Below are 61,776 nucleotides of genomic sequence, written 5' to 3' on the forward strand. Positions count from 1 at the left end.
AAAAAAAAAAAAAAAAAAAAAAAAAAAAAAAACCAACACACTGTTCTCTTCCATTTCCCAAAAAAAAAAACCCATGAATAATTAGCAAAAGATACGTTTGCATAATAGCGTTAAACCATTTGAAACTAGCATGTTAATTATTGAGATTCGACTCTCATGTCGGCTTTTTTGTTCTTTTAATAATGATTTAGGGTTCGTTCGGTTCGCTAATTCGAGTTGAGATGTGATGTTGTGTGAGAACTTTTTACTGTAACAAAAAAGTTAAATGTGACTGTTTATGAGAACTTTTTACTGTAGCAAAACTCGAATTCTAAACTCGAATCAGCAAAAAGAACAGAATCTTAATTAATAGTGTTGTAAATTTAAAAAAATATATTTTTAATTATACTGAAAGAAGAAATAGTTGTTATAAAAAATAACTGAATGTTTAGTAAACTATAATTATAGCAGTTATACTAGTTTTAAAATCAATGTAATAGCATTTGATAAATTATAAAGTTGAATTACTGTGAATAGTTAAAAATTACGACTATATTATATTATACTATAATATAATATAGATAATTACAATATAATATATACTTATTATTATATTTAATATAATACAAAAATTTATTATTATATAATATATTATATAATAATAGAATATAATAATATTATTAAAATAATAACTAAAATAATTAAAAATAACGATTATATTATATTATACTATAATATAATATATATAATTATAATATAATGTATATTTATTATTATATTTAATATAATACAATAAAATTATTATTAAATAACATATTATATAATTAAGTAGTACTAAGAGGATTGACTGCTGTTCGTGACTTTTGGGTTTGATTCCGGGGCAGATGTGAAATGTACTACTTTTTATTATTAGTTTGTTTGAGATGTAACGTCTGGTTTGAATTTTTAATTTCAATTTTATTATCGTTAAGATCTCTCATTAAAAATTATATTTAATTTTTTTTACTATAATTAAAAATTATAATTATGATATCATATTATTAAAATAATTATAATATTATTATAATATCATATTATATGATAAAATGATAATATTAGAGTTATTAATATAATTATAATAGTATTTGTTACAATATTACTATTATATTATATTACAAGTCTGAATTTTATATTGAGAAAATTGTAGATTTTAAATTTTATTAGGGGTATTATGGGTATTTTAAAAGTTTCATTAATTGTACTATGCTGATTACCACACAATCTAAAAGTCAAAGTTGTATTTAGACTGTTTTTTATTTTAGCTGTAGATTCTTAAAAAATTCTTCAAAAAGCACTTTTAAGAGATTTACTAAACACTAAAATCAGCGTCTGCTGCAAACAGAAGCTGATTTTAGGAGGAAAAAGTAATACCAAACTAAGCCAATATCTATCAAGTCAATTAAAATATTGTGACACATCAATTAAAATGTTATACAAATTAAACTATTTTAATGCCCGTGAGTAAAATTTTACTAGTATAAGTCTGTTCAGACAATAAGTAATCTTTGAAACCAGACAGATGCCCACAATAACCAATTCCATCGTGGAATAAGACATTATACTTGATAGAAAATTTGATGCCAACAAACGTCAAACACTTGGTGTTTGGTATGAGAATTTGTATCATGATTCGTGACTCGCTACAATAATTTATCTCACAAAAAACACACGTAAACCGATAATGATTCTGAATAATGATTCTGAATCCATGAACCAAACGTCCACAAATTTAATATTTGATTACTATTAACTAATATGTTAACTTCTTTATTTAATCATTACAATATTACTATTTGAATATTATTTTAGGAAAAATTTCATTTTGATACTCTCTGTTATATCAAAATTTGAATTTAGTATCATCTGTTTTAAAAAATTTCACGCCGGTACCTCAATCTTTAAAAAAATCTTTTTTTGGTACATCATAGCATTTTTTGGGACACGAAATGACAAAATTACTCTTATTGTAAAAATTCATCTATTGACCGGAATTTTAAAGAAAAATAAAAAAGGGTTTTAAAAGTTATTATACCTGTAGAGCATAATCCTTTTTTAAACATTCATCTCTTCCAAATCCGTTTTTAAAATCCTTTTTTCTTCAAAATTCTAGTTAGCAAATGAATTTTTACAATAAAAACAATTTTGACTTTTCATGTCTCAAAAATAACTTCGAGGTACTAAAAAAGTATTTTCTAAAAGATCAAGATATCAACGTGAGGAGATGATCTAGTACATTAGTCGTTGGTCAAAACATATAAAATAACTAAAGATTTCGAATTGCACTCTCCGCTGCTGCTTCACGACAAGTCATAATGCTAATCACGTTGTAATGTTTTGGTTATTAGTTAAAATACAAAATTAAAGAGTTTAATCAAGTAAAATTGAAGCAACTTATGATTTTTTTTTTTGGGGGTACAGAAAAAGTAAAATCACTTAGGCACTTGACGTATGGCATGTAACACGTATAGTTTATCACTCAAGATTATAGCACAGACACGTTCGATTCCATAAAAGACGCGCATGTTCTTTTGTCTAAAAAATTCAAAAAAAGACAACTCGAGTTTCAACTTTATTCAAGTTCATGTTCTTTTAAGTTTCAATTTTATTCAACTTTATTCAAGTTACAACTCTAACTCAAGTTATAACTCAAATTCAACTTAAAAACTACACTCAAGTTACACTCTAAAAGAACAACCCATTAATTTCTCATACCAGTTTGACCAAAAAAAAAAAGAGTATAATGATGAGTTCATAATTTTGACAAAAGAAAGCCACCAATGATGATACACTGAAAAACAAAATAATAATAATAATAATAAATGAAAAAAAGAGACCAAATCTCGTTAAACTTTAGCATTGGGTAACGTCTTTGAATTAAACTTTCAAAAACTACACTTATTAATTTCAACATTTTTTTTTTTTTTTTTTGTGTACGGTGTGAGCCTATATAGCTCTTATTTTACTAACAAGAATGAGACCACCGAATTCGAACTCTGCTAGACACACCCACATACTCACGCAACATTTTATCAAATTTGTAAAGTATAATTAATAAATCGAGTCCCCTCCATTTAAATATTAAAACCATGTCCCATGAAATCTATCTTATCGAGGCTGTTACATTTCTGGATAAGATCTCTTCCCCTTCTTTTGAAGTATGGACTCAACCCCTAAAATAAGCCAGATCACGTGAATCCCACATGGTTATAAGGCCTCTCTAACAGGTACAGAGGCCCTGCTACATAGACAGTAGTTAAAAAAATATAAAGCAGCCCTTCTATGATTCAGCTACATGATAATGATCTTATTATTATCCAAGAATATTGATCAGAACAAATTTCGAAAAAAGCAATTTCAATGCCGTCGAGACGAGAAAAATATAAAAAAATCAGTTACAGCCTGCAAAACTTGATCAAACCTGGGTCAAGGTGGCTTGATTTTAGTCGGTTTGTTTCCAGTCGTTCAGCTCGTGTCAAGTCCTAGGATTCCTACCAAGCATAATTAGTTTGTTATTAGGCTGAAGCTTATTCAAACACCAGATCAAGCAGCTAAGTAGACTAGAATCTGTACTAAATCAAACAGCAACTTCCATTCTACTGGAACTTCTACTAAATCAGACGACCATTTGTGCAACATTACAAATCAGCCACTGTTGTTTATGAGAATTAAGAAGCTATGCAAACAAACTTGTATTAAAGTGTAAATCACTTTGATGAAGTTAAACAACACATCGATGAACTAGAACCAGTATTGAGATCCAAATTGCTCTCTTTAAGCAATAAAGTAGGTGATTAGAGCTCAAATTTTCAACAATTTTAGGCTCATGGTACAATAACCCAACTCTAAGGTCTACTTAGTACAGAATTGCAGGATTGACTTCAAGATTTTAGAGAGATGTAACTGTAGTATTTAAGGAACATACATTGCGCGCCAACTGGTTAGATACTCTGGTCTTGCCATCTATAAGTGCGGATGCCTAGATCCCTCAAACATGAGATAACTAAAAATTGCTTCATCGCTTATAAGCAGGCATCTAAGAACCCAGCTAAATATGTATTGACACCTATAAACAGACGTCTAAGAACCCACCAAAATGTTGAACAGACTCCTCAACCACGGGAACAGACCAAACTTGTTTTAAAAGACATCAATGATGTTGTTAAAATACTCCTCAATTATCTTTCTATAAGATGAACTCCCTGTCGTAGGCAAATGACAAGGCTAATTATTGTTCATACTGTGAAAAACACAATGCTTAGGCATGCAAAGCATAACGTTTGACCATGCTTACACTGCACAAAGCATACTAATCCGGATGGATATTTCGAGTCCTTGACAACCAACAATAAAGGTTTCCCTGAGCGCCAAAAGAGTCATTTTTAGAAAAAGGAATATTTAAAAGAGTTGTTTTTACTATTTTTTTTAATTGAAAGGAATAGTTGATAAATCAAAACCAACACTAATGTACTAAAGAAAAATAAGAACAAAGCAAAATTGATGTAGGACACATCAATTGAAACTTAAAAAGGTCCAAGAATAAAAAACGGAAGGAAATACAAGACAATAGTAAAAAATGGAAGGAAATACAAAGAAAAGATGACAGAACCGGGATGAGTAGAATAAAATCACTGATATGCAAGCCAATTTGATATGCAATGGCGGAATCCTGGAGCCGTTTTCACCGGGGAACTGCAAAGTCTATGGAGGCCATGGAAGAATATATGACAATAATCAGTAGATGAAAAAATTCTACCGAAAATGGGTAAAAAACATGTGGAGTGGGGATTATGTAACATATAGTATAGAGTAGGAGACATAACGCAACAACATTTGATTAATGTGGAAAGTTCAAAGAGGAAAATGAGAATAACTCTGCGTGTTTTTTAGGTCATGAACAAAAGAAAATAACTAACAGAATCAGCAATGCTTCTAGGAATCAAACTCATCTGTAAGCTTCAAGAAATAGATGTATACACTTACAAGATCAGCCTAGGGATATTTCAACGCAATACTGAAATTCTAACCTATGACGCTTCACGACATGCCACATAGAAAGAAACGTTCAAGTCTATAGACCAGGTTATCTGGACATATTCATTTGAAAAACAGCAGATGAATTGGTTATGATTGGGAAAAAAAAAATTCCTAACCCAGTAATTGTGTTCTTCCTCTCTCCAACCCCATATATTGACACGTGTTAAGCTATAATCAGGCTCTTTTTTGCACGATCCTTTGCCAATTTCTATATGTTGTGAAGGCAGTGAGGTGCAATTCAATTCATAAATATCCATGCAAAAAATAACACCACTTCTCAGAAGAAAGACAGCTATATGAGCAAGAAAGCGATTATCATTGAAGAAGTTATTACTCCAACTTCTACCAATTCAACACGAACAAATCAATATTTAAAGAGACAAAAGAAACACAAATATGAAACCCAAAGTTACAAAAATTCGAATTTGGAGGTAACTCATTGATAAGTTCAAATAAGCTTCATGATACAAAGCCCAAAATTTCAGTTATCAAAACATTCTTTTTGCCTTTCACATAGTGACACGGAAGGAAAACCCTATTAACTTATTGTCTCACACAGCCTGCGGGCCTTGTCACAATGGTGATGCAAGTCCTATACGATGATATAGAAAAACAAGTCAGAAACCCACTTAGGAAACTAAATTTAGGCATTGGCACTAAAAATGGCGTGAATTTACTAGCTGATGGAACAATTACATCTGCTATGGTTGATAATTGCTAATATTCTATTGTCCAATAGGATAAAGTCGTGATTGGCCCTAAGAAGCACTAAATAAATTCAGAATTTTCCCAGTAAATACGGCTTATAATTCCATATTCTTAGCTTACCCAACAAAAAATAAAATAAAATAATGTAAGCAAAAGAAATATCAAAAAATTGGACTTCAACTAAAATTGACAACCACATGAACTCTCAAAGACGAAGAATCAAACATATTTATCAAGAACTATCAAGTAAAATGCTCACTAACAATCACTTAAAAAAATTGCATAAATAAATTAATTTTTTATACCTTGACAAAGGTAGCTCCAGCAGGTGGAATCAACGGCGATGTTGGATTTGAGCCGAGCGGAAGCGATCGCGCTGTGAAGCGGCATCAACGACTCGACGCTTCCCAAAGCGGAAATTATCCTTAGATATCACAATTGGCATATTCAGAATATATATATATATATATATATATGTATGTATGTATGTATAAATCTCTCTTTTTCCAATTGAAAATTGATCATGATAAATTTGATCAAAATAGCAAAAGATATGAGAAAGTGACGATTTTGATGAGATGTATATGGTTGTAAAAATGGGGGTTAAAATCATTTGTACCGTGAAGCTCGAGGAATGGATCCGGAGGCCGAGGAAAATGGAGAGGAAATTGGTATGGAATTTAAGGATTTTGGGGAGACGACTTTGGAGCGAGCTGCGATGGAGCGAGAGCCTGCCATTAGAGCTGATCTGCAGAAGGACGCCATTTTTCTGTGTGGAAACTGCAACTTCAAAAGGTGAAAACAGAGACCGAAAACTCGTAAGCAGCCGATATCAGAGTCCTTAAACCCTACCAGGAATTAGAGGTTCCCAGAGTTCATTGGAACGACGACGTTTTAAGAGATTTACAATTTCGCCTTTTTTTTGGCTGTGGTTGTATTTTTGGCAATATGCTAGAACGACTTTCTAACAAAGTGAAATTAGTAAAATGACATTTTTTTATTTTTTATGAAGAAAAATATTTACTTATTTTTTGTAAAATGAGGTCATTTTGCAGATAAAAATTTTTGAGAAGTTATTTTACTAATAAAACTTTTCAAAAGAGTTATTTTTACAAAGGCCTCGTATTTTGTTATTTTTTTGGGAGATTTTCTGATACACTTAGGCACCGTTCACTTCGCTGATTCGAGTTTAGAATTCGAGTTTTTCTACAGTAAAAAGCTCTCACAAACAATCACATCTAACTTTTTTGCTACAGTAAAAAGCTCTCACATAAAATCACATCTCAACTCGAATCAGCGAAGTGAATGAGGCCTTAATGTACTGGTGGGTTATGTTTTTTTAATCGTTAAGTTTGTATATTTTTTTATTTTTATGTGATTTTATGTAAATTTAACAAACAAAAAATCTAACATACTTATATGATGTGTCAAAAAAAGTCTTTTTTTAAAGGTATAAAGCAATATAATTCCTTTAAATTCAACACAATGTTTTCATATTCATTTTTCTTTGGATAGCAGTGTTTTCATTTTCTAGGGAAAAGAAGTGCGTTTATTTTCTTAAAAAATAAATTGGTGCAGTTTCTTTTGTTAACATGAAATCGGATTATAAGAATAAAGGGTTATTGGTTAACCCTTTGGATGGTCCAAAGTCATTTTCTTTTTTTTTTTTGAAATGGATAAATATATTCTGAAATATGAAAAAGGATTAAATACACCAATTTTTACACATAGTTATAAGAAACACGACACAACAAATAACCGGTTTATCAATAAATTTGAATGAAACTCAAAGAAAAACAGCATAAACTAGACTCCACAAACAAAAATCACTCAAAGAGGTACACAAAATTCGAGCACACACATGGCTCTTTGACAGGTCCTCTATAGTCGATAGAAATAATCTGATCAACTGATATCGAGAAGCTCATAACATAAAGACTAGACAAAAACCGCAGAGAAACATATATTGTGGAAGAAAAAAACAGTAACCTAAACAAATCAGGGTCTGTTCATTTCACCGATTCGAGTTTAAAATTCGAGTTTTACTACGGTAAAAAGTTATTTAAAACAATCACATCTAATTTTTTTGCTACAGTAAAAAACTCTCACATAAAGTCACATCTCAACTCAAATTAAAAACTCAAATCAACAAACTAAACGAGTCCTTAATATTATTGAAAAGTGATATTTTTGTATTATTGACCCCCTTAATCATAATTGTCCCTTTATTAAAATTGATTAACTTAAAAAAATTTTAAAAGTCTTCAAAAATAAAAATAAAAATAAAAATAAAAATGAAAATGACGGGGCAATATTGGTTTCACATTAAATTTTAAGGCTCAATTCTAAATTTTTTTATAAAATAATTACTTTGTGATTTTATAATATAAACATTAATTAATTAAAATTCTTATTATGTAATTTTTGTTATTCTTAAAGTATATAAAAAATTTTGTATATTTCAGCTTCCTTCTCCTAAATTTGTTAAAAGAAGAAGAAGAAGAAAAAATTGAAGTAATTACACTGCACGTTAAAATTTCATTATTTGAGTTGAAATTTTAAATTTTTTTAAAATATTATAAATATAATAATAATGATATAATAATTATTATAATAATATTATATTTTATTCTATATAAGGAAATAGTCATTATTTTAATGACACACAAATGATATAAAATTTTACTATTTGTATTATATTTCAAAATTTTGCTAAAGAGAATTCCTCGGAAATAAATGCCGTATTTAGAATTGATTCCGTTTTTATTTTTCACATTTTTTGAGAAAGAAAAATGAAAACATTTTTAAAACGGTATTTGACGCAATAAAAATAAAAAATAATAATAAAAATGATTTTTTAATTTAGTTTAAAATGATAGAGAAATGATTTTATTATTTATTTTTGTTTTTTACTCTTTCGAGCAAAAAAAACATTAATAAATTTTTTATACTAAAAATAATCTCTTAATTAAATTATTAAACGTATTTTTAAAAATAACTTATACATAAAATTAAAAATATTTTTATTTTTATTTTTATTTTCATATAAAAAATTAAATCATTTTAAAATAAATTTTAAATGCGCGAGTCCATTCCTTTTTTTAAATTAGATAACAGTTACGGAGCAGTCCACCGTAGCATTGCATAGAACACAGGGTATCAGAGTGAAGTTAGCCCTTACAGCAAGCTCGAGAGAGAGAAAGACGACGCACTCACGCTCAGAAAGCTTTCTCATCTCTTGCAAGCAGAAATGGCGGAGGAGGCGATTCTCGGCTACTTGGAGACCCACGACCTAATCTCTGACTCTGGTGTCTTCGCCGCTGAGCGCGGAATTGGTCACAACGAGGTCGTCAACATCATCAAGAGTCTCCATGGTTTCCGATACGTCGACGCCCAGGTTTTTCTTCTCCTCTCCCTCCCTCTCTCTCTCTCTCTCTCTCTCTAACATTCGTCATTTCTCTTAATTCACTGTAATCTAGGATATAGTTTGGATTTTCTATTGCGTTTCTTAAGGATTTCTACGCCCAATTTTGGTTGAGAGAATGCGATTTTTGTTCGAGATTTTAGTACCTAATTTACTCGCAAAAGATGCGTTTATGTATCGAGCATTCTGTTTGTGTGAATTTCTCTATAGTTTGTTGCTTGAAACTTTTATTTACAGATTTAGGACTTTGTAACTTCGTAATTTATTCATTTTTTTTTTCTGTTTTTAAAAGCGAAATTAATGGTGAAGATCTTCTCAAGATGTGCTTAAGATTAAGATAATATCCACCATGTTATCACTTTCAGAAATTCCAATCTCATTATGCATGGACAAATCAATTATATGACTGTGATAAGCGTTTAAAAAGAAGCAGAGATATCACATTTATGTGATAGTTTTGTTACCAATTAAGCGCCGTAGTCCTCTACTAATGAGAGCAATACTACATAAAAACAACGCAAGAAAAGCACATATAAGATTGATAGTCGTTGTATCGCAGATTTTTACTAGGACAAATAAGAAGAATACAAGAGATGACAGAGCTCCTGCCTCTCAAACTCTTTGTATTTCGCTTTAACGTAATTCTCAGACTGGCGTTCCTGTAAAAATAAAAGTTATGGCAACTGAAAACCCAATATGCCCTTACTAAAAGTTTGGCCCAGGTGCTAACTCTGCATTAAGAGGACGCCGTGATAAATTAGGCTTGACGCACTCAATGGGTTTTTAGGATGAATTTTTCTTTGCGTTATTTTATTTATGTTCATTTATGGAGATGTTATTTGTAGTCTGTTCTGGATTTACTACCTGCTAGATAAGCCTACTTGGTATTTATGAATGACCAATGAACGAAATGGAGATTAATTCATTTAGCTGGAATTATGCAGGACATTAAGAAGGAGGCATGGGTGCTTACTGATGAGGGAAAAACGTATGCTGCAACGGGATCACCTGAAGTACAACTATTCCTCGCCGTACCACCAGAGGGTATCCCAAAAGAAGAACTACAGGTGATTACTAACTTTTTTTTGTAATCTAAAGTTTCTGTGCTATTGGTTAATCTAACAATTTTGTTGTCATGGTTTTACTTGAATTGTTGAAACTGATGTTTGGATGCAGAACAAGCTTGCGCCATCAGTTTACAAAATAGGTTGTGCCCAGGCCGCAAAGAATAAATGGGTGGAGATGGGAAAATTAATAACCAGAAAGGTAATAGTACTTGTTAACAAAATTATAATTATATTATTCTCCTGTTCAGGACGTTTTTATGTGTTGCATAAGGTTTTGAGTAACCTATGCTCGAGCAGATTCATCTTTCTTCTTTGTTGCTTTCCTTTTGCGACGTGGCGTGTTTGTCGTAGTTAAGGTTTGGATTATTTTCTTTAACGAGAACTTCTTTTCAAATGATTGTTCTTTAGGCCCTGGGGAGGTTGCTTTAAAGGTTCAGCATTTAATTTATGTTGCTAGCTTAACAACTTTGAATTTATAGTTAGAATCAGTACATGCTATGGCAAAAATGCTTATTGATTCTTTCTTTGTGAAGGGTTATAGATTGACAAGTTTGTAAATTTGCTCAATGATTCTTCTTTCGTCAAGAATTATAGATTGACAAGTTTATATTTCCAGTTTAAAATCATGTTCTTGGAATTGGAAGGAGAATTAGAAATGGTGGGTGATGTGGTTCAACTTGTAAACTTAATTGAGAAATAGTGATATTGGTTGTAAGATATTATATCAAATATATTTTTTTTTCAATTATAGCTTTCTTTCTAATGTCTTTCCGTATTCCTTGCCGTAATTTTTCATTTTTTGCTATAGATTTCAAATCTTGGGTGCTTTCTGAGAAACTGCAGTATAAAACTTTCTCATCTTATCCGATATTCTTTTCTGTACTGGTTCATGTGTGTGCGTGCACATGTCTGCATAGTGTTTGTGTGTGTGATTGTGTTCTTTCATAGAGTCCTAGATGTTCTTCAACAATTTGTGGGTGCTTCACATTATCCTGTTTAATTTGATGTGTCTAAATTTATTGCATCTGCTCTTATGTATATTTTTCTATTTTTGCTGTAGGTTGAACATGTGGATGATAAGGTGAAAGATTTACTTCTGCGGATAAATGATGGACAGGTGCGTAAGCTTTTCCTTGACCTCCATGTCATTAATATTGACAACTTGTGTCATGGTGTAAATGTTTGCTTCTTGACGCAAACTAGGGATGGAAAAATTATATGTATATTTTTCATATATTGAATAATTACATGGCTAAGTATTTATAGAGTTTACATAGAGAGAAAATATGAAAGGATATCTACCACAATCCCTGAAAATCAGGAATTGTTAAAACTAATTTTCCTAATTTATTTACAGCCTAAAATACCTCTTGACACCCCCTCTCAAGCTGAGGAGTGAATATCTTCCATTCCCAGCTTGGCTACAATCTCATGAAAATTAGAACAATTTAATCCTTTTGTTAAAACGTCAGCCAGTTGACCTCCCGAAGGAACTTAGGACATACATATGAGTCCTTCCAACTTCTCTTTGATGAAGTGTCTATCAATCTCAATATGTTTTGTCCTATCATGTTGAATAGGATTGTGAGAGATGTTGATTGCTGACTTGTTGTCGCAGTAGAGCTTCATAGGTTCCTCCCACTTGACTCTCAAATCATCTAGAATAATTTTCAGCCAAAGTAGTTCACACATTCCTTGAGCAACAGCCCGAAATTCAGCCTTTGCAGATGATCTAGACACAATACTCTGCTTTTTGCTCCTCCATGTTATCAGATTACCACCAAGAAATGTACAATAGCCAGTTGTTGATCTTCTATCCATTATACAACCTGCATAATCTGCATCTGTATATGCTTCTAACGTCAAAACAGAGTTCCTTTTGACCAAGATCCCTTTTCCGGGACTGCCCTTCAAGTAGTGCAGTATTCTATGTGCAGCTTGAAGGTGAGGCTCCCTCGGATCGTGCATAAATTGGCTGATCACACTCACTGAGTAAGCTATATCAGGCCGAGTGTGTGTGAGATATATGAGTCTCCCAACTAGCCTTTGATACATTCCCTTGTCCACTGGTGGTTCCTCTCTTGCTTCACTTAATTTCTGGTTTGAGTCCATAGGAGTGGTAGCCGGTTTACAATTAGCCTTTCCAGTTTCTATTAAAAGATCAGTCACATACTTCCATTGGGATACAAAGATGTCTTGTCTAGAGTATGCCACCTCAATCCCAAGAAAATACTTCAATCTCCCAAGTTCCTTTATCTCAAATTCCTGAATCAGTCTTCTCTTCAAGTCATCTTTCTCCTTCTCATCATTCCCCGTTACGGTGATATCATCAACATACACAAGCAAGGCAGTCACTCCCCCTGAGGCTGAATGTTTGAAGAACAACATGTGATCACCTTGACTTTGCCTATAACCCGAATCTTTCATTACCTTAGCAAATCTACCAAACCATGCTCTAGAGGTCTGTTTTAGCCCATATAGAGCCTTTTTAAGCTTGCAGACTTTGTCACTGGTTTTATTCCCCTCAAATCCTGGCGGGATGCTCATATATATCTCCTCATCCAAGTCTCCATGGAGGAAGGCATTTTTCACAACATATTGTAGCAATGGCCAGTCAAAATGGGTTGCTAACGACACCAAAATCCTCACGGTATTCATTTTTGCCACCGGAGCGAATGTCTCCTGATAATCCACCCCATAAGTCTGAGTGTACCATTTCGCAACTAACCTTGCTTTATATCTCTCGAGAGATCCATCAGCCTTATACTTTAATGCAAATACCCATTTGCAATCAACTATGTTCTTTCCTTTTGGTCTCTCCACTATCTCCCATGTTTGATTCTTTTCCAGAGCCTCTAATTCCTCTCTCATAGCATTCCTCGACTCCTCCTTCAATAACGCCTCAGAAAGTGTATTTGGTAGGGAGATTGTGTTTAGGCTAGCTATAAACCTCTGGTGGGATGGTGATAGGCGTTTAGGTGAGACATAATGAGAAAGAGGATATAGTGGCCTCTTGGAGCATTCTCGGGATTTTTTCCTGATGGCAATGGGCAAATGAGAGTCATCGGCTGAAGCTTCAACTGTCTCAGTGTCTAGGAGTGAATTTGTACTCACCATGCCTTCATTCTCAGGACTCGGGTTGGTCTCTTGGACTTGTGTCAGGTTTGGGGCTTTTGTCCTTCTTGTATACACCTAAGAAAACCTTGGATGAACATCAGTAACTTGATTGGACGTAGGCTCTTTCGGATTTTCAGAACTGACAGACTCTTGGGGTTGACAAGTAGGATCGGTTTCTGTGTTGGAAGACTCGGGCTCTTGGGTAGGACCTTGTGGGGTGACCGAAGTGATGACTAAAGGAGAATGAGAAGTAGATGGAAGATCAAGTGGTTCAAAAGACTCAAACGACTCAGACCAAGTACCATCTTCAGGATTAGTTGTCTCCCCCTGAAGATGGAACTTAGGGAAATAAGATTTGTTTTCGAAGAAGGTAACATCAGCTCAGATATAGAATTTTCTTGATGGAGGATGATAGCACTTGTATCCCTTTTGTGTGGATGAATAGCCAACAAAAATACATTTGATTGCACGGGGGTCTAACTTCCCTCTGTTTGGACGGTGGACATGTACAAAGGTTGTGCATCCAAATATCCTAGGTATAAGGCCAAATGAGGTTCTAAAGTGAGGGTAGTGGGCATTAAGAATTTTCATAGGACTCTTGTTGTCAAGTACACGTGAGGGTAGTCTATTTATCATGTGTGTGGCTGTTAAGACGGCTTCCCCCCAGTAGGATTTAGGCGTGTTCCCATGAAACAACAAGGCTCTAGTGACATTTAATAGGTGCCCATTTTTCTTCTTAGCTATCCCATTTTGTTGGGGTGTATCCACACAAGAAGAAGTGTGAATAATTCCTTCTTTTTGAAAATAGGGTGATAAAACCTGGTTGAAATAATCCTTAGCATTGTCTGACCTAAAGGTTTTTATTTTTACCCCAAATTAGTTTTGGATCATGGAATGGAAGCTAGGAATAATATTACTGACATCAGATTTTTGTTTAAGTAAAAACAGTCAGGTTACACGCGTGCAATCATCAATTAATGAGACAAACCAACGAGCCCCTGATACATTAGGAATAGTAGATGGACCCCAAATATTACTATGGATCAATTGAAAAGGAAAAACACTTCTCTTATTACTGATAGGGAAAGGAACACGAGTATGTTTTGCTAGTTCACAAACATCGCAATGAAACTCAGAAATATCAAATCCTATGAACAATTGTGGAAACATAATTTGTAGGACTCTAAAGGACGGGTGACCAAGACGATAATGGTGAAGCCAAATGGCATCTTTATTGGAAGAACTGAAAAGAGACACATGCAGGTTACTGGCGGTTTTCTTTGAAATTTCTAGGTGGTAGAGACCATTTCTTTCCTTAGCAAGTCTAATCTTCCTCCCCGAGGCCTGATCCTGAAGAACACAATGAGACAAGAAAAATATTGCACAACACTTAAGATCAGTTGTAAGTTTTTGAATAGAAATAAGATTAGCTGATAACTTCGGCACATGCAAGACATTTTTAAGGACCACGGAGGGATTAATATAAATTTCTCCTAAACCTGCCACTGTAGCTAATTCTCCATTTGCAACAATAATCTTCCTATTACTCGGACAAGGAGTATATGTACGGAAAAAATGTGAGAAATGTGTCATGTGGTCCGTGGCTCTGGAATCTAATATCCAAGAATCATCAAAAAACTTGTCAGAAGCGTGCAATCCATAAGAAATCATTGGTTTACCTGAGGGAACTAAGGAACTAGCTCCGATGGTTTTTCAAGAGAACTCAATAGACTCTGTAATTTTTTAATCTCTTCCCTTTTGAACCCTATCTCATCTCCCTTGAATCCCTTGCTGTCCGGTCCTTCTTTAGCCTTTGATTGCTCCGTGAGATGAGCTTGGGGCCTTTGTTGTCTTCCACGTGTTCCCCACTCACTGTTTGGAGGTTTGCCATTCAACTTCCAACAATTTTCCTTGGTATGCCTCGGCTTCTTGTAGTAGGTGCACCACAAAGTATCTTGATTTTCCCTTCTCTGGTTCTCCCTTCCTGAATTCCTTGGCTGGTCATCCTTATTCTTCTCCTGATGTTCCAATTTAGTCACCAGAGCAGACCCTTCCATACCACTCGGTTTTTCTAGCATCACATTCCTTCGGCTCTCCTCTCCACGAATAATTGAGATGGTCTCTTCCAGTGAAGGAACCTCCTCCTTACTGAGTATTTGTAACCGAACTTGATCAAATTCGGAATTCAAACCAGCCAAGAAGTCATACACTCTGTCACCGTCAATATATTTCTTGAGAATTGCTGCATCCTTCGGGCATTTCATCTCGAACACTCGATAGGGATCCAATTCCTGCCACATGATCTGCAGAAAATTGGCATACTCTGTGACAGTCATGTCTCCTTGCTTCATTCCATTTGTCTTAATCTTTATCTCATACACCTGGGCTGCATCACGTGCCTTTGAATAGGTACGTTGAATGTAATCCCATATCCCCTTCGCACTAGTCAGAAACATACAAGTATCACTAATGGCTGGTTCCATTGAATCCCACAGCTATGACATAATCATTGAATCCTCCTCATCCCATGCCACAAATCAGGGGTCTGTTTTTGCTGGTCCAGTCCCAAGCAGGTGGCTGATTTTTCCCTTTCCTTTGAGGTACGTGCGAACGACTTGTGACCACTTGAGATAGTTTTTCCCATCGAGTCGATAAGAGGCTCTAATATTCTGCAAGTCTCCGGATTTCTGGGCAGGAGAAACATCCTCAGTAGTCAAGGAAGTGCTGGTGCCCTTGGGTTCAGAATCGGACATGATTGAATGAAGGGGAAGAAAAGCAGCAATGAAGGTTGCTCAAGCAGATTTCAAAGAGAAAAAAAAAATAGAATGATGCTGTGATGACCGGTAGCAATGAAGGCTGCTTGGCGGCGTGGATGAACGGCAGCCATAAAGGCTGCTTGGCAGCGTGAAATCCCAGAGAGTCGCCCTAGGGCTCTGATACCATGACGCAAACTAGGGATGGAAAAATTATCTGTATATTTTTCATATATTGAATAATTACATGGCTAAGTATTTATAGAGTTTACATAGAGAGAAAATAGGAAAGGATATCTACCACAATCCCTGAAAATCAGGAATTGTTAAAACTAATTTTCCTAATTTATTTACAGCCTAAAATACCTCTCGACACTTCTTAATAATTCTTATGTTGGCATTGAGTGGTTTTCGTATTATATGTTGCGTAGGTAGCACCAGCGGAACAAGTTCTAAGTTATAATGTGTGAGATATTTTTATTCAATATTTGAATGTACCATCAAGATGTAAGATTGATTAAATTTGCCTATAACATGGTGTAAATCGTTGGTTATTCCTTTGCTTTTGTTTTCTGGGAAGTATTTTTCTAATTTAGAAAAAGGAAGAAGCTAACCTCATTTTTTTTCTCCTTATTGTGATTACAGGCTGTTGACCAAGATGGCATTAAGGCTCTCAAAGCAAGAAAGCTTATTGCTCCACAGTAATTTTCTCGTTTTGTCTTTTGTCATTAGCGTAATTCAGTTTCCTTCTAGATGTTTTCAGTATAATATTTCTTTGCCTTAGTTAGACTATGATGCACAAACAAATGGATTCATCATGTATTTTATGCGTGTATTCATGCACGTGTGCATGTGTGTGTTTATATATTGGGTGCTTGTGGTGAAGATTTTTAACTCTAAACTCTGTATGTGCATGCATCATATATGGTAACCAAGTGAATCTTTTTCCTGAATGTCAAGCTAGAGAAGTGTGGACATGCTGATAGTATGTATCCTTGTACTTACGTTACAGGACATGGAAGGGCTACTCAGTGAAAAAGGGTCCCAATTATGCTCCAAAAAGAAAGAAAGTTGCTACAGATCTGACTCGGGAGAATTTGCAGGGGTATTAATGTTTTTCTTTTTTGCTTTGAAAATGACCATGTCCATTCTTTGCAGCCTATTTGCAGTATTTGAACATCCAACGGTTATTCCTGGATGCTTACTGCTTGTTTGTGTCCCAATACGACGGGTTACTAGCTTTGCTGGTATACGTGTTTATCTTGCTGACAGAACTTAATGATATGTTTGACTTAGGGGGGACTGGAAGGAATTGGAGTTCAAAGAATATAACTTCACCGCTAAAGGTCTTCCCATTGAAGGCGGTCATCTTCATCCACTCCTCAAGGCAAGGATATAGCTTGATCTATCTTTTCCTCCCTTATTCTTAGAACGTTGTGAGAGGTGATATTGCCAATGTGATGAACAACTGGATTAGAGACACAATTAAACAAGAAATATCATCTTTGTAGTACACGTTTAAGCCGCAAACTGTCCATATATTGTTGAAATAATGATTCTTTTCGACGTTATCTGAATTTCAGGTAAGACATCAACTGAAGGACATCTTTCGACAAATGGGGTAAGACCCCCCTCTTTTTATTTTATTTTATTTTTTTTTAAGTTGATAGCTGTTGATGTCTAGGGGCACACTGTATATTTTTCCAAGTTTGACCCATTTTCTTTGGCGGTTTTCTACTCTCTACAGGTTTGAGGAAATGCCGACAAACAATTTTGTTGAGAGCAGGTGATCTTGCCTTTCATTTGGAGAAACTTATTTATTTAGTCATTTATTTTTCAAAAAGAAAAACTTGTTTTTATGTCTGAATAGAATATCTACGTTTTGGAGATCTTCTAGGAAACTTTTTTTTTAAAATTTTTTTTTATAGTGCTATTGCTATTAGTTTTTGAAAGGAAAAAAAAATGAACTTATCTATGTCCTTCATAAGTTCAATCTGTTCCATTTTTCCTACTCGATTTCCTTCCTTTACCTTGGTAGAAATATCCATGAGACCATGACCCGAGAATGTGCATATAATCGGTTTTTTTATAGTTAAAATCTTCTAAGATCAATTCAAAGGAAAATACTTTTTTAGTGAATCTACGTTAGTAGTTCATACCATAGGTTGCATTAAGAATCCTGTAATGAATTGAATGTGATAAGCTCGTAAAGAAAATGAAGAACATTTTAGAGTAAGACAACGCGAGATTTTTGCACAAGCAAACCAAATCACAAGCCTGATCACTGTTATTAATGGTGGAAATTACAGAATCACAGGTTTGGATATGGGGGTGTTCGAGTGACCCCTTGCACTCCCTAACCAAACTTGTCTAAGAAGTTCTGAGAATGATTGAATGAATCCTTCTCATGCCTTTTCTAGACTATTTATACTATTCCTCTTCCTACTAACTAACTCCCCCTTAACAACCACAGCCTAACCGACTAACTACTAGCTATTTGCATCACAACCTCCCCCTTGACTTGCCAGCTCATCACTCTTCTAAGAATTACCTCCTTGATTTGCATCTCCACTGCCTTCCCCTGCTCCTGCCACATTCCTCTCACGAACTCTCCTCCGCACATAGGTAAAACGCAAAGGAGGCTTATCATTACCCCCGCCCCAAAGACGCACCTTGTCCTCAAGGTGGAAATGAGGAAACTGGCGATCGATGGCCTCATAGGACTCCCAAGTCGCATCATGCGCCGAAAGATGCTGCCAACGGATTAAAACCTCAGACTCAGAATGTCCCCCTGCCACACGTTGGCGCACGCCCAGTAAAGCCTCTGGTGTGACGCGCAATTCCAAATCACCTGTCAACTGGGGTGGGATCGTAGACACAGCCTGGCTATGGCCAACAGCGTGGCGCAGCTGGGAAACGTGAAATACCGGGTGAATGGCGGCCTCTTCCAGCAGGCAAAGATGGTACGCCACAGGACCAACTCGGGCAGTGATAGCAAAGGGACCATAGAAACGTGGACTTAACTTCTCATTGCAGCGTCGGGCCAAGGACACCTGATGGTAGGGACGCAACTTAAGGTACACTAAGTCACCAACCTCAAACAGCACATCTCGGCGTCTACCATCAGCCACCAATTTCATTCGCTGCTGAGCACGAAACAAGTGAGACTTAAGTTAGTCCAACATGGCATCTTGGTCCTGCAATTGCTGATCCACCGAATCCACCACGGATGTTCCGAGGCCATAGTGCAACAACGGAGGTGGAGCACGGCCGTAGACCACCTGAAAAGGAGTAGTGCGTGCTGCGGTATGAAAGGAGGTATTATACTAATATTCAGACCAAGCTAACCACTTGTGCCATTTTCCCGGTTTATCTGATGTAAAACAACGCAAATAGGTGATAAGCCCAATAAGCCTTTGCTTAAGCAGGTGTATGTTCGGAAAGGCAAGAGGGAGTAATTGGTGACTAGGCTGGGTTAGTGGTTAGTAGTGGGAATGCTGAGAGTTGTATAAGGTAGTGTGTATAAATAGGGAATAAGGGGGACAATCAGAGAGGCAGGACGTTACTGGAGTCTTGCTGAGGAAGTCTTGGCTAATGCTGAGCAGGGGAGATTGCGCAGTATCTCGAAGAACTGTTCTTGTATTACATTTCTGTTAGTCAATAAAGATCATATTCGTTCTTTCAATTCTTTCTAGTTGAATTCTATATTCTGTTATTATCATTTTGGTATCAGAGCAACAATTCTGGGCAGTAATGGCTAGTAGGAAAACTGATGAAAGATTCGAATTGGTGGAGGAGATTAAGGAAGTTAGGTCTTCAGTGGAAAAGGGAATTGGTGAGATGGAGAAAGGGATCGGGGAGGTTAGGGTGGAAATATCCCAAAATAGGGCAGAATTTACCCAGAATCTCATTGAGAGAAGAACAGATGAAATTATTCAAGGCTTCATCGTCGGCGTTGGAGAAGATAGTTGCTCCGACGACTGCGATCGTGGAGGAACGCGAGATGAATCACGCCGGAGAAGTTTGCGAGGCGAATCGCACCGGAGATCGTGAGACGAATCGCGCTGGAGGCGCGGATTCACACCGGGCGGGAACCTCTGGGTGTTGCGCGAGACAGGACGAGTTGTCGGCGGATCCTAGGGTTTCGTAGAACGAGATTTTTCCGGCGAGAGACATTGGGTTACGCAAGAAGGGCGAAGATCGTACGGCGGATTTAGTGATTCCGCGGAATTTGGGTCGCGAAGAGAGAGAGAGGGGGCGCGGGTTGGCTTGGGAGTTTCCGATGGGTACCCATGGGAAAAACGGGTACGGCAGCGTGGTGAAGGGTGTGGTGCTTCTAGGGAAGGGGAGGCTCCGGAGTTCAACGAACGGTGGAAGGGATTTGGCGGCTCTGTTCACCGTGGAGTGGAAAGAGGAAGAAACACTAATGTGGGTGTACGGTTTAGGGATGGTTGGGAGGGCAGAGGTGTTTTGGAGGAATTACCGGTTAATATGGAATGGGTGACTTCTCGAAGGCGGCAAGTGGAGTGCCCAATCTTTAGCGGGGATGATCCCGACGGTTGGGTGTTCCGTATGGAACAGTTTTTCTCCATCAATCGCTGTTCGGAAAGGGAAAAAATTGATCACCTCTGGAATAGCCTTGGAGGGTGATGCTTTGTCTTGGTTCCAATGGCAGAATGGCCGCAGACCCTTACATAGTTGGGCAGAATTTAAGGTGTCGTTGCTGTAGCGTTTTCATTCTTCACAGGAGGGGAATCTTTGTGAGAGGTTTTTAGCGATTCGACAAGTAGGTACGGTGGCCGAATATCGCGCAAGAAATTTGAAGTTTCGGCAGCCCCACTTCGGGATGTGCCGGAAGAGGTTTTGGAAGGGATTTTTGTTAATGGGTTAAAGGCACATGTTCGGGCTGAATTGCGGCTCTTGAAACTGGAGGGGTTAGGAGAAATTATGGAGATTGCTCAAAGGATCGAAGAAAAAAATGAGTTGCTTCGTCGGGAGGAGTCGGAAACAAGGTTTTCGAGAACACAACCACATAGTGTCTCGAGAGCTGAATTTTCACCAATTCCGGTTCGATCGATGCCGGTAGTAGAGCGACCACCGCGAGCTCTTGTTTCTTTAGAGCAAACGACAACTCAAAAGCGAGATTTTCCATTTCATAAGTTGTCGGATTCCAAGTTACAGGAAAAGAGGGATAAGGGGTTGTGTTTTAGGTGCGACGAGAAGTTTACCTTTGGTCATCGATGTAAGAAGAAGGAGCTGCGGATAATGCTTGTGAGTGATGAGGATGCAGATGACTGTGAAGAGGAAGTCTTGGTTCTGTTGAGTCCTGATTGGGAGGAGGGGCAACCTGAACTCATTGAGTTATCCTTGAACTCGGTGGTGGGACTTTCAACACCTAAAACTATGAAGCTTCGCGGCTTGATTGCTCGGCAAGAGGTAATTGTTTTAATTGATTCTGGTGCGACTCACAATTTTATTTCTTTGAGTCTTGTGAAGAGATTGTCGATTCCTATTGCTCCCATTGCGGGTTTTGGAGTCCAAGTGGGAATGGGAGAATCGGTTAGGGGAAAAGGAATTTGTAGGGAGGTAGCATTGAGTTTATCACACTTGACTATTGTGGAAAACTTTTTACCTCTGGAATTGGGGGGAGTGGATGTTATTTTAGGCATGCAATGGTTGGAAACGTTGGGAGGAATGTATGTTAATTGGAAGTCCTAAGTAATGAAATTCAAGGTGAGGGGAGAAGCAGTTATTTTGAGGGGCGACATGAGCCTTTCCACCACTATGGTCTCTCTTAAGGCCATGGTTAGGACTATAAAGCATGAGGGCCATGGCATTTATTTAGAATTGTGTGCCTTGGATGCATACAAGGTACCAGATTTGGATGCAAACAGGGAACCCAACCAGCAACTGCAAGAGCAGATTCGTGGAGTCTTGCAGCGGCATTCGGAGGTCTTACATATGCCGGACGAACTTCCCCCCCAACGAATGCATGATCATCGTATTATTCTTCAGGAGGGTACCGCTCCTATTAGCGTCAGGCCCTACAAATATCCTCATTTCCAAAAGAATGAGATTGAAAAGTTGGTTCGAGAGATGCTAGCGGCTGGGGTCATTAAACCGAGTAGCAGCCCATTTTCTAGTCCCGTTCTCTTAGTAAAAAAAAAAGATGGCAGTTGGCGTTTCTGTGTTGATTATCGAGCACTTAACAAAGCTACAGTTCCAGACAAGTTTCCCATTCCAGTAATAGAGGAGCTTTTGGACGAATTGTGTGGTGCCACCATTTTTACTAAATTGGATTTAAAATCCGGTTACCACCAAATTCGGATGTGCAAGGAGGATATACCGAAAACTGTTTTTCGGACCCATGAGGGTCACTACGAATTTTTGGTGATGCCCTTTGGTTTGATCAATGCCCCGGCCACCTTCCAATCTTTGATGAATGAGGCATTGAAGCCTTTTTTGAGGAAATTTATGTTAGTATTTTTTGATGACATTTTGATTTACAGTAAGTCCTATGAGGAACATGTCAACCATATAGATAAGGTTTTGACTGTCTTAGAGAACAACCATTTATGTCAATAAAAAAAATGCACTTTCGCTAGTAGTCAGTTGGAATATTTGGGCCACATTGTGTCGGAAAAAGGAGTTTCTGCGGATGCTAGTAAGATTCAAGTGATATTGGATTGGCCGACTCCTCATTCTCTCAAGGAGTTGCGTGGTTTTCTTGGTTTGACCGGTTATTACCGGTGCTTTGTGGCTGGATATGGACATCTTGCTTGGCCGTTGACGCAATTAAAGGACAGTTTTCATTGGATGACGGAAGCTGAAACCGCTTTTCAGAAATTGAAGCACGCCATGACGACAGTCCCAGTTCTTCCCCTACCGGATTTTTCCTAGCCATTCGTAGTCGAATCGGATGCTTCGGGGTTTGGAATTGGCGCGGTTTTGATGCAACATTAGAGACCAATAGCCTATTTCAGTCAGGTGTTGTTGTCTAGGGCTTGTACAAAATCTGTGTATGAGCGCGAGTTGATGGCAATGGTCCTCGCCATACAGAATTAGTGCCATTATTTACTCGGGCGCCATTTCATTGTTCGTACGGACCAGAGAAGCCTTAAGTTCTTATTGGAGCAGAGATTAGTCAATGAGGACCACCAAAAGTGGTTGTGCAAATTGTTGGGTTATGATTTTGAGATCCAGTACAAGCCCAGTGCTGAGAATCGCGTGGCTGATGCTTTGTCAAGGCAGCCTACTGGTTTGGAGTTGTTGCAACTTATTACTTCTGCGCTTTATGATGGGGCTGGAATTTGCCAACAAATTCAACAGGACCCGAGATTGTCGTCGATTCGGGCTGCTTTGTGTGCTAATTCCGCCACTGTAAAGGGGTTCTCCTTGTGCAATGACATGTTGCTTCACAAGGGTCGTGTAGCCTTGCCTTGGCAGTCTCCTCTCATACCGGTCCTTTTGGGAGAGTTTCATGGCAGTAAGGTTGGCGGTCATTCTGGAGTCCTAAAGACATATAAAAGGTTTTCTTCAGAGTTCTTTTGGTATGGCATGAAACAAGATGTGGTCTCCTTGGTGACAAAACAAGGTTTCCACTTTGTCTCCGGGTTCTATGGATTTTGTGGAGGGCCTTCCAAAGTCGGCGGGTAATGACTCCATTTTAGTGATTGTTGACCGGTTGAGTAAGTATGCTCACTTTTTGGGTCTTTGCCATCATTTTTCTGCTAAGTCGGTGGCTGCCCTGTTTGTTAAGGAGGTAGTTCGGCTTCATGGATATCCTCGGACTATTGTGTCCGACCGCGACAAGGTATTTCTCAGCCATTTCTGGAGTGAGCTCTTTAAGTTGCAAGGTACTGCCTTATGTCATAGTACGGCTTACCATCCTCAAACGGATGGCCAAACGGAGGTGGTAAATATGTGCTTGGAAGCTTATTTACGCTGTTTTGTCTCCGGAAAACCTATCCATTGGTTTTCTCATCTTGCTTGGGCCGAATACTGGTATAACATGAGCTTCCATGTGTCTGCGGGAATGACTCCTTTTCGAGCTTTGTATGGTCGTGATCCTCCCAAATTACTACGCTTTGAGTTGGGCTCAACAGCTAACTCTTTGTTGGAGCAGCAACTGCAATTGCGGGATGCTATTTTGGATGAGCTTCAAGCACATTTGTTACAGGCCCAGCAATCTATGAAATGGCAAGCGGATCTCAAGTGCAGGGATGTGTCCTTTGAGGTGGGGGATTTGGTGTTCCTGAAACTCAGGCCATATCGCCATCGTTCGTTGGCTAAGTTTACTAATGAAAGGCTATATCCGTGGTTTTATGGTCCCTATAAGGTGATCGTGCGTGTGGGCTCGGTGGCATATCGGTTGCAACTGCCCGTGGCTGCCAAAATTCACCCGGTCTTCCATGTTTCACAGCTTAAGAAAGCCATTGGGCTTGCTGTTCCAGCCCAGGAGGTTCCACTCATTTTAACTGCGGACATGGAGTTACGCGTGGAACCGGAGAGGTTGTTGGCTACTCGTTTCTCTCCGGTGATTGGGCAGTTGGAAGTCTTGTTGCAGTGGCGTCACTTGCCGGATTTTGAGTCTTCTTGGGAGCTTTTCGATGTCGTCCAGCAGCAGTTTCCTGAATTTCACCTTGAGGACAAGGTGACTCTTTTGGGGGGCGGAGTAATTGATAAGCCCGATAAGCCTTTGCTTTGCTTAAGCAGGTGTATGTTCGGAAAGGTAAGAGGGAGTAATTGGTGACTGGGCTGGGTTAGTGGTTAGTAGTGGGAATGCTGAGAGTTGTATAAGGTAGTGTGTATAAATAGGGAATAAGGGGGACAATCAGAGAGGCAGGAAATTACTGGAGTCTTGTTGAGCAGGGGAGATTGGGCAGTATCTCGAAGAACTGTTCTTGTATTACATTTCTGTTAGTCAATAAAGATCATATTCGTTCTTTCAATTCTTTCTAGTTGAATTCTATATTCTGTTCTTATCAATAGGTTTCAACACACTGATTAACCACTTCTGTTTGACCATCAGATTGTGGGTGGTAAGCAGTACTGCGTGCGAGGGTAGTTTCCATCTGGTTGTGAAGTTCCGTACAAAAATGACTGAGAAATATACAGTCACGGCCAGTCATGATTGTACGTGGAACACCATGGAGGCGAACAACCTCACGTATGAAACACTTAGCTACTGTTTCAGCCGAGAAAGGATGCTTCAAGGCAATGAAGTGATCATATTTGCTAAGCCTATTGACAACCATCAAAATAGTGTCGAATCCCTCCGAACATGGCAACCCCTCAATAAAATCCATTGAAATATGGGTAAAGGCTGTAACAGGCCACTAGGTGCTAATGTGGAGGCTTTGCAACGCTGGCAAACGTCACATGCGGCCACATACGAGGTCACATCCCTTCTTCATCCCCGACCAAAACCAATATGCTGCCAAGCGTCGGTAAGTCTTAAGGACACCTGAATGGCCTCCTAGAACCCCGTCATGGTAAGAGTGAAGCAGTTTAGGAATGAGAGGCGAACCCCTAGGCACTACCGTTTTGCCATCATACAACAACCGTCCCTGCACTAAGGAAAATCCAGGATAGGCCTCGGACTGGAGCTATAATGCTGAAATAATCTGGCCGAGTTTCTCATTTTGCAACACCTGGTGCTGTAGCTCTTGCGTGTTGACAATGGAAGAGACCAGCAAGGCACTCATCCCCGGCGAGTAGACAATACGAGAAAGAGCATCCGCGGCGCGATTTTCTTGCCCAGGTTTGTATTGAATCTCAAAATCATACCCCATCAACTTAGTAAGCCACTTTTGGTGCTCCACACTCACAAGGCGTTGTTCCAGCAAATACTTAAGACTACGCTGGTCAGTGCGAATCACAAAATGTCGGCCAAGCAAATATGGCCGCCACTTTTGTATTGCCAAAACAATGGCCATCAATTCCCTCTCATAAACCGATTTACCTTGAGCCCGCGAAGACAAAGCTTGACTAAAGTATGCAATGGGTTGCTAGTTCTGCATCAGCACTGCACCCACGCCAAACCCCGAAGCATCAGTTTCGAGCACAAATGGTTTTGTGAAATTAGGGAGAGCTAAAACCGGCACAGAGGTCATAGTGCGTTTCAAACAAGAAAAAGCATGATCGGTTCCGCAGCCCACTGGAACCCATCCTTTCGAAGTAAATTCGTTAAAGGCCCTGCGATGTGGCTGTACCCTGCGACAAACTTCCGGTAATACCCTGTCAATCCCAAAAATCCCCGCAAGTCACGCACCATGGTTGGGGTAGGCCAATTTAGCATTGCGTCTATCTTGGCCGGATCCGCTGACACGCCTTTGCCCGAGACAATGTGTCCCAAATACTTCAAAGATTGTTGTCCAAAACTACACTTCTTCGCATTTGCGAAAAGATGGTGCTGTTGTAAAACTACTAACACTTGATCTAAGTGGTGAACATGTTCCTCCAAGGACCGACTGTAAACAAGTATGTCATCGAAGAAAACTAAGACAAACTTACGGAGGAATGCTTGCAATACCTCATTCATGAGTGACTGAAAAGTTACAGGAGCATTTGTAAGCCTAAACAGCATCACCAAAAACTCGTAATGGCCCTTATGTGTGCGAATAGCAGTATATGGCACGTCCTCCGGTTTGACTCGAATCTGGTGATATCTAGATTTAAGGTCAATCTTGGAAAAAATTGCAGCCCCGTGAAGCTCATCGAGAAGTTCATCAATAATCGGAATAGGGAAACGGTCCGGTACTGTTTCCTTGTTTAAAGCCCGATAGTCCACACAGAAACACCAGTTTCCATCTTTTTTCTTAACCAAAAGAACGGGATTGGATATGGACTCACACTAGCCCCGAATAATTCCCGCGGCAACATTTCACCGACCAAATTCTCAATTTCTTCCTTCTGGACCTGAGGATATCGATAAGGTCGTACATTAATCGGGGAAGTTCCCGCTTTGAGTACTATCGCATGGTCCTTCGCACGCTCCGGCGGCAACTTTGCAGGCATCTCAAACACCGAAGCTCTATAGTGAAGCACCTGAGTACTCAACTCCATGTTGTTCAATTCAAGCCACAACCCTTGTCCCTCTTGACTAAACGCTCTCTGTAAGGCCTTTAAAGACACTAAAGACCTATTTAATCCGGGGTCCCCTTTCAAAGACACTTGACGGTTTCCCACCATGAATTTCATGGTTAAATTCTTCCAATTCACCGCCATTACACCAAGAGTCTCCAACCACTGAATGCCCAGAATCATATCTGAACTTCCTAACTCAAGAGGCAAGAAATCCTCCACGACCTCTATTTCCTGCAAAGTGACCATGACACCCCTGCATACTCCTTCGCCCTTAACAGACAATCCGGTCCCCATAATCACCCCATAATCACATGTTCGGTCCATTGGCAACTCCAATTTCCTCACTAATTCAACAAAAATGAAATTGTGTATAGCCCCACTATCAATCAAAACTATTACCTCATGTCCACGTAGTATTCCTTTAAGTTTCATGGTCTTTGGTGATGTAAATCCGACCACTGAGTTGAGGGACAACTCGACCACTTCCCCCGCCGCCTCGGATTCTGCACCGTCATCCTTCTCCCCTGCACAATCCTCCTCTTCACGGTTCGGGCAACGGGCACAACGATAGCACAATCCTTTCTCTCTCTTCGCCTGAAGCTCTGCGTCGGTGGTCTCCAGAACGGCGCCGCCCTGCTCAAAGTGTCCTTCGGTTTATCAGCTGCCACAGAAGAACGTCCAGTGGCAATTGTTGGGTTTGTTAGCTTTGGCCCACCGCCAAATGTTTGACTATTCCTTAACCCAAACCCAGACGGAGCATGGCCTCCCTTATTCCACGAACTTACTGGAGCCATTTGGGCCTTGGGCCCCCGAACCAATTGGTTATGCTCCTCCACCCGTTGGGCAAGCTCCATAATGCAGCCCAATCCACGGGTTTCAGCATGCGAATCTCAGCTCTCACCTCCAGCTTCAATCGATTCACGAACGCGCTCTCCAAAACTTGCTCAGAAATCTTCGTTAATGGTGCGGCCAAAGTCTTGAATTGCTGGTGGTACTCCCTCACTGTCGTCTCATAAGAACTTCTCACAAAGAGTCCCCTCTTGCGTCGACCGGAAACGTTCTAATACCATCTGTTTCATCTCCGCCCAATCTCGGATCGCCCGCCGTCGATCTTCCCACTGGAACCAGGCTATGGCTTCTCCTTCAAGGCTCACCACCGCCACATCCAATTTCTCCATCTCTGATAGCCTATTCATGGTGAAATATCTTTCTGCCCTAAAAATCCATCCATATGGATTTTCATCATCAAAAACCGGCATCTCTACCCTTCGAGTCCAAAATTCTGCGCGAGCCCCTCCCTCTCGCGATTCCGCCGGTCTCTCCCCCGTTCCCGCCGTCGGTGCCGACTGTTCTGCCGGAATCCCGTTTTCCGCCTCCGGCGACTCCCGATTTGCGGAACTCTGCTACTTCAGCAACACGTCCATCTTTGTCAACAACAACTCAAGCCCTTGCTCTAATCGAGGTATTTTCCCAACATCCTCACGCAAGGATTCCATCTCCTTCAACAAATCTTCCTTATTTCCCTCCGTTCTCTCCTTTTCACGGTCGTCAATTCTCCTCGTCATCTCGGGAAAGTGCTCTGATACCAATTGATAAGCTCGTAAAGAAAATAAAGAACAGTTTAGAGTAAGACAATGCGAGATTTATGCACAAGCAAGCCAAATCACAAGCGTGATCACTGTTATTAATGGCGGAAATTACAGAATCACAGGTTTGGATATGGGGGTGTTCGAGTGACCCCTTGCACTCCTTAACCAAACTTGTCTCAGAAGTTCTGAGAATGATCGAATGAATCCTTCTCATGCCTTTTCTAGACTATTTATACTATTCCTCTTCCTACTAACTAACTCCCCCTTAACAACCACAGCCTAACTGACTAACTACTAGTTATCTGCACCACAACCTCCCCCTTGACTTGCCAGCTCATCACTCTTCTAAGAATTACCTCCCTGATTTGCATCTCCACTGCCTTCCCCTGCTCCTGCCACATTTTTCTCACGAACTCTCCTCCGCACATAGGTAAACGCAAAGGAGGCTTATCAGAATGTTTGACAGAACAATGTTTAGTGGAGATAAATAACTTCTAGTTTCGCTTTTTTCCCCCCTCTATTGAGAAAATTTTTTCTGCTTTATGCTTATTTGCATACTTTTTAAAATATAAAAATTAAAACAGAAATATCATATAAAGTAATTGCAAATAGTGCTCTCAAATGCTTATCTGTTTCTTTTCTTTTCTTTTTTTGAGGACAATTGTTTATTTGTTGCTGTTTCACTTTCAGCTTCTGGAATTTTGATGCGCTTTTCCAACCACAACAACACCCCGCACGCGATTCACACGATACGTTCTTCTTGCAAGGTTTATTTACTTAATTTTCAAATTTGAAATCTGTTACTCTGGTTTCCCTTCTGATGGTCATTTGGCATAAAATCTTTAGCTCCTTCAACTACAAAGGAACTGCCTGAAGATTATGTTGAGCGGGTGAAGCGTGTTCACGAGTCTGGTGGTTATGATTCTAGGGGGTATGATGTTGTATTTAGATCTTATTTCAATTATTAATACTCAAAAGCACAGCATACAGAACTAATTGTTGATCTTCTCCCTGTGGCAGATATGGATACGATTGGAAAAGAGATGAAGCAAACAAAAACCTTTTGCGAACTCATACTACTGCTGTTTCCTCCAGGATGCTTTATCTGCTGGCACAGGTATTTTGCTAAAGAAGGAAATTCCTTTACTTTAGCATGTTATAATTTTAATCTTAATTTTAATTTTTCTTTTTCCTTTTAAGCGTTTACTCCCTGCCAAGCAGATATTCTTCAAACAAATTTGTTGTCTTCGCCGCTTTGTTTTTGCAGTCCTGGTTTTTGTACTTGCAAAAATATGGCATCGTATTTCTGAGTAAAAATCAATGGGTGTGTGTGTTTTTCCTGTAAAAGTTCCTATGATCCTATATTTAAATCACATGCTATGAACCCCCTTTAGTTGTCTCGACTGCATTATCAGTATAGTAGATATTCAGTTGACTCTTGTTTCTGGCTTGTAATATAAGCACACGACCAAGCATTTTTCATGTCTTTGTAATTAGCTTTCTTTTCTTGACATGGTCTACAGAAACCATTTGTTCCCAAGAAGTACTTCTCTATAGACCGTGTTTTCAGAAATGAAGCAGTAGATCGGACTCATCTTGCGGAGTTCCACCAGATAGAAGGTATTATGAGATTGTAAATATTGGCTGCTAGGGTCTCCATGGGCATTCACTTTCTCTGCGATGCTGTTCACGTTGGGTTTCTTTTGTTTTATAAACCTGTTTTCTGAGTCAGGGAATTCAGACAAGTGAAGAAGCCTGATCCTGATTTCTTATTATTGGTGATAACCACCCTGTGTGTGTGGGGTTTTATTTTAATTATCTTTTTATTATTCTTTTTTATACATAGCTAGCTGTTCCCAGGATACCCGCCTTTTAACCCTGTCTCTGTGTCGTGCCCACCCATTTTTGGTTGGGTTGGGTCTAGGGGTGGCAATTCGTGTCACGTGTCGTATTCGTGTCGTGTTTTGATTGTTTTTTTTAAATTTGCAGTCAACCCGAACACGACCCGTGAAACCAAATTTTTTAAAAACCGCAACACGAACACGACACGACCCGAAAATGACCCGTGAGACGAAATTGACCCGTGAATCCGAAATTGGCACGAAAATTGTATACTTTTATTTTATTTTTTACATATTAGAAATAACTTAAAATTCATAACACATTAAATTACAATAGCATCCATTGAAATTAAGCAATAATAGTATAAGATTTTGAGTTTAACTATCATGATATCACAAGTTCATAATAAAATTTAAAATATGAAATGAAAAACATATGTATTTTTTAGTTTTTTACGAGTTTCGTGTCGTGTTCGGGTTAGGCGGGTCCAACCCGAAATTGACCCGTGTTTTTCGTGTCGATTTCAGGTCGACCCGATTCTGACCCGAACCCCTTTTTTCTCAACCCTAACTCGCAAAATTCGTGTCGTTTTCAAATCGTGTCGTCGTGTCGTGACCCATATTGCCGGCCCTAGTTGGGTCAATGTCGGATAATTACTTATGTTACATGGCAGAAATTTTTTGCTTCACAAAATTCCTCTTCCGAGTCCCAGCTAGGTTTAGCACTGATAATTGATTTTGTCCCAGCTAGGTTTAGCATGACGTGGTAACTGATTTATTATGAATCTGAATTGATAGATTACATTGTTTCTATTAAATATGGGTAAAGAAGACGATGCTTAGGTTTTCTTGGCTTACCGGTTGGTTTGAGTTTCAGCTGTTTCTGGGTTAATATCTTCCCCCTAATGACTGACTAGAACTGTGGTTAGTTGCTTTTTATAAGAAATATCACACACACGTGTCTGTACTCCTGTTTCTGGTTTTAGGTTTGGTATGTGATCGAGGGCTTACGCTTGGTGACTTGATAGGAGTCTTGCATGATTTCTTCTCCCGTCTGGGTAAAATACTGAAACTCCTTTTTCAATAATTTTCCGTTTGCGGTTTAAGCATTTAACAATAACCCTGATTTTTCTTTACCATCTCACTTTTCTCAGGTATGTCGAAGCTGCGGTTCAAACCTGCTTATAATCCATATACTGAACCCAGCATGGAGATTTTCAGGTGATTGATAAATTGTGAAATCTCTGGCACAGCTTTTCGGCATTTGAAATCAAGTTTGACACAATTATCCTCTCTTTTTTACCAGTTATCATGAAGGTTTTAAGAAGTGGGTAGAGGTTGGGAATTCTGGCATGTTTAGACCTGAGATGTTGCTTCCCATGGGACTCCCAGAAGATGTTCGTGTTATTGCATGGGGTCTTTCCCTTGAAAGGTAAAAGATTATATACTTAAACCATTATCATAAAATGTGCAAATGTAATGGCCACTTTCGTCTTCTTAACCATCAAACTCTATCGTATATTATTGTGCAAGCAATGTTGGAATGATACTGATTTTATCTCTCGTGTCAATCTCTTAACTAGGCCTACCATGATTCTGTATGGGATCGATAACATTCGGGATCTCTTTGGACCCAAGGTAAACGATTTTACCATTTTCGGTATCTAGATCTAGATTATCGACTTATCCTTTATGTGAGTTGAGTTTTGTTCGTTTCTGAAATATGCAGGTCGATCTTAGTCTCATCAAGAAAAATCAAATTTGTCGGCTTGGAATTTAGAATACTATTTTCTATTGTTGTAAAATTTTTTATTTTATTCCATCGCTACTTTTTCCTTTTGAGAACAATTTGGTACCTGCTGAGTTCATTAAAGGAAACATTGCGTTTTTGGTGCAAAATGTACATGGGAGACCTAGTTTAATCAATTGAATAACAGCTCAACTAGTTTTGTATCAAAATTCTTTGAACAGTTAATTGAATGACAACGGGTAATAATTATTATCACATCCTCTAATAACTAGTGAATAGTAATGGCCTCACTTGTGGTGGAACATTGTTTGAATGAACTGCCTGCCTGTGTTCCAATATGAAATCAGTCTTTCATTACGGGTTTTCAAATAACTAGAATGGTGTGAGGATCATTGCAACTGTGATTCTCGAGCTAACTTTAAGTTTCTCTTTTAGCTTAGTCTGTAGAATGGTGATCCATTGATAAAAAGGACATCTCTTATAGTGTCAAATTATAGTGTGCAAATGTCATATCCTATCATTTGAGTAAAATTACTCTCCAATGCGATGCTCTTTTGTAGGCTTAAATTAGCATGTATTATGCTTGTGTTAAATTTGGCATCAAATATTGGTCTGCATGCCAAATCTTGACATTAAATTGCTATTACTTGATGTATTAACTTTTTTCATTTATTTATTATAATATTGTTATTTTTAAATTATTTTAATCTTAAAATTTCAGACAAAAAGACGATAAAAACTCAAGACAAAAAGTAGAAACTACAGGGAGAGCTGCGACATTGTTACAGTATAATTTCAGTTGCTAAACAATGTTCAAAGACTAAAGTGTTGAACAAGATTAAAAAACATACAGGAAATGCCTTGGAATGACTTTGGGCAAATAAACTGATATAAAGAGAAAATGAACGCATAATGATGGGTATATAAATGCCAACCAAAAAATTATAGAAAAGAGGTGGTGTCTGTCCAATCAATGACTACAACCTTATCAATTGCTTAAAAGGAAAAAAATCACAAATGCATGCAAGAAAGTAACTATTGATCACAATCGTTATAAGGCAGTTCCAGTGGTATGTCCTTACAGTACCAACTACCAATAGAATTAATGTTCTCAGTATAACACAAGATTTCTACTTCATTATACCTGCCGCAATTGGAGAGTTGATAATTGCAACTAATGGCTTTCCACATGAGCCATCAGAACGAGTGGGCAACCAATATAAAGCCAAATAAGCCCCGACATCTTCAAGTGATGGTGTAGATGTTCTGCCACATTTGCATATTAGTTAAGCATTCATTTTAAACTAGTCAAAAACGCACTCCTCGAGCACGTGACTAATTTGAAACAACGGTTCAAAGAAAAAAGGGGGAAGAAAAAAGAGAGGAAGAAATAAAGATAAAAGTGGAAAAAAAGATCTGAAGCAAAAGATAGGGAGAAAAAAAACAGTAAAAACTTAAGAAAAAACTTTTGTGCAAAATGTTTCACAACTGAAGCTGAAATTTAAAAGAATCGCATGCAAAATATGTTTATTAGGAACACATTTGAGAATAAATTAATTTAGCAGGATAAATAGAAAAAAATATTTAAAATAATTGTAAGAAAAGTATTTAAATGAGATATATTTAAAAATATATAATAAAATAAAAGATTAAAAGATGAAATAAAAAAGGTAAGCGAGGAAAAAGAAGAAAAGAAAACGAAAAGCTAACAAAAGTTATATATATATATATATATATATATATATAAAGAGATAGGAATAGATATAGAATAAAATTGAAATATCCATAATATGTAACAATATATGAGAATTTACAGTGTTTTACTGCATACAAGAACGTCTTCAGATGCATCAGATATTACAAGCTCCATTCCGAGAGGATCCGCTGTAGCAAGGGGAAGGGAGGGAAACAAATGAAATTGGCCTTGATTAAATTCTTTTGACAAGAAACAGAAAAATAATATTAACATTGGAAAAAAAAAAAAAACGAATTAGACCTCTAAATGAGCTCAAAGTGTTTTGAAGTACTAAGATTTGAAGAAAATCAGAACAAGTGAAAGATTGTGAGCACGCCAATTATATCGTTGTTGTCGGTAAATTAGGAATGATTGGTTGTCCTATTGTTGTATGTGGTCGAATATAGAGTAATTATGTAGGCGAATTGTTAACCGATTCAGAATAATTTCTCTAAAGTCATGAGATAGTGTTTAGGCAGTTTCCTTCTTTTTTGATTTGTTTCCTTATTTGTTTTATTTCCCTTTATTTGTTATCTTCTGGCTCACCTATATAAGGAGGTTGGTATGTATGAAGTTATTATGAATGAGAAATAAGAAGTTTCTTTTCTCTTCTCTAAAAGCCTATATGGTATCAGAGACACGGCTCTTACTAAAAAACCCCAGAAATTCTTCTTCAATTTTGCCCTAGATGGACTATAGGCGGGCAATGACCGGTTCAAGTGGTACTACAGCAGAGGATGCACAATCACGTGGTACAGCGCCAGCAACCAGCGGAGGAGAAGCAACCATCAGCGGAGGAGCGACTAGCAGTGGTGAAAGTGTCTTTGGTTCGAATATGTCCTTCCAATGTAGACTGAATGGCCAAAATTATTTGGAATGGGCTCAATCAGTAAAATTGGCGATTGATGACGGAGGGAAGCTCGGTCATTTGATTGGAGAAACGACTAGGCCTGCTGTCACTGGTGTGTACATAAAAACCAAACTAGAATCAATGTCATCTATGGTGAACAAATACTCCTCATCTGCAGCTCCAGCAATTACAACGGCACTGCTGTTCCATTTTCTCCTCAACCAACTAAACACAAAGCAAAGTGAGAATGTTATTTTCATGTAGGAGTAAAATGAAAAACGTAACCGGATATATTATAACAACACAGGCATACAAACGTAAGGCACATAAATATATGAAAAATGCATATGCAATTTTTAGCACTGATTATCACTTTCTGCGCGAATTTAAATTAGCCATCTGAAGATACTTCCAGAATATGTAACCGTACACGTAAGATGCAAACTCACCTGGCAACACCTTTCCCTGGAGTCCCTCCACACCATGCAACCACAGCATGGCCCTTTATAATGTTTGCTTCCACTAGCTCCCCGTGAACATCAAGGGTCACAACCTTTGGAATTCCACTTCCTTTCTGAGAAGAAAAAGTTGCATCAAATGACGGCACAGTTCAGGTTCCGTTCCCCACATGGGAACTATCTTAAGAAGCAAGATTGCAAGAAATATGTATTTGGGATATAACACAATATTACTTCGCAGAAAATGAAACTGATAAAAATATTATAAGAAAGAAACTCTAATACAAAAACTGAATAAAAATAAACATAAAAGAGTTCTATTTTTTTTTTTTTTTTGGTGCTAAACGTCAAAACAGCTATTCCTCATCAAAGAAGCCGTCAGAAATTACCTCGTGAAATTGGCGAAGATATGGCAAATATAGGAGGGTACTCCACTTCTCCCAGTATGGGAGTACACTCCACTTTCAATATTCTACCAATGTCTTCATGCTTGGGCCAGTAAACCTAACCCATTTCATCAACAGAGTAAGAGTCTATGACTTAGAATGAATGGAGAAAATAATTCTCTCTTACACAATGAATGGGTACAAGGTTCCTTATAAGGACCGAAGGAGCCACACTAAAAAGGGAAAGAAAGAAACAAAACAGGAAACAAGAAACAAAGAATATTGACAGCTACCTATTTCCTAATTTACATCATTGACTATCTATATTTACACTAGACAACCTAGCATATCTCTAGGATCACGGTAGAGTCTTTAATTGACTGATTTTCGACACTCCCCCTCAAGCTGGTTTGAAGATGTCTTCTATAGTCAGCTTGACAATCAATTTATCAAACTGCTTCTTGTGTAGTTCCTCAGTTAACACATCAGCAACCTGTTTTGTTGTTGGAAGACACGGCATGCATATCACTGTAGCATCTAGCTTCTCCTTAATGAGATGTTTATCCACCTCTATGTGTTTTCTTCGATTATGTAGAACTGGATTATGAACAATAGATATAGCAGCCTTGTTGTCACAATAGACTTTTATAGGTGCCGAATGAGAAAACTTTAGCTCCTCAAGTATCTTTTTGGTCCACATCACCTCACAAATTCCATGGGCAACAGCTTTGAATTCTGCATCTGTACTATTTCTGGCCACCACATTTTGTTCTTTGCTCTGCCAAGTAACTAAGTTCCTCCAACAAAGGAATAATAACCCAAAGTGGATCTTTTATCTGTAACACTTCCTGCCCAGTCTGCATTAGTATAGACTTAAATTTGTAGGTGCCCATGTTTCTTGAACAGTAGGCCTCTCCCTGGAGTTCCTTTCAGATATCTCAGGATCCTATAGACAGCTTCGAAATGCTCTGGTTTTGGTGAGTGCATGAACTGACTAACCATACTAATTGCAACGGCAATATTAGGGCGTGTATGAGATAAGTAGATTAACCTGCCTACAACTCTCTGATATTGTTCCCTATCCTTCACTTCTTCCGCCTTGGCAGCTTGCAACTTCAAATTAGGCTCAATAGGAGTTTCAGCAACCCTACAACTGAATAGGCCTATTTCTCCAAGTAGATTAAGCACACATTTCCTCTTATTAACAAAAATACCTTCTTTGGATCTTGCAAACTCCATTCTAAGAAAGTATCTTAACTTTCCCAAGTCTTTGATTTGGAACTCCTTAGCAAGTCTCCTTTTGAGTGCATCTAGTTCTGTTTCATCATTTTCAGTTAGGATAATATTATCAACATAGAAAATCAAAATTGCAACTTTACCAAATTTTGAATGTTTATAAAAAATAGTGTGATCCGTCTGACTCTGAAGGAAACCATAACTAGTAACAGCCTTTCCAAAGCGTTCAAACCACGCTCTTGGTGACTGTTTAAGTCCATACAAGGACTTCTTCAATCTATAGACTTTATTACTCCCAAGTTTCTTCTCAATCTCAGTGGTAGACTCATGAACACCTCCTCTTCAAGGTCACCATTGAGAAAAGCAATCTTGACATTAAGTTGATGTAGAGGCCAATCAAAATTCACTGCAAGAGACAAAAGAACTCTGATAGAGTTTATTTTAGCAACAGGAGAAAAGGTTTCCTGGTAATCAATCCCATAAGTTTGGGTAAAGCCTTTAGTTGCCAATCTGACTTTGTACCTCTCAACACTTCCATCAGCTTGACATTTTATAGTAAACACCCATTTACACCTCATTGTTTTCTTGTTTTTAGGTAGATCAACAACCTCCCAAGTGCCACTTCTCGTTAGAGCATTCATCTCCTCCATCACAGCTAACTTCCAATTCGGATCATCCAGTGCTTCTTGTATATTCCTTGGAACAAACAAGTGTGAAATCCTAGAAGTGAAAGCCTTATGATCTTTTGACAGTCTGTGATAGGAGAGGTATTTAGCAATGGGATGGTTAGTGCAACCACAAATACTGATATGAACCCCGCCAAGAACACTGACGAAACCGATCAAGAAAGTCTCCAAGATCGATCTAAAATCAGGCTTGAATGGAAACCTCGACCCGTTGCTTATATGGAAGCAAGAACCTTGATATGGTGTAGACGCAACAATCAATGATGGAAGAATTGATTGATAAGTCAAGGACGAACGCCACGGAGAATTCTGATAAGTTCAAGAAGTTCTTAAAGAACCAAAGAGAATGCTCAAACTTTTTTCTAAAAAAATACTGATATGTTATTAATGATATGAATCATGCCTATTAATAGGTCGTATTTACATAAATTCAAATTTTGGTGGTCAAACTCTATCCTAAACAAAAGAAATTTATCCTAAACAAAAGAAATTTATCCTTTTGGATAAACATTCCTTATTTAACTTCTAAACAAACTCTGAATCTAAAAGAAACTAAGGATAAATATTAAAATGGATAACTATCAAAGTAGTGATAAAAGATAACTATCAAACTATTGATCTTGATCCTTAAGACTTGGTGAACAGTAACACGCCCACTTCATGCTAATCCTTATCCGGAATTACTTTGATAACTTGGACCAATCTTAGCTCATCATCAGTTGTGACCATGAATGCTTCTCTTTTCTGGACCTCTTGGATTAATCCAGTAAGTGCCTCACTGAACCGTTTAGCCCGAGCTATTGTGACTCGTTCTATCAGAACTTGAAGCATGTCTTGATTCGATGTGTTAACCCTAGCCGTGCTCCCATCACTTGAAGTCGTGCCATGATTTGCATCATTCCCCTCCTTTTGAAAAGGATTTGTCCTCAAATCATCACCTACAGCAAAAGGACTCAAATCAGTAACATGAAAAGTAGCACTTACATTGTATTCACCCGGTAAATCTAGCTTGTAAGCATTGTCATTGATGCGCTCTAGGACTTGGCAAGGACCATCTCATCTTGGAAGCAATTTGGAACGCCTTTGCGCTAAAAAATCTCTCCTTTCTCATATACAACCAAACCCAATCTCCGGGTTCAAAAACCAACTTGTGACGCCCCTTGTTGGCTTGTTTTGCATACTGCTCATTTCTTCGCTCAATGTTGAGTCTCGCTTGTTTATGAATCTGCCTAACAAACTCAGCTTTCTTTTTGTCATCTAAATTAACACGCTCAGTCATAGGTAAAGGAGATAAATCCAATGGAGTTAATAGATTAAATCCATACACAATTTCAAATAGTGAAAATTTAGTAGCAGATTGAACAGTGGTTATAAGCAAATTCAACATGTGGTAAACAATCTTCCCATGTTTTAATATTCTTTTTAATAATAGCTTGTAACAAAGTAGACAAAGTCCTATTTACTACTTTGGTTTGACCGTTAGTTTGTGGGTGACAAGTAGTAGAAAACAATAACTTAGTACCTAACTTACACCACAGAGTCTTCCAAAAGTAGCTCAAGAACTTAGCATCTCTATCCGAAACAATTGTTCTAGGCATACCATGTAATCTCACAATCTCCCTAAAGAACAAATCAGCAGCATATGAAGCATCATTCGTTTTGTGACATGAAATAAAGTGTGCCATCTTAGAAAATCTATCCACAACCACAAAAATTGAATCTCTACCACATTTAGTCCTAGGCAACCCTAACACAAAGTCCATCGAAATATCAATCCAAGGCTCATTAGGAATGGGCAGTGGTGTATATAAGCCATGGGGTTGCATTCGGGATTTTGCTTGCCTAATTGTGACACATCTACTACAAATTCTCTCAACATCCCTTTTCATGTGTGGCCAATAGAAGTGTTCTTGCAAAATGGACAGTGTTTTAGCTACCCCAAAGTGTCCCATCAAACCCCCGCCATGTGCTTCCCTAACTAATAAATCCCACACAGAGCAATTTAGTATACACAACTTATTTTCCCGAAATAAGAAATCCTAGTGCCTAAAGTACTTACCATTGGCGGTCTTTTCACAAACGCTATACTCATCACTAAAGTCATGGTCTGGAGGATATAACTCCTTAATATGTTCAAAGCCAAGCAATTTAGCATCAAGAGTAGAAATTATAACGTACCTGTAAGACAGTGCATCTGCAACCACATTCTCCTTACCTTGCTAACTTCTCAATGAACTCCACCCAATGAGCATGTATCTTGTTCAGTTTGTGTTGTCCTTTCAAGTGTTTCAACGATTCTTGATCAGTGTGAATCACGAACTCCTTGGGCCATAGGTAATGCTGCCATGTTTCCAAAGCCCGGACCAATGCGTACAATTCCTTATCATAAGTTGGGTAGTTTAAAGCTCCCGCACTTAGCTTTTCACTGAAATACGCAATTTATTGTCCTTCTTGCATAAGCACAGTGCCAATGCCTACTCTGGAAGCATCACATTCAATCTCAAAAGTTTTGTTAAAGTTAGGTAAAGATAATAAGGGAACGTTTGTCCATGTTTGCTTGATGAGCTGAAACGCCTTCTCTTGCTCTTCACCCCACTTGAAGCTAACGTTTTTCTTTATTACCTCAGTGAGTGGTGCTGCCAAAGTACTAAAGTTTTTCACAAATTGCCAGTAGAAACTAGTGAGTCCATGAAAACTCCGTACGTTACCTATGCTTGTGGGACTCGGCCACTCTTGAATTGCCCGGATCTTTTCTTCATCAACCTGTATTCCTTGTGTGCTAACAACAAAACCAAGAAACACAAACTTATCGGTGCAAAAAGTGCACTCTTTTAAGTTAGCAAATAACTTTTCTTTTCTAAGCACATATAAAACTGAATTTAAAAGCATAACATGTTCATCCAAGTTTTTGCTATAAATGAGAATATCATCAAAATAAACAACGACAAATATGCTGATGAATGCACGCAATACATGGTTCATTAATCGCATAAATGTGCACGAAGCATTAGATAGATCAAAAAGCATTACTAACCATTCATACAAACCGTATTTTGTTTTAAAGGCAGGTTTCCATTCATCACCATCTTTCATGCGTATTTGATGATATCCATTCTTCAAATCAATTTTTGAAAACACACAAGCCCCATGCAATTCATCTAACATATCATCTAAGCGAGGAACATGATGTTGATACTTTACGTAATGTTGTTGATGGCTTGACAGTCAACACATATTCTCCAAGTCCCATCCTTCTTAGGTACAAGTAAAACCGGACGGCACACGTACCCTTTCTCCATACACTCACTTACCTGTTGTTGAAGCTCCTTTGTCTTAGGCTGGTTGATTTGGAATTGTCGCACAGGGTACAAAATCAATTTGATGTTCAATCCCTCGGATATGAGATATCTGTGTGGTGTATCCTCGGGAAAGACATCCTCATAGTCCTGCAAAAGTGAAACAATAGAACTAGGAAAAGTATGGTCAATCTCATTAGTGTTTAAAAACGTCTCTTTTTACAAAAATACAATCATTGGCTTCTTTGAAAACAAAGCAACCTCACTTGCTTTTACATAGAAATTATTTTGTTTTCTCTCTTTTTTTCTCTCATGGTTCTTAACTTTCTTTTTCCCTCTCAATCTTTTCAGCCTCTCCCTGTTTTTCTCTCTGTTCACTCTTTTTCTTCTTTTCACTATCTTTCTTTTGATCACTTTCTTTTTGCAACCTTACTTGGTATTCATAGACTTACTTTGGAGTCAAAGGAACTAAAGTAATTTTCCTTTGTTTATGCTCAAATGAGTACTTGTTGGTGAATCCATCATGCTTGACTCGCCAATGGAATTGTCATGGTCGGGCTAGTAACAAGTGTCCTGCTTGCATTGGTACCACATTGCATAAAACTTCGTCCTCATACTTCCCAATGTGGAAAGAAATCAACACCTGTTTAGTCACCCTTGCCTCTCCACTATTATTGAGCCATTGCAACTTGTAGGGCTGTGAGTGTTTTGTTGTTGGAAGTCCTAATTTCTCCACCATAGTAGTACTATCACCATTAGTACAACTACCTCCATCGATAATCACGCTACATACCTTGTTTTGAGCATGGCACTTAGTATGAACAATGTTATCCCGTTGCACGTCATCTTCTTCCTTCGCTTGCACACTCAAAGCCCTCCGGGGGTTCTGAGAGTTCCGGGGGCAATATCATACCAGGTGGGGGTGCGGGCCGTTACAGGTTGCTTCTTATTTGTGCTCCATCTTAGGTTTGGCCGTAACTTGCTTCTCTTCCTCCCTCACAAAATTTGGCCTCCATGGGACATTCAAGTTAGGGTTTGGGCGTGTGGTGCTATCCCTCCTCTTCAGTTGGTTCACAATCTTGATGGCCATGTGCACCATGTCCTCCAACTCCACGTAATGCTGCAACTCCACCAGATTAGCAATTTCCCGGATCAAGCAAACCAAGAACCTAGCCATAGTAGACTCTCGGTCCTCCTCTATATTAGCGCGGATCATAGTGATTTTCATCTCCTTATAGTATTCCTCCACACTCTGATTTTCTTGTGTAAGGCGTTGCAATTTTTGGTACAACTCATGGTAGTAATGGCTTGGTACAAATCGCCTTCTCATCACCATTTTCATCTCCTCCCATGTCTCAATTGGCGGCTCCCTGTTGCTTCTTCTATTCAACATCAATTGATCCCACCATACAATTACATACTCAGAAAATTCAATTGCAGTAATCTTAATATTCTTAAGCTCATAAAAATTTTGGCACTTGAACACCCACTCCATCTTCTTCTCTCATTCTAGGTAAGCTTCTGGATCGTTCTTGCCTTGGAAGGGTGGAATTTTCATCTTAATGCTTCCCAAATTATTTTCCCGGTTCCTAGCTTCTCTATGCCTCCCACCATATCTCCTATAATTAACAATTGGATCCCTATCATCATCTTCATGAAAACCAACCCCATTATACTCTTCATCTTCAACCCTTACTTCCGTCGGTTGAAATCTTTCCCTCCTACGCACATTAGGAGCGTTTTGTGGCTGCTCCACACATGCATTCTCCATCTGATTTATTCTATTATGTGAGGATCCCACGAGTCTGTTATGGGGGGAGGGTAGAATAAATAAGAAATGGGAATAGAGATAGGGGCATCGAGAATTGTATTGTGAACCATTGAGTCTGTAGGAGGTCTGGAGGGGTCCTCAAATTCTCCTCCGTCTTTCAATTCTTAGTAAATTTTCAATAGCAATAACAGGAGCCAGACCTTTCTTCTGGTTATTTCCTTCATTTAGTTGTTAATTTCCTACTAAATTACCAGAATCCTAACAATCTGGTATCAAATCAAAACGATCCATGGCGAACCAGGCGGACTGAGTGGCTTCCGTGGAGAGAAGGTTGAACAGCTTTCAAGACTTTTTGCAGGAGATCAGAGACAACATGGAGTTGGTGCCTAGTTTGCAAGGGGAGGTTGAATCTCTGGGAATGAGAATGGGTGAGATGCAGAGGAATATGGCCACGATGGGATCCAAGATCGAAGGGATCCAGGTTACGATTACGAGGTTGGAGGAGTTCTTGATGAGGCAGGCACGCGCTCACCCACCACCGGCACACTGACCTGGGGAAGACCTCTCACCCCCGAGGCGGGCACGGGACGGCCAAACTCCGCCAGGGAGGGATTCAGTAGGACCAGCTCGAGGAAGGTTCAGTCCCCCGTGGAGGGAACCGACCAGAGGAAGGGACGAGCCTCCCCGTTACAGATCACCGGCGAGACCGTGAGCACGGGGAGAACACAGGGGACAGAAATTGGAATTGTCGTTGTTTCATGGAGAAGATCCGAACGCTACTTCGCTATAAACGACGTTGACGAGGACGCCAAGGTATTGGGGGCGTCTGTTTGAATAGGCGAACACAGGTAATGGAAGGAAGAAAAGTTTATTGTTATTTCTTTTTTATAGTACTGTACATTAGTTTAAATAGAAAAATATACAAGGAGCTAAACTAGGAAACTTATAGTTGTACACTAATGTCCTTTTCGGATCCTTAGTCATTGACTATCCCTAATTACATTCCTATCATATCTCCTAGAATCCGGTACTATTAAAGTAAATATCCTCTATTTCAACACTCCCCTTTAAGCAGGCTGGTGGATATCTTCCATAGCTAGCTTGCTTCTTAAATCTTCAAAGGGTCTCTTGTATAATCCTTTGGTGAGAATGTCTGTAACTTGTTCAGTAGTAGATACATATGGAATACAAATCATGCCACATTCGAGTTTCTCCTTGATGAAATGTTTGTCAACTTCTACATGTTGGGTTCTGTCATGGAGAACTGGATTGTGAGCAATTGAGATGGCTGCCTTATTGTCGCAGTAGACTCTTAGGAGAAGATACTGTGACCTTCAAATCATCAAGAAGTCTTCTTATCCACATAACTTCACAAATTCCATGGGCGAGTGCTCTAAACTCAGCTTCTGCACTACTCCTTGCTACTACATTTTGTTTCTTGCTGCGCCAAGTAACAAGATTACCTCCGACAAAAGTGCAATAGCCTGATGTAGATCGTCTATCTATTGTACTTCCTGCCCAATCAGCATCTGTGTAAGTTTCTACCTGTAAATGTTCTCGTTTCTTGAAGAGTAGTCCTCTACCCGGAGAACCCTTTAAGTACCTCAAAACTCTGTATACTGGATCAAAGTGTTCTTGCCCAGGAGAATGCATAAATTGACTCACCATACTGACTGCAAACGCTATATCTGGATGTGTGTGAGTAGATAAATCAGTCTACCTACCAATCTCTAATATCTTTCTCGATTAACTATATTCTCGGGTTTGGCAGCTTCTAACTTCAAGTTGGCTTCAATTGGAGTGTCTGCAGCTTTACACCTAATGCGTATTATTTTTTTATATAATAAATTTCCGCAAGCGTACGGTGTCAAGTTTTGAGTATAGGCTGAGTGAGTATCGTCTCCACAGGGATTGGGTTTAGAATAGCCGTTAAGTACCGTGATTATTTGTAACTTAACTTTATCTAGGCAACCTAATAAGATGATGATTAAGAACTAAAACAAAATAAGTATAAAAAATAAAAATAAAGTATCTATACACAAATGGTATAGGGACTTGATTTTGCTTTATTATTCCTATGTTCATCCTATTATGTAATCGCTAATCAAATCCGTTCAATTCATTAATCAAGGCTCTAACGTCATCTCGCAACCTCTCTCGAGTGCCTCACAAGAAATTGTGTTTAAATACCCAAAATAATATCCCTATTCGAAATGAATATTTAAACACAAATTAAGCTTCGCCTTTAGAATTAGAAAATATGAATATTGATCGCCTCTCTGCCTCACAACGACCTAAATCCTAATTTGATTATCTAACTGTTGATCTCCTCTCGGTCTCACAACAGCCTAGACTATGTTTCTCAAATCTAGATAAAGAACTCAATCTCTCTCGAGCATCAAATTCGCAATCTAAAAACCATCTAACTCATTGGCCAAATAAATTAGAAGCATTAAGCATAGAGAAACATAAATGAATTGAAAATGAAATTAAATTAACAATCAACAAAATATTCAAAACATAGTTCAAATAAAACTACATCAAGTCCTAGATTTAATGTCTAGCTCAACATGGAAAAATAGATGAAAGAAGATAAAACCCAATATCCATTGAAGAGCTTCCAAGGACCTCCAAGATGAAGGATTTCAGCCTCCTTTTGATGTTTTCTTTAGTTTTCCGGGCTCTCTTTCTCAAGTGGCATCTCTTTTCTTTTATACTACAACATTTCAGAGCTAGGGTTTCATACGCGCGCTGCAGCCTATGTGAAAACACGCTGCAGCGCGCGTTTTCGGAGGAAGGATCTCACAGCTGGGGGCTGAGGCACGCTGCAGCGCGCAGGGGCATATATTGGGCGCGCTACAATGCGCAAGTCAGCTCTGGGCGCGCAGGCGCGTGCCTGGGTGTGGGGCGCGCGCCTGGTGGCCAGGGCACGCGCGCGCAGGGGGCCAGGGCGCGGGCGCGCGCCCCATTCTGACTTTGCTTTCCTTTGCGCGCTGTAGCCCACTTTCTTGCATTCTAAAGCCTCCTTTTTTGTGCCTTAAAATCCTCTTTCGCCTCCTCTTACCATTGATTCACAAGTTGGGCAAATATTCTTCTTTTCTTCATGCAAAATCATCCAAGTTCGCATTTATTTTTAATTCCTATAAAAAGCATACAAAAGACATTAAACTAACAATAATGCTTGAAAACTTACAAATATTCAAGCTTAAAAGTACTTGATTTGTTGGTGGAAATACCCGTCATCAACACCCAAGTAAACCTGTTTCATCGAGTAGATCGAGTACATATTTTCGTTGACTCATGAAAATTCCTTCTCTTGACCTGGCAAATTCCATCCCGAGAAAGTACTTTAGGACTCCTAGATCCTTAACTTTGAAGCCTTCAGCAAGTTTCGTATTCAATCTGGCTAGTTCTTCTAAGTCATCACCTGTTAGAATTATGTCATCCACATAACTATCAGCACTGCAATTTTCCCGTTCTCACTATGTCTAAAGAACATAGTATGATCCGCCTGACTTTGTCGATATCCATACCCCTTTACAGCTCTTCCAAAACGTTCAAACCACGCCCTTAGAGACTGTTATAAGCCATATAATGACTTTTTTAGTCTACATACTTTGTTCTTAGCATGTTTTCCTTCAAATCCAGGTGGCAAGCTCATAAATACTTCTTCTTCCAAGTCTCTGTTTAAGAAGGCATTTTTAATGTCTAACTGATGTAATGGCTAGTTAGAGTTAACAGCCAGAGACAATAGGACTCGGATAGAATTGATCTTCGCTATAGGAGCAAACGTTTCCTGATAATCAATACCATGTGTTTGCGTAAATCCTTTCGCCACAAGTCTTGCCTTGTACCTTTCCACACTACCATCAACTTTACACTTAATAGTGAAAACCCATTTACACCCTACAATCTTCTTTCCTTGGGGAAAATCGACTACCACCCAAGTTCCACTCTTTTTAAGAGCATTCATCTCCTTTAACACTACTAATTTCCAATTCGAGTCATCCAGTGCTTCCTGAATGTTCCTTGGAACAAACAGATGTGATATTTTTGAGGTAAAGGCTTTATGTCTATGGGAGAGTTTTTTATAAGATAGGTATTTGGCAATAGGATGTTGAGTACATGTTCGGGTTCCCTTTCTAATGGCTGTGGGAATATCAAGGTCTAAAGGGACTTGGCTTGATGATTTAGTGTGATCAGAAATAGTGGAAGTAATTGTAGGTAAGTTAGAATTCTGAGTACCTTGGATAACCAGTGAATCAGTGTTCGGGAGTTCTGATTGGCCTTGCGTGGAGACAATAGCTAGTTCTCTACTAGTTTTATGATTCTTTCTTCTAGAATAAACCTGAAGCTCAGAGTTCGGTTTTTGTGGAGCCATAGGTAGGATTTCTCCCCCTGTTGGAGAAACAGTAAGGCTCGGCATATTGGTATTAGGGGATTCTAGGTTTCCCAAATCTTGAACATCATTGCCTAGTTTGAAAGAATCAGAGGTATTTAAAATAATAGTATTAGGTAAGGAAATTTTGTTAGAAATCTCCCAAAAATTTTCTTCACTACTCTCTTTCTCCCCCTGAAGAAAATTTTTCTGAAAATAAGGATGATTTTCTACAAATGAGACATCCATGCTGATAAACAATTTTCTCGTAGTTAGATTAAAACATTTGTACCCTTTTTTATTCGGTGCATAACCAACAAAAATACATTTTTCAACTCGTGGGTGTAATTTAGACCGAAGTCTATTAGGTAAATGAACAAAAACAGTGCATCCGAATACTTTTAAAGGAAGATTGGAATGAATCCAAGTTTCAGGGAATAATTTTTTAGAACTTTCAAGAGGTGCAGTGTAGTTAAGAATACGAGTTGGCATTCTATTAAATAAATAGGATGCTGTTAAAACAACTTCTCCACACAAATATTTTGGAACATTCATTGAAAACATGATAGCACGAGAAACCTCAAGTAAATGTTTATTTTTGCTTTCGGCGATTTCGTTTTGTTGTGGAGTATCAACATAAGTGGATTGATGAAAAATACCTTTTTCTTTTAAAAAATTCCCTAAAACCTCATTGAAGTATTCAGTGCCATTATCAGAATGAAGGATGATGATTTTTGTTTGAAATTGGTTTCCAATCATCATGTAAAAATCTATAAATAACGTTTTAACCTCAGAATTTTCATACACTAAATAAACCCAACACAAACGAGTATGATCGTCAATGAAAGTCACAAACCATTTTTTTTTTCAGAAACAGTGGTAACCCTAGAAGGTCCCCAAACATCACTGTGAATTAAGTAAAAAATTAATGACATTTTGCAGACACAGTCCTTACATTTTTTTTAGGCATGCCAGAAAAAAATGGCCTAAAAAATGACCAAAAAAAAGAAAAACGCTATCAAAAAGCCCCCGGACCGCGTAGTGCGGCACCCAGGGGCCGGGTTTTGTCAAAAATTTATATTTTTATTTATGTTTAGCATTCTAAAATTAATATATGATTTTTAGTAGTTAATGCAACAAGCGGCACTATTTTTTGATGAATATTCTATTTTTTTATGATTTTCTTTATTTTTCTTCTTTAAAATAAAATAAAAACAATGTCAAAAACTAATGAAATTTTGCAGACACGATCCTCACATTTTTCTAGGCGTGTCAGAAAAAAATGGCCTCAAAAAATGATGAAAAAAGTAAAACGCTGTCAAAAAGCTACCGGCCCGCGTAGTGGGGAGTCCAGGGGCCAGCTCAGGGACCGGTATGGGTAAACAATTTATATTTTTAATCATATTTTACATTTTAAAATTAATATATGATTTTTAGGAGTTAGTGCAACAAGTGGCACCATTGTTTGATGAATATTCTATTTTTTTATGATTTTCTTTATTTGTTGTCTTTAAAAAATATAATAAAATAAAAATGAAGTAACAAAATAATGAAATTTTGGAGACACGGTCCTTACATTTTTCTAGGCATGCCAAAAAAAATGGCGTCCAAAAATGACAAAAAAAAGTAAAACGACGTAAAAAAGCCCCCGACCCGTGTAGTAGGGCGCCGAGGGGCCAGCTCAGGGGCTGGGATGGGTCAAAAATTTACATTTTTATTTATGTTTTATATTCTAAAATTAATATATGAGTTTTAGGAATTAATACAACAAGCGGCACAATTTTTTGATTAATATTCTATTTTTTATGATTTTCTTTATTTTTTGTCTTCAAAAAATATAATAAAATAAAAACGACATAAAAAATAGTGAAATTTTGCAGACACAATCTTTATATTTTTCTAGGCATGCCAGAAAAAGATGGCCTCAAAAAATGACAAAAATGTGAAATGTTGTCGAAAAGCCCTCAGCTCGTGTGGTGGGGCACCCAAGGGCAGCTCAACGACCGCGATGAGTCAAAAATTTACATTTTATTTATGTTTTCCATTCAAAAATTAATATATGATTTTTAAGAATTAATGCAACAAACAGCAACATTGTTCGATGAATATTCTACCTTTTATGATTTTCTTTATTGTTTGCCTTTAAAAAATATAATAAAATAAAAATAACATAAAAAATAATGAAATTTTGCAGACACGATCCTTACATTTTTTTAGGCATGCTAGAAAAAAATGGCCACAAAAAATGACCAAAAAAAGTAAAACGCTGTCGAAAAGCCCCCGACTCGTGTGGTGGGGCACCCAGGGGCCAGTTCAGGGGTTGAGATGATAAAATTTTGCGACGCCAAGAAATAATAAAATTTTGCATGACACGATCGTCAAATTTTTCTAGGGATGCCCGAAACAAATAGCCCTAAGAAACGAAAAAAATGTAAAACGCAGTTAAAAAGCCCTCGGCCGGCGTAGTGGGGCGCCCAGGGGCCAGGTCAAGGGCTGGGGTGGGTCAACAATTTATATTTTTATTTACTTTTTCCATTCTAATATTAATTTATTATTTTTAGGAATTAATGTAACAAGCGGTTAATTTTTTTGATGAATATTCTATTTTTTTATGATTTTCTTTACTTTTTGTATGCAAAAAATATAATAAAATAAAAACGACATAAAAAAATAATGAAATTTTTCAGACATGATCCTTATATTTTTCTAGTCATGCCAAAAAAAAATTGCCTTAAAAAATGACAAAAAAATAAAACGCTGTCAAAAAGCCTCAGGCTCGCGTAGTGGGCACCTAGGGGCTAGCTCGAGGGCGGGGATGGGTTAAAAATTTACAATTTTATTTATGTTTTTCATTCTAAAATTAATATAGGATTTTTAGGAATTAATGCAACAAGTGGCACCATTGTTTGACGAATATTTTATTTTTTTATGATTTTCTTTATTTTTTGTCTTTAAAAAATATAATAAAATAAAAATGACGTAAAAAATTTATGAAATTTTACAGACACGATCCTTATATTTTTCTAGGAATGCCAGAAAGTAATGGCCCCAAAAAATGATAAATAAAAGTAAAACGTTGTCAAAGAGCCCCCGACCTTCGTAATGGGACACCCAGGGGCCAACTCAGGGGCCAAGATGAGTCAAAAATTTATATTTTTATTTATTTTTTGTATTTTAAAATTAATATATTATTTTTAGAATTAATGCAACAAGCGGTACCATTTTTTTTATGAATGTTTCTTTTTTAAAAATTTTCTTTATTTTTTGTCTTTTAAAAAATATAATAAAGTAAAAATGACGTAAAAAATTTATGAAATTTTATAGACACGATCCTTACATTTTTCTAGGCATGCCAAAAAAATGGCCCTAAAAATGATAAAAAAAAGTAAAACGCTGTCAAAGAGCCCTCGACCCTCGTAATGGGGCGCTCAGAGGCCGACTCAAGGGCCTGGATGGGTCAAAAATTTACATTTTTATTTATGTTTTTCATTCTAAAATGAATGAATGATTTTTAGGAATTAATGCAATAAGCAGCCCCATTTTTTATGAATATTCTATTTTTATGATTTTCATTCTTTTTTATCTTTAAAAAAATCTAATAAAATAAAAATGACGTCAAAAAGTAATGACATTTTGCAGACACGATCCTTATATTTTTCTAGGCATCCCAGAAAAAAATGGCCTCAAAAAATGACAAGAAAGTGAAACGCTGTCGAAAAGCCCCCGGCTCGCGTAGTGGGGCACCCAGGGGCTAGCTCTGGGGCCAAGATGAGTCAAAAATTTACATTTTTATTTATTCTTTGCATTCTAAAATTAATATATAATTTTTAGGAATTGATGCAACAAGCGGCACCATTTTTTTGATGAATATTCTATTTTTTATGATTTTTTGTATTTTTCGTCTTTAATAAATATAATAAAATAAAAACGATGTCAAAAAATAATGTAATTTTGTAGACAGGATCTTCAAATTTTTCTAGGCATGCCAGAAAAAAACAGCCCAGAAAAATGAAAAAAATAGTAAAAGGCAATCAAAAAGCCCCCAGCCCGCGTAGTGAGGCAGACAGAGGCCAGCTAAGGCGCCAGGATCGGTAAAAAATTTACATTTTTCATTTATGTTTTGCATTCTAAAATTAATTTATGATTTTTAGGAATTAATGCAATAAGCAACACCATTTTTTAAAGAATATTCTATTTTTTATGATTTTCTTTATTTGTTGTCTTTAAAAATATAATAAAATAAAAATGACGTCAAAAAATAATAAAATTTTGTACACGATCCTTACATTTTTTTAGGGACGCCAGAAAAAAATGACCTCAAATAATGACAAAAAAAGTAAAATGCTGTCAAAAAGCCCCAGACCCTCGTAGTGGGGCGCGCAGGGGCCAGCTCAGGGGTTGGGATGGGTCAAAAATTAAAATTTTTATTTATGTTTTCAATTATGAAATTAGTACACGATTTTTAGAAATTAATACAATAAGAGGCACCATTTTTTCACGAATATAATTTTTTTTATGATTTTTTTTATTTAAAAATATAATAAATAAAAATGACGTCAAAAAATACTAAAATTTTACAGACATGATACTTACATCTTTCTAGGCATGCCAGGAAAAAAAGGACTCAAAAAATGACAAAAACGTAAAACACAGTCAATGGCTGCTCAGGGGCCGGGATGGGTTAAAAATAAACATTTTTATTTCTGTTTTGCATTCAAAAATTAATAGATGATTTTTAGAATTAATGGAACAAGGGGCACCATTTTTTATGAATATTCTATTTTTATAATTTTTTTTTTATTTTTCATCTTCAAAAATATAATAAAATAAAAATGACGTTAAAAATTATGAAATTTTGCAGACACGACCCTTATGTTTTTCTATGCATGCCATAAAAGAGGGCCTGAAAAAATGACAAAAAGTAAATCGGTGTCAAAAAGCCTCCAGCCCGCGTAGTGGGGCACCGAGGGGTCAGCTCAAGGGCTAGGATGGGTTGAAAATTTACATTTTCATTTATTTTTTGCTTTCAAAAATTAATATTTTTCCTCTTTAAAAAATATAATAAAATAAAAACGATGTGAAAAAATATTAAAATTTTGCAGACATGATTCTTACATTTTTCTAGGCATGTCAGGAAAAAATGGCCTCAAAAAATGACAAAAAAAGTAAAGCATTGTCAAAAAGCCCCGGGCCCACGTATAGGGGCGTCCCAGGGCTAGCTCAGGGGCCATGATGGGTAAAAAATTTATATTTTTATTTATGTTTTGCATTCTAAAATTAATATATGATTTTTCAGAATTAATGCAAAAAGCAGCACCATTTTTTTTATTAGTATTCTATTTTTATGATTTTTTTTTATTTTTCATCTTTAAAAAATATAATAAAATAAAAATGACGTCAAAAAATAATAAAATTTTACATAAGCGATCATTACATTTTTCTAAAATGGTCTCAAAAAAAGACAAAAAATGTAAAACGCTGTCCAAAAGGCCCCAGCCCGCGTAGTGGGGCGCCCAGGGGCCAGTTCAGGGGCCGGGATCGGTAAAAAATTTACATTTTTATTTCCGTTTTGCAATCTAAAATTAATATATGATTTTTCAGAATTAATGCAACAGGCGGCACCATTTTTTTTTAAGGTTCTATTTTTTATGATTTTATTTATTATTTGTCTTTAAAGAATATAATAAAATAAAAATGACGTATAAAAATAATAAAATTTTACAGACACAATCCTTACATTTTTTTTAGGCATACTAGAAAAAAAATGCCTCAAAAAATGACAAAAAAAGGAAAACACTGTCGAAAAGCCCCCGGTCGCGTGGTGGGGTGCCCAGGGGCCAGTTCAGGGACTGAGATGAGTAAAAAATTTACATTTTTATTTATGTTTTGCATTCTAAAATTAATATATGATTTTTCAAAATTAATGCAACAAGCGGCGCCATTTTTTATAAATATTCTATTTTTATGATTTTTTTTATTTTTCATCTTTAAAAAATATAATAAAATAAAAATGATGTCAAGAAATAATGAAATTTTGCAGACACGATCGTCAAATTTTTCTAGGCATGCCAGAAAAAATAACCCTGAAAAATGAAAAAAAAGTAAAACGCAGTCAAAATGCCCCTGGCCAGCGTAGTGAGGCGCCCAGGGGCCAGGTCAGGGGCCGAGGTGGGTTAAAAATTTGTATTTGTATTTATATTTTATATTCTAAAATTAATTTATGATTTTTAGGAATTAATTCAACAAGCGGCTAATTTTTTTATTAATATTCTATTTTTTATGATTTTCTTTACTTTTTGTCGTCAAAAAATATAACAAAATAAAAACGACATAAAAAAATAATCAAAATTTTCAGACATGATCCTTACATTTTTCTAGGCATGCTAGAAAAAAAAGTAGCCCAAAAAAATGACAAAAAAAAAGTAAAACGCTGTTAAAAAGCCCCTGACCTTCGTAATGGAGCGCCCAGGGGCCAGCTCAGGGGCCAGGCTGGGTCAAAAATTTACATTTTTATTTATGTTTTGTTTTCTAAAATTAATATACAATTTTTAAGATTTAATGCAACAAGCGGCACCATTGTTCGATGAATATTTGTTTGTCTTTAAAAAATATAATAAAATAAAATTGAGGTAAAAAAATAAAGAAATTTTGCAGACATGATCTTTACATTTTTCTAGGCATGCCAGAAAAAATGGCCTAAAAAAATGACAAAAAAAGTAAAACCCTTTCAAAAAGCCGCGGGCCTGCGTCTAAGGTCGCCCAAGGGCTAGCTCAGGGGCCGGGATGGGTCAAAAATTTATATTTTTATTTATGTTTTATATTTTAAAATTAATATATGATTTTTAGAAATTAATACAATAAGTGGCACCATTTTTTGTTGAATATACTATTTTTTATGATTTTCTTTATTTTTCATTTTTTAAAAATATAATAAAATAAAAATGAGGTCAAAAAATAATGAAATTTTGCAGACAAGATCTTTTCATTTTTCTAGGCATGCCAGAAAAAAATGGTCTAAAAAATGACAAAAAAAAGTAAAACGCTATCAAAAAGTCCCCGACCGCGTAGTGGGGTGCCCAGGGGCCAAGTCAGGGGCTGGGATGGGTAAAAAATTTACATTTTTCTTTATGTTTTTTATTCTAAAATTAATACATGATTTTTAAGAATTAATGCAACAAGCAGCACCATTTTTTTATGAATATTTTATTTTTTATGATTTTCTTTATTTTTTGTCTTTAAAAAATCTGCAGAAATAAAAATCACGTAAAAAAGTAATGAAATTTTGTACACACGGTCCTTATATTTTTCTAGGCATGCCAGAAAAAAATGGTCTCAAAAAAAGTGAAACGGTGTCGAAAAGCCCCCGGTTCGCGTAGTGGGGCACCTAGGGGCAAGCTCTAGGGCCGAGATGAGTCAAAAATTTACATTTTTATTTATTTTTTACATTTTAAAATTAATATATAATTTTTAGGAATTAATGCAACAAGCGGCACCATTTTGTGATGAATATTCTATTTTTTTTTATGATTTCATGTATTTTTTGTTTTTAAAAAATATAATAAAATAAAAACGACGTCAAAAAATAATGAAATTTTATAGACAGGATCTTCAAATTTTTCTAGGCATGCCAGAAAAAAATAGCCTAGAAAAAAGACTAAAAAAGAAAAAGGCAATCAAAAAGCCCTCAGCCGTGTTGTGGGGTGCACAGGGGCCAGCTCAGGGGCCGGGATCGGTCAAAAATTTACATTTTATTTATATTTTACATTCTAAAATTAATTTATGATTTTTAGTAATTCATAAAAGAAGCATCACCATTTTTTGAGAAATATGCTATTTTGTGTGATATTCTTTATTTTTTGTCTTTAAAAATATAATAAAATAAAAACGACATAAAAAAATAATGAAATTTTGCATACATGATACTTACATCTTTCTAGGCATGCCAAGAAAAAAGGGACTTAAAAAATGACAAAAAATGTAAAATGCAGTAAAAAAACCCTGGGTTCACGTATAGGGCACTCAAGGGTTGCTCAGGGGCTGGCATGGGTAAAAAATTTACATTTTTATTTCTGTTTTGCATTCTAAAATTAGTATATGATTTTTCAAAATTAAGGCAATAAGCGGCACCATTTTTTTATGAATATTCTATTTTTTATAATTTTCTTTATTTTTCATCTTTAAAAAATATAATAAAATAAAAATGACGTTCAAAATTATGAAATTTTGTAGACACGACCCTTATATTTTTCTAGGCATGCCATAAAAAAATGCCTCAAAAAATGACAAAAAAAGTAAACCGCTGTCAAAAAGCCTCTGGCTCGTGTAGTGGGGTACCCAAGGGTCAGCTCAAGGGCTGGGATGGGTTGAAAATTTACATTTTCATTTAGTTTTTGCATTCTAAAATTTATATATGATCTTTAGGAATTAATGCAACAAGTGGCACCATTGTTCGATGAATATTCTATTTTTTATGATTTTCTTTATTTTTTGTCTTTAAATAATATATAATAAATTAAAAACGATGTCAAAAAATAATGAAATTTTGCAGACACGATTCTTACATTTTTCTAGGCATGTCAGGAGAAAATGGCCTCAAAAAATGACAAAAAAAGTAAAGCATTGTCAAAAAGTCCCGGGCCCGTGTATAGGGGCGTCCAAGGGCTTGCTCAGGGGTCAGGATGAGTGAAAAATTTATATTTTTATTTCTGTTTTGCATTCTAAAATTAATATATGATTTTTCAGAATTAATGCAACATGCGATACTATTTGCTATTAATATTCTATTTTTTATTATTTTCTTTATTTTTTATCTTTAAAAAATATAATAAAATAAAAATAACGTAAAAAAATAATGAAATTTTGGAGAAGCGATCCTGACATTTTTCTAAAATGGTCTCAAAAAATGACAAAAAAAAATAAAACGTTCTCCAAAAGGCCCCAGCCCCCGTAGTGGGTCGCCCAGGGGCCAGCTCAGGGGCTGGGATCTGTAAAAAATTTACATTTTTTATTTCTATTTTGCATTCTAAAATTAACATATGATTTTTCAGAATTAATGCAACAAGCGGCACTATTTTTTTTTCATGAAGATTCTATTTTTTATGATTTTCTTCATTCTTCATCTTTTAAAAATATAATAAAATAAATATGACATCGAAAAATAATGATATTTTGCAGGCTCAATCCTTATATTTTTCTAGGCATGTCAGAAAAAACTGGCCTAAAAAAATGAAAAAAAAATAAAATGCTGTCCAAAAACCCCCCGCCCGCCTAGTTGGGCGCCCAGTGTGACACCCCTTTTATACCATTTCCTTCCAAGCTTTATTTTCTTACTATTAATTCAAATCTAAGGACGTGCCACAATCACTAACCTTCAATTGTCACCTATGTGAAAACTATGGTGTGTCAATTTTTTTTTTTTTTGCTTAAATAAAATTTCGTTAATCCACCATTCCTATCAAGTTTTCTAGGCACAATTAAAATTATACAGTCATCCAAGGTTTATGAACTTAACTCTAAAATATATATGTTTACAAATCTAAAATAATCTGCGTGCAGCTTTTTCGATCCAACCATATGTACAGCGGTCAACGAAGCCAGCTCCCCTGCTTACTATTCTGCTTTGTTCTACCCTTTTCCTACAGCACAGAGCAAACTTTAATGAGCTTTAGGCTCAGTAAGTAGAGCTACAATTGCACAATCCTACTTTAACATACGTATGCATCATAACATCCTATGTAACTTATGAGTAAGTAGAGCTACAATCACACAGTCTTATAATAACAAACGCGGGCACCACAACATCATAAGTAACTTATGCCAATCAATTCTTACACTTTATACACGTGCACTATATATCACTAGGGCCCTCCCAGTACTGCCGCCGGCTTTTTCACAATCTGACCACATGCCAATATCTCAAATCACAATATCAGGTTCCCTGTCATCACCCACCTAGTTCGAGGGAACGACCAGCGCATTCAAAATCACAATTTCTCAATATCACAATATAGTCTTTGTCATCACCCACTTGGCTCGAGAGACTTACGCGGCTCAATCACAATTTCATCAATCACCATATCACGATAGAAGTCCTTTGAGGACTTGGCAGTACCGGCCTATTATGCATGCTATAATGTGCTCAATCACAAGTAATCTAATATTCCACGTGATGCTCTACTTTGTACACAATATGTTAACATAAGCATGCCTTCACAACCATACACATTGACAATGTCATAAAATTCACATAATAGCATACTAGATATTCCATACGAAGTCTATCAAACAAAGTTTGTAAGTGCTGCAGAGAAATCATACTCTACTCACCTGAGTTGCTTAGCAAAATCCGAGTTTAACCCTCTTCATTCTCCTTGTTCATTTTCCTTTCTACTATCCAAAATAAATAAGTTGGCCATCGTTATTAGAGCTCAAGAGCTCAGCTATAAATCAATTTCTAATTCATAATCACATTCCCCTGAAAACTGGAATTTTACAGATTCGTCCATCTTGAGAAGAAAATTCATAAGATATTCTCTCTATCTTTAAAAATTCCAAAATTAACTTCAAAACAAAGAAGACATGTATATCTTTCCAACGAACTATCATATATCTCAATCCGACATCTATAAGTACCTCAAAAACTATTTCTACGAAATCACAATTATGTTTTTTCTATTTTTGACAGTTTTTAGAAAGTTTCTATATGAAACTTCCTATGCGCACAACTTGAGCTACGAAATCACAATTACATTTTTATTTTTGTTTTATATTTTAAAGTGAATATATGATTTTTCAGAATTAATGTAACAAGCGGTACCATTTTTTTTATGAAGATTCTATTTTTTACGATTTTGTTTATTTTTCATCTTCAAAAAATGTAATAAAATAAAAATGATATAAAAAAATAATGATATTTTACAGACTCAATCCTTATATTTTTCTAGCTGTGGCAGAAAGAAATAGCCTCAAAAAATGACCCAAAAAAGTAAAACGTTGTCAAAAAGCTCCCGATCCGCGTAGTGCGGCGCCCATGGGCCATGTTAAGGGCTGGTATGTGTAAAAAATTGACATTTTTATTTATATTTTTTATTCTAAAATTAATATATGATTTTTATGAATTAATGCAACAAGCAGCACCATTTTATTTATGAATATTCTATTTTGTATGATTTTCTTTATTCTTGGTCTTTAACAAATATAATAAAATAAAAATAACGCCAAAAAATAATAAAATTTTGCAGACACGATCCTTATATTTTTCTAGGTATGTCTGAAAAAATAGCATCAAAAAATGGCAAAAAAAGTAAAACGCTGTCGAAAAACCCCGGCTCGCGTAGTGGGGCTCCCAGGGGCCAGCTCAGGTGCTGAGATCAGTCAAAAATTAAAATTGTTATTTATGTTTTGCATTCTAAAATTAATATATAATTTTTAGGAATTAATACAACAAGCGGCACCATTTTTTTTTTTTTTTATGAATATTCTCTTTTTTATGATTTTCTTTATTTTTTATCTTTAAAAAACATAATAAAATAAAAATGACGTAAAAAATAATGAAATTTCGCAGACACGGTCTTCAAATTTTTCTAGGCATGCCAAAAAAAAATAACGAAGAAAAATGGCAAAAAAAGTAAAACGCAGTAAAAAAGCCCCCGACTCGTGTAGTGGGGCGCCCAAGGGCCAGTTCAGGGGCTGAGATGGGTCAAAAATTTAGATTTTTATTTAACTTTTGCATTCTAAAATTAATATATGATTTTTCAGAATTAATGCAACAAGTGGCACAATGTTTTTTTATGAAGATTCTATTTGTTATGATTTTCTTTATTTTTTCTCCTAAAAAAATAAAAGAAAATAAAAATGACGTCTAAAAATAATGAAATTTTACAGACATGGTCCTTATATTTTTCTCGTCATGCCAGCAAAAGATTACCTCAAAAAATGCCAGCAAAAGATTACCTAAAATTAATATATAATTTTTAGAAATTAATATAACAAGCGGCACCATTTTTTTATGAATTTTATATTTTTATGAGTTTCTTTATTTTTTGTCTTTAAAAAATATAATAAAATAAAAACGAAGTTAAAAAATAATGAAATTTTGTTGACACGATGCTTATAATTTTCTAGGCATGTCAGAAAAAAATGGCCTAGAAAAATGACCAAAAAAAAGTAAAACGCTGTCAAATACCCCTCGCCCCGCGTAGTGGGGTGCCTAAGGGCCAGCTCAGGGGCCGAGATGGGTCAAAAATTTACATTTTTATTTATATTTTGCAGTCTAAAATGAATTTGTGATTTTTGGGAATTAATCCAATAAGCGGCTCCATTGTTTGATGAATATTCTATTTTTAATTATTTTCTTTATTTTTCGTATTTATAAAATATAATAAAATAAAAATGACGTAAAAAACTAATGAAATTTTTCAGACACAATCCTTACATTTTTTTCGACATGTCAGAAAAAAATGGCCTCAGAAAATGACAAAAAGAGTAAAACGCAGTCGAGTAGTCCCCGGCCCGCCTAGTGTGGAACCTAGGGGCCAGCTCAGGGGCCGGGATGTGTGAAAAATTTAGTTTTTTATTTATGTTTTGAATTCTAAAATTAATATATGATTTTTAGGAATTAATGTAACAAGTGGCACCATTTTTTGATGAATATTCTATTTTTATGATTTTCTTTATTTTTTATATTTAAAAAATATAATAAAATAAAAACGAAGTTAAAAAATAATGAAATTTTGCTGACATGATCCATACAATTTTCTAGGCATGCCAGAAAAAAATGGCCTCAAAAAATGACCAAAAAAGTAAAACGCTGTCACGCGGGGCGCCCAGGGTCCAGCTTAAGGGCCGGGATGGGTCAAAACTTTAAATTTTTATTTATGTTTTGTACTCTAAATTGAATTAATGATTTTTGAGAATTAATGCAATAAGCTACACCACTGTTCGATAAATATTATATTTTTTTATTATTTTCTTTATTTCTTGTCTTAAAAAAATATAATAAAATAATAACGAAGTTAAAAAATAATGAAATTTTGCAGACACATTGCTTACATTTTTCTAGGCATGCTAGAAAAAAACCGCCTCAAAAAATAACAAAAAAGAGTAAAACGCTATCAAAAAAACTTCGTCTCGAGGAGTGGGGCGTCCAGGGGCCAGGATTGGTTGTAATGACAGGGAAAAAATTTAGGTCTAATCCGGACAGTCCAGTATTTGACCGAAATTCTTTCCGGAATAGTAAGTAATAGAATTTTGATGTAATCAAGAAAATGTTATGTAAAAACTTTATGTACAGGGTAAAATCTCCCAAAAAGTGTAAAATTATAATACGAATATTTTTACAAAGAAAATTCATAAATATCACTTATGAATAGTGAGATATTAGTTAAAAGTTAGAAATTTTAGCGTGTATATTTTAGTTATGAAAAACTAAAATATTTAGTATGTGACCAAATGACCAGCTAGAAAAAGAATAGAAATATTAAAAGTAAGGAAAATAGCAAAAGTTCCTGAAACAGAATTTTTCCCGAGTCAGTTAAAGCGGGAAACTGCTAAAAAAAATTGAGTACCGCAAGGGTACGCGTTTTGGGCAATTCTGAATCAATTAAGATGAAAATTTTAGAAAAAGAAATTGACTAATGAGATACCCAAGAGAATTGGGTTAAATATGATAAGTTTGACCCAGGGTACACGGCAGTCCAGAAAAGTAGTATAGAACCTGTACTGATTGTGAAATTATTAGTACCGAAAAGAGACTCATTTTGAGAAACAGAAAGTTAGGTCTCGACAAGAAAAATTTGAGGAGTATAGAACCCACTCATTTGCTAGCACGTATCTTGGATATAGTAAAGAATAAAAGTAAGCTGAACAAAGTTTTAATATATATATACATATATATATATATATATATTAAATTATCTTTAAGTTATAGTATATATATATATATATATTAGATTATTCTTAGTTAGAAAAAAAAAAGAAGAAGTGAAAAGGATAATTACTACCGTGAGGTGGATGTATGCCTCACATGCAGAATGCCACTTGCCATTATATAAGTTTAAGTTATAATATGAAGGGTGAATAAGGACATAAGTTACCAATGTCATCTCACGTGGAAAGAAAAACTAAAGCAAAGGCTATTACATACTTACGTGAAGTATAGCAGAAGAAAAAAAAAAAGAAAGAGGGGACGTGAGAAAGTTATGAAGAAAAAAAAAAGAAGAGAGTTGCTAGAGAGAGACAGAGGAAGGAAAATCAAGCATTTTCATTGAGATTTCTTCCGTTCAATCCGGTAGAAACGTAACCTGAGGCGTTCTAGCGGAAAAACCTCAACTTCTGAAGGTAAGATTTCAGAGTTTTTGTGAGAATTATATATTTCTTGATTTAGATGAATAGTAACCCATCTCAGAAAAACTTCCGTTAAAGTGAAAATTGAAACTAAGGTTTTGTAGAGCATCGTTATAGGAGTCTAACGGTGTAAGTATTAAAACAATTGAACGAAGTTTTGATGGATTTTCTTTGAAAATCCGTGAGCCTAGATTGAGGAAGAACATGTGTTTTTGTTCAATATTATGTTAGAATCTGTGTTCAGAAAT

At 36.7% G+C, this 61,776-nt stretch overlaps 3 protein-coding genes and 1 pseudogene across 5 annotated transcripts; 1 reads left to right on the top strand and 3 right to left on the bottom strand.

Annotated features, from left to right (window-relative positions):
• Nucleotides 1-3,084: 3,084 nt before the first annotated feature.
• Nucleotides 3,085-6,601, bottom strand: LOC21410055. Of its 3 annotated transcripts, none has more exons than XM_024173222.1 (3): nucleotides 6,380-6,601; nucleotides 6,066-6,184; nucleotides 3,085-3,506 (listed from the first exon to the last, which is right to left on the bottom strand). In XM_024173222.1, exons 1-3 carry the CDS (start codon nucleotides 6,523-6,525, stop codon nucleotides 3,481-3,483), a joined length of 291 nt encoding a protein of 96 aa, XP_024028990.1. In that variant the 5' UTR covers nucleotides 6,526-6,601; the 3' UTR covers nucleotides 3,085-3,480. The 3 variants fall into 3 exon arrangements, with proteins under 3 accessions (XP_024028990.1, XP_024028991.1, XP_010107850.1); XM_024173223.1 differs by lacking the exon at nucleotides 3,085-3,506 and adding an exon at nucleotides 4,476-4,716; XM_010109548.2 differs by lacking the exon at nucleotides 3,085-3,506 and adding an exon at nucleotides 5,486-5,644.
• A 2,308-nt stretch (nucleotides 6,602-8,909) lies between these two features.
• LOC21410058 (phenylalanine--tRNA ligase alpha subunit, cytoplasmic) lies at nucleotides 8,910-32,598 on the top strand. The gene is made up of 18 exons (XM_024173185.1): nucleotides 8,910-9,157; nucleotides 10,129-10,251; nucleotides 10,361-10,450; nucleotides 11,312-11,368; nucleotides 16,767-16,822; nucleotides 17,134-17,226; nucleotides 17,418-17,508; nucleotides 17,705-17,742; nucleotides 17,869-17,907; nucleotides 29,489-29,565; nucleotides 29,645-29,729; nucleotides 29,819-29,915; nucleotides 30,322-30,418; nucleotides 31,626-31,697; nucleotides 31,794-31,860; nucleotides 31,946-32,071; nucleotides 32,223-32,277; nucleotides 32,369-32,598. The coding sequence occupies exons 1-18, from the start codon at nucleotides 9,011-9,013 to the stop codon at nucleotides 32,417-32,419; spliced, it is 1,461 nt and encodes a 486-aa protein (XP_024028953.1). The 5' UTR covers nucleotides 8,910-9,010; the 3' UTR covers nucleotides 32,420-32,598.
• A 3,620-nt stretch (nucleotides 32,599-36,218) lies between these two features.
• Nucleotides 36,219-42,531, bottom strand: LOC112093837 (annotated as a pseudogene).
• Nucleotides 42,532-44,100: 1,569 nt separating this feature from the next.
• LOC112093838 (uncharacterized mitochondrial protein AtMg00810-like) lies at nucleotides 44,101-44,475 on the bottom strand. The gene has a single exon (XM_024173148.1). The coding sequence runs from the start codon at nucleotides 44,473-44,475 to the stop codon at nucleotides 44,101-44,103; it is 375 nt and encodes a 124-aa protein (XP_024028916.1).
• Nucleotides 44,476-61,776: the final 17,301 nt, after the last annotated feature.

This window comes from Morus notabilis, unplaced genomic scaffold (assembly GCF_000414095.1).
Source record: "Morus notabilis unplaced genomic scaffold, ASM41409v2 Scaffold45, whole genome shotgun sequence".
NCBI classification, from domain to species: Eukaryota; Viridiplantae; Streptophyta; class Magnoliopsida; order Rosales; family Moraceae; genus Morus; species Morus notabilis.

What these genes read in the sequence shown, in the direction of transcription:
- LOC21410055 (XM_024173222.1), bottom strand. Translation starts at nt 6,525, where the DNA reads ATGGCGTCCTTCTGCAGATCAGCTCTAATGGCAGGCTCTCGCTCCATC. An exon ending in TCCATTCCTCGAGCTTCACG is followed by an intron (nt 6,185 to 6,379) that starts GTACAAATGATT and finishes GTGATATCTAAG; the next exon opens with GATAATTTCCGCTTTGGGAA. An exon ending in CTGGAGCTACCTTTGTCAAG is followed by an intron (nt 3,507 to 6,065) that starts GTATAAAAAATT and finishes TATGCTTGGTAG; the next exon opens with GAATCCTAGGACTTGACACG.
- LOC112093838 (XM_024173148.1), bottom strand. Translation starts at nt 44,475, where the DNA reads ATGGTGAGTCAATTTATGCATTCTCCTGGGCAAGAACACTTTGATCCA.
- LOC21410058 (XM_024173185.1), top strand. Translation starts at nt 9,011, where the DNA reads ATGGCGGAGGAGGCGATTCTCGGCTACTTGGAGACCCACGACCTAATC. An exon ending in GACATCTTTCGACAAATGGG is followed by an intron (nt 17,743 to 17,868) that starts GTAAGACCCCCC and finishes TACTCTCTACAG; the next exon opens with GTTTGAGGAAATGCCGACAA. An exon ending in TGATTTCTTCTCCCGTCTGG is followed by an intron (nt 31,698 to 31,793) that starts GTAAAATACTGA and finishes CACTTTTCTCAG; the next exon opens with GTATGTCGAAGCTGCGGTTC.